Source organism: Zootoca vivipara, chromosome 3, assembly GCF_965207765.1.
Source record: "Zootoca vivipara chromosome 3, rZooViv2.hap1.1, whole genome shotgun sequence".
In the NCBI taxonomy this organism is placed as follows: domain Eukaryota; kingdom Metazoa; phylum Chordata; class Lepidosauria; order Squamata; family Lacertidae; genus Zootoca; species Zootoca vivipara.
The window spans coordinates 27,861,423-27,933,511 of NC_142586.1; the positions used below are offsets into that span (position 1 = coordinate 27,861,423).

A 72,089-nucleotide genomic window follows, 5' to 3' on the forward strand; every position below is an offset into this window, starting at 1 on the left:
GGAATGACTTGCAAAACACCTACCCAGATTTATTTTAGGACACTTCCTGGCTGTGGGATGTTAGGAACGGAAATGTATAGTTGCATCACCATAATCACCCTGGTTGGCTCTGCAGTTTGCTGAGGACAGACTTTCAGATGACAGTTAGCCTTCCCTAACCCAGTGACTCCCATAGTTCTAGTTACAGGTAGGTAGCCGTGTTGGTCTGAGTCGAAGCAAAATAAAAAAAATTCCTTCAGTAGCACCTTAAAGAACAACTAAGTATCTGACGAAGTGTGCATGCACACGAAAGCTCATACCAAAATAAAAACTTACGGTAGTTGGTTTTTAAGGTGCTACTAAAGGAATTTTTTATTTTCCAGTGACTCCCAGTTGCTGCAAACTAGCACCCCCACCAGCCTCAGCCAGCACAGCTGGAGAAGGCCACGGCAATTCAAATATAGAGCTAGAATCTGTATCTGTTATGCCATCTCTGTGTACAGGAATCATAGAATCATAGAGTTGGAAGAGACCACAAGGGCCATCCAGTCCAACCCCCTGCCAAGCAGGAAACACCATCAAAGCATTCTTGACATATGGCTGTCAAGCCTCTGCTTAAAGACCTCCAAAGAAGGAGACTCCACCACACTCCTTGGTAGCAAATTCCACTGCCGAACAGCTCTTACTGTCAGGAAGTTCTTCCTAGACTTCTGTCATTGCATCAAACTTCTGTCATTGCATGAGGGAAACTTGAATCGTGTTGGGCCAAAGCCCGAGACATAATACACAGGTGTTGCTTATTTTTAGTAATAGGCGAGCTTTCCTTGGCTCATGTCAGATTGGCTCAGACATAAGACAATTGGCTTCCTGATCATCATAGGGTTAAGGTTGGGGTGTGGAGCTTGTCTGATTTCTGAGGCAGCCTGAACTAAGAGACCTAACCCATCACCCATCTATCCTGAAACTGTCATCTGCATCCCAAAATAATGGAGAGGGATATATCTGTTGCTTTCATATGCCCATTCTATCCTGTTCAACATTAATCATTTGTTGTTGCTGTTGTTGTTGTTGTTGTTTTTTTAAAAAGCACACCAAAAATTGTGTGTGTGTGTGTGTGGAGAGAGAGAGAGAGAGAGAGAGAGAGAGAGAGAGAGAGAGAGAGAGAGAGAGAGAGATATGTTAGAGTTTCAGACTAGCACCTGAGAGACCAGGGTTTGAATCTTTACTTGGCGTCACATTGAGCCAGTCACTGCCTCTCAGCCTAACTTACCTCACAGGGTTGTTGTGGGGATTAAATGTCAAGGGGGAGAAATATGTATGCCACCTTGAGCTCCCTGGAGAATGAGGTGGGGTGTAAATGCAATAATAAATAAACAAGTAAACCATTGTGCAAAGTCTGGCTACAATATCTTAAGAAGTGCAGAAATAATAGACAGACAACTTTCCAAAATATATGGCAGATTTCAAATAAAACATATGGGGTTGGGTTTACTCTTGCATGCACTGGGGGATCTGGGGGCTCGCCCTCTCTTTGTCACCCTATAAGATAAATGAGCTGTCTATGATTTGCCGCTAGAGATTGGGGGCATTTAGCAGTTCCCGCCCCCCCTCCATCTGCAAAGGAGTCACTTTGACATCAATAAATCTTCTCCAGCTCTAGGTTTAATCTCAACTGGAAAATAATTTGGGGGCTCCTAGTCCTTTCTTCTTCTTTTTGAGGAAAGCAGTATAAATCCATGCTTGTTTCTAGGCCCAAGCATAGTGAGTGTCACCGACATCTCTATTTGTTCTGAAAGATAATCCGGTAAACAACAAAACTTTGGTATGTTTTTTCCAGATCTTTGCCTGTTTTTATTTTTATAATCTCAATGTTTCCACAAATGGGGAATGGGTCGGACATGAGACCAACAGAGCTGTAAACAGTTAATAACACATCCACCATCACCTCAGTGATTTGCCTGCCCACCTTAAAAAGAGGGTGCTTCAAGCTTCTTGGCTAGCATAGTTGCTAAGTAACTAGATCAGCAGTATACTCCCCTTTTTATCTCTCCCTTCTCCCAAAGTATAACTCCAGCCTTTAAAAGCAACCCAAATCACCAACTTTCATTTGAGAACATTTCTAGAGCATGTGCATCCAAATATGACACTTTTATGGAAAACCTCTAGGATAAAGACCAACAGAAGTGAACAAATACCACGGTGAAGTCAGAAATAAAATGTCTAAGCATTCCTGATCTAAGATCATAAGATCATAAGATCATACTCTCCATAACAGAGATGCTAACTTGACTAACATTGCTAAGCCCCGCCTCAGATAATCGATCACATGACACGGTGCACACACACCATTTGAATGGCAATGTCCATCAACTTTGGTGGGAGGCCTTAAATATTTTATTGCAGGGGCGGAGCCCCCACAGTCCCTAGGAGTTGGCTCCTATGCTTCCTAATCTATGTTCGGTGTCTTGGGGAACTGACCCAAATTCTCCTCATGTCTCGTAGCAGCTGTGTATTAAAGCAGATTCTTGCTTCCATAACTTAAGTGAGAAAGAAACAAGGAAATATAATTGAAAAAAAAAATGAAAGTTCAGGTATGGATATAGTAGACTAATAGCCTCGGGGGCACTCTTGCTTAATTCATGTTCTCAGAATGGCCCCATGAAGTGCAAATTGAAACACTTGGGTGCATGCCTTTCATTGATCCTTCAGCATCCAAGGTGTCTTGCTTCTTCTGTTACTGTTTCTCTGTATAGCCTGCTGCTAGACAGTGTTCTGCTCTGTACAGTATAGCCTTATCAAAATGAGGGACTTCACATTTCCACAAGATGGAAGGGGGTTTCTGTTGTTGTCTATTAATCTACTGTATGTGGATCATCCTCTAAGATGTGATGCTGACTATATGAGCACCCAGTTTAAATCCCTTACCATTTCCCACCCCCCACAAGGGAAATGATAGGGGGAAAGGTAAAGTAAGGATAGCTAATGGCAGATCTTACAGAATCTAGGGATAATGAAAGCCATCCTCTGCCCAGAAATTGGAGAAGTAACTCCGTTAAAGGGGTTCTTTGTCCTGGGCCTACGGAGGACAGGGCCTTATGGCACCCCCCAACGGTGGCCACAGGAGGTGTTCCAGTAGATGTACATCACTGGGCTCCTTTCTGGTGGTTAATTTCTCCCAGACTGTAACACACGGGTTAAAGTCGGATATAGCCGGTTAGGTTCCAATGCCTAAGCCAATACCGCTCATCATTCGTAACCAATAAAGTTGTGGCCTTTTCGCCCACTTAAATTTATTCACTGTGTCTCGTGTCTTATTTCACGTGGAGGGAGGGGCATTGCCACACAATCTAGGGATTATGAAAGCATTTGGGTGATATAGAAATATAGCCTTCTTCTGAGCTGGAACATTATTTGGCTCAGGGTTACTTGGCAGTGGTTCGCCAATGTCTCGGGCAGAAGTCTTTCCCAGACCACCTCCCAGGAAACTTTTGCACAGGAGATGTCAGAAAACCCTTTATGGACAAAACATGTGCTCCGCTATTGAGCCATTGCCCTTCCCCTTAATGTGTTTACCAGTGATTAGTCTAGAAAAAGAGGTGCCGGAACTCACCATGAACGCCTCCCTTGTTCTCTTATAATGGCAACGGCGCCCACCTGAGAGGTACCAAAGATGAGTTCTGGTGAGTTCCAACTGTCAAAAGCCCTGGTGCTTACAAAGATGAGGAAGAAGGAGGAAAGATAGCAAACTGGAGGGAGCCTGTTCTATACATTAAGGGCAAAGTTCCCAATGCCTCCTGACTAGGGATGGGGAAAAAAAATTCAACTCAGTTCATATTTAAAGGTGAACCTACACAATTCTCATTTTCTGAAACAATATGCCAACCACAACACATCCATCCTTTAAAATTTGCATTTCTTTAAATTTTGCAATGCAATTCCTTTGCCGAGTATTGTGTCGAGTAATGTGTACTTCTGCCACGTTATGGATACATATTTTTTTTTGCATAAAAATACATGCATCAGCAATAGCAATATAGAGTTCTAGAGAAGTTCCACAGCACAGCTAAAAGTCTTTGAACTAGCAGAAGTGCTTAAGTGGATATCACCCCCAGTTCTCATATCTGCTACTGAACATATAGTTTGGTCCTCAATATGTGATCACAAAGGGCATTGGATGCTACCAAGTCAAAATTCCAAGAACTGGCTCTTAAATACAATGGTCCCCACTTCCACTTAGTAGTGCTTAATAAAACAGAATGATTTCAAAGTCACTAAGCCTTAGAACCGAGGCAGACTGAGTTATAATGAGCAGCACACAAAACAATTAAATCTGCTTAAAGTGAAAGCCACTTGACTTACTTGTCTTTGTGTCACTGTAAATGTTATCAGTAGCCATTGATTCATTTCACCAGTGACTGCAGAGACAATGAAAGGTTATGACTTGTTTGACAAGTACGTTGTACTGGTTTGCATAGAATGCAAATAGGCTCTGCTTGTTGTTGCTGAATCATTAAACTAAGTGACCGTGGAAATTAAATTCAGTTGAATGTGGCCTACAAACCACATTCAGCAAAATAGGAAGCTCTCAGAGATGTCCTTCCTCTTGAAGAAAAATGAGCATAGGATAGGCAAGGAGGTGGGTGGGAAATAAAGGGAGGGGTGGTTTGGTCAGCTGTGGGAGAAGGGGTTGCACCATAGCTGCCAAGTTTTCACTTTTATCGCGAGGAAGCCTATTCAGCATAAGGGAAAATCCCTGTAAAAAAGGGATAACTTGGCAGCTATGGGGTTGCACACAATATGCATGTGTCTTTTATATTGTTACATATATGGATATTGTGCTGTTGAATAGCTATGGACTTGGGTTGTCACCTCCACCCTTATAATGTTGAAATTGTGTTTGTTTATTGCATACTTATGCACGCACATATACATATGCACAGAGTTACAATTCTCAAAGTGGTTTAACAGTCAAACTTTCTTCAGAGGAAACTCTGGGAATTGTAGCTCTGTGGGAGGAGAGGTCTTCTAACAAGTCAAAACCCTTAAGAAACTACAGCTCCCAGAATTCCTTGGGGGGGGGAGCCCTGACTATTTAAAGTGGCACAATAGTGCTTTAAATGCATTGGTGCGGCCTGTATCAATTGACTAGGGTGCCATACCTCTCAACTGTTCCAGTAACCGGGACATCTCGTTTTTTTCACATGAGAACACGGTGGCCATTTTGGACACTGCAATCTCGCATGATTTCTCGCTGCAGTCTCGCCCCGAAGAAATTGTTTTTTGTGGGGCCACAATCTCACGTGGTCCACACAATGTGGGTGGGAATGTGGCCTTGGAAGATTCACACCCCAGTTTTTCACCTCAAAGCTTTGGATGGTATGGGATGCATGTGAAGTTACTTACCAATCCCCTCAAGTCAGTATTTCTGATTAGAATATCTTAACCACCATTCTGCACTCTGCCTCCTCCTCCCCTCTTTTGGCAGGCATGATAAGCAACCTCTTAAAATGTGCCTGTATTGTAGAATGAGAGCATGTCGGATTCTTCTCCGTGTGTACCCCCACTTTTCAACACACCTGTTTTTGTCTGTTGTCTGTCATGCTGCTTTGCTTCGTTTGACACGACGTGAGCGAAAAGCTAAACCAGAGAACTATTTTGTTCTCCTCTGACAACGTGCGGCAAATGCGAGCTCTGTTTTGCGTGACATTTAAGACGACAGGAAGACCTTTGTCCAGTGCTGCTATTACGATTAGGTACTCTGCGGTTCTAATGATAATTAGAGCCATTTCCTTCCTTTAGTTAAAATATGCCCTTTACTGATGATTGTGCTGCTTCTGGCCTTCAGGATGACTCACCGCCTGAGTGCAGATACATACAGAATAATCTGAGAGGTTTGTCTCCTGGAAGGATATTAAAACTGTATTTCATTCTGTGAATCAAGGTTTGAGCCTCCCTTTCTCTGCCCACCTCACCCTTCAGAGTGGAGGTCAAAGATAATTCTCGCCTTGAAAGTTTCGCTGCAACAAATAAAATCCATCAAAACTCTGGAGTGAGGTAGCCAGTCAGACCTCACCTGGAGTACTGTGTCCAGTTCTGGGCACCACAGTTCAAGGAGGATACTGACAAGCTGGGACGTGTCCAGAGGAGGGCAACCAAAATGGTTAAAGGCCTGGAAACGATGCCGTATGAGGAACGGCTTAGGGAGCTGGGTATGTTTTTCCTGGAGAAGAGAAGGTTAAGGGGTGATATGATAGCCATGTTCAAATATATAAAAGGATGTCATATAGAGGAGGGAGAAAGGTTGTTTTCTGCTGCTCCAGAGAAGCGGACACAGAGCAATGGATTCAAACTTCAAGAAAGAAGATTCCACCTAAACATTAGGAAGAACTTCCTGACAGTAGGAGCTGTTTGGCAGTGGAATTTGCTACCAAGGAGTGTGGTGGAGTCTCCTTCTTTGGAGGTCTTTAAACAGAGGCTTGACAGGCATATGTCAAGAATGTTTTGATGGTGTTTCCTGCTTGGCAGGGGGTTGGACTGGATGGCCCTTGTGGTCTCTTCCAACTCTATGATTCTATGATTGACAAATCTATTTGGTTTAAAACGGTGATTAAAAAACACATGTTTTGGATAGCTTAAGGCAGGGGTCAGCAAACTTTTGCAGCTGGGGGCCAGTCCACTGTCCCTCAGACCTTGTGGGGGGGGGGGCGGACTATATTTTGAAAAAAAAAAATGAACAAATTCCTATGCCCCACAAATAACCCAGAGATGCATTTTAAATAAAACGACACATTCTACTCATGTAAAAACACCAGGCAGGCCCCACAAAAAACCCAGAGATGTATTGTAAATAAAAGGACACATTCTACTTATGTAAAAACATGCTGATTCCCAGACTGTCCGCGGGCCGGATTTAGAAGGTGACTGGGTCGCATCCGGCCCCCGGGCCTTAGTTTGGGGACCCCTGGCTTAAGGCTTTCCATTGATTTCAGTGCCGGTGCGATAGGCTGATTTTCAAATCTTCGACACTTTTTCCTATTCATTTTAATTTTTTTCTAAGAAAGATTTTTGACAAGGAAGCAGGAGATACGTGGGTGCAGGGGTGGGGGCAGGTGGCAGATTTGCAGATTTTCGTACAATATTCTGATTTGGTGCTGGCATGACACAGCTAAAAAAAAAGCATAATGGCAGCTGGGGTTTTCCCTAAATAATTTCTTGCCTGAGACAGAATAGCAAATGGTCACATTCTCCCTCAGAATCAAGGTGCATAATAACCAACTTGCTACCCTTACTAGCTACCCAGAATTCCAGCAGATGTGGATCTCCAAGCAAGAATACAAAGGAGAAAAACAATGTGTAGAAAGGACATGCCCATAAAAACCTGTGAATAAACATAAAATAAAATACTGCTGCATTTCCCCAGTGCTTCTAATACTGGATAGCTTTAGCATACTCAGGAATCAAAAAGTTTTGTGGCTCTTTTGTAGGAAATGTATACTTTTTTGTGTGCATTCTGCAATCTCCATTTTTTACTTGAGGCAGCTGCCTCACCAGACTCTGATAGTGACACATTATTATTATAATCATTGTTGTGATGGTTTATTATGCCCTTAAACTTCCTGAGTATATTTATTAAACAGAAGGAACTCTGCCCTCAGGCTTACAATCTAAAAACAAAACAAAGCACAAAAATAAACACTCTTCATTCATATAGTTCATTAAGTATTTAAAAAATACTTCACGTATCTTGGTAAGCCTTCCAGCAGACCTATAAACCAGAATAAGAAAATCAACATATCAGAGCCAGTTGAGGCAGTCTAGTGATTTCATGGCTGTGGCCAATGAGGGACTTTCTAGCTAACATGTCAGGGTCAGGTTTGACCCAGACCCTGAGGAGACCTCTTTGGAGGAAGAAGCTTGGGGTGGCACCCTGCAGAAGACTCTGTTCCAACGGAACTTGCAGTACTCCATCTGCAAGAGAAACCTAAAGAACCCCACCTCATGTGTGCTTTGTCTGGTCCACCCATGAAGCCATTCAACCCCAACCTGAGCTCCTCCTTGATCCCCTGTTCTCCTCTATTACCCCTTGGGCCTCAGGAATGAAGGTGGCAGTGGAACTAACTATGAACCCACACTGGTTGGAGGAGAACCCACAGACTACCATGATACCCCACATATGTGTCCATTAATATTATTGACTGCAGTTCTTGCAACAGCCACTTTTCTACCTCAGCTACACCTCTAATGTGAGGTCCTCAGCGGGCTATCCATGGGTCATTGTGGCCCTCTTCCCGAAAAATGCTAGCCACATGGCCTATAGACTTCACACAATACAGTGGTACCTCGGTTTTCAAATGTAATCCATTCTGGAAGACCATTTGAGTTCTGAAACGTTCAAAAACTGAGGACTCCAGAGCCGACAGTTGTACTCTGGATCTTGCACTCAGTGGAAGCTGAAACAAAATTAAAAAATTCCTTCCAGTAGCACCTTAGAGACCAACTAAGTGTGCATGCACACAAAAGCTCATACCAATGACAAACATAGTTGGTCTCTAAGGTGCTACTGAAAGGAATTATTTTTAATTTTGTTTTGACTACGGCAGACCAACACGGCTACCTACCTGTAACTAGAACTACCAGTGGAAGCTGCATGGCATGTTCGACTTCTGAGGCGTGTTCGAAAACCGAAGCATTTACTTCCGGGTTTACGGCGTTCGAAAAACCAAAATGTTTGACTTCTGAGACGTCTGAAAACCGAGGTACCACTGTACATGATTTCCTCCTTTAAATAATACAGAATAACTTGTTGCTGTTGTTTAGTCGTTTAGTCGTGTCCGACTCTTCATGACCCCATGGACCATAGCACGCCAGGCACTCCTGTCTTCCACTGCCTCCCGCAGTTTGGACAAACTCATGTTCATAGCTTTGAGAACACTATCCAACCATCTCATCCTCTGTCGTCCCCTTCTCCCTGTGCCCTCAATCTTTCCCAGAATCAGGGTCTTTTCCAGGGAGTCTTCTCTTCTTATGAGGTGGCCAGAGTATTGGAGCCTCAGCTTCACGATCTGTCCTTCCAGTGAGCACTCGGGGCTGATTTCCTTCAGAATGGATAGGTTTGATCTTCTTGCAGTCCATGGGACTCTCAAGAGTCTCCTCCAGCACCAGAATTCAAAAGCATCAATTCTCCGGCGATCAGCCTTCTTTATGGTCCAGCTCTCACTTCCATACATCACTACTGGGAAAACCATAGCTTTAACTATACGGACCTTTGTCGGCAAGGTGATGTCTCTGCTTTTTAAGATGCTGCCTAGGTTTGTCATTGCTTTTCTCTCAAGAAGCAGGCGTCTTTTAATTTCGGGACTGCTGTCACCATCTGCAGTGATCAAGGAGCCCAAGAAAGTAAAATCTCTCACTGCCTCCATTTCTTCCCCTTCTATTTGCCAGGAGGTGATGGGACCAGTGGCCATGATCTTGGTTTTTTTGACCCCTTCATGGATCAATGCCTTGTTGTGGCGAAGGGGCTTGAATAACTCAGAGAAGCTATGAGCTATGCCATGCAGGGCCACCCAAGATGGACAGGTCATAGGGGAGAGTTTTGACTAAACGTGATCCACCTGGAGAAGGAACTGGCAAGCCACTCCAGTATCCCTGCCAAGAAAACTCCAGCATTGCACCACCTACATTTCAATAGGTGCACTTAATCCCCCCCTTGCCTCTGCTAAATATTGCTGAAAAGCCATGTTTCGAGACTGCCACTGAACAGATACTAAAAGTGCACTCAGGCCTTCCCCAGGGCAATGCATCACAGCAGTACTCTATAGGGCATTCTGGTGGGAAAGAGGTGGGGATCTCCTTTAATCTAGATAGATTCCCCCTGCCTATTCCTTTAAATATTGCTGCTTTGGATCTCACATCCTACATGCAGCGGCTCAGTCTTGCTTTTAGTCATTTCAGAAGAGGCTGCCGCTTCTGGTGCTGCTAATGTGGGGGAGGTATGTTGGGTCTATGTAAAGCAAGTCAGCCGGTACATGTGTGGGCAGCCTTTTGATTGTACTTCAAGCGGTTTGTCGTTTGCTGAAAGGACGGGATGAGTGGAATAGTAACAGTAGCTTCTGCAGGAGTGGGAGAAAAGCTAAGAGGTTCTTTTCCCCCCTGCTGCTTTTCTCTCTCTCTTTTTCTCCTAAAAAAATTGTTTTGCTTGTAAGCTGTAAACTGGTGCTATGTCTGAAGGAATGGGGAAAACACACACACACAGTGAAGAAGAAGATGAACTGCAACAGTCAAGATTTTCAACCAGCATAAACAGGCTGTTGGATTTAATGGAAGCACATTGGCTTGGATCCTGAGTTTCAACTCCATAAGGGCATATTGGCATATTGCACTATGGCCATATTGCACCAATGGAAGCAGAATTTGGAAGGCAGTAGTTAGGGATTGGGATTGATATTTGCATTTTACTATGAAGCTAGTTTATGCATACTGCATGAAACTACATATAAACCGAAACACAGCTATTCTTGGGAATTCACACATCTCCAAATGTTGTTCTCTATAAAATAAATAAATAAATAAAGTGGACAAAAATACATATATATTCAGGGAAAGTACATATAAGACTGCATCACATTAGAGGAAATTTTTTGCAAAAATGTGCTTCAGAGTAGAACCTTGTTCAGCACAGTGTTGCTGCAACCATACTGGATGCAGTTACAGTACTGATAACAGTGGTATCTCTCTGCTTGCACATCCTTTATATGTTTCCACTGTCTTGAAATACAGCATTGCCCTTCAGTGAGAACTGCAATCAGCTGGTAATTTTTTGGAAAATCTCCATCTTCCATGCTCTTACTGCCTTATGTTACCTTTGGGAGCAAAGAGTGGCTCACAGCATCATGGAACATTGTTCAACATCCCTACAGACAAATCAGGTTCAATACTCAATAATCTGGAAGCAATCATCATATATATATATATATATATATATATATATATATATATATGTGTGTGTGTGTGTGTGTGTGTGTGTGTGTGTGTGTGTGTACTAGCTGACCCAGCCACGCGTTGCTGTGGTTCTTTCCATGTGATCCTCAGATGAAGGGTGGTAATGAAATTTAATAAATAAGAATAACGATGACACGTGTCTATGCAGAAGTAAAAAGCTGCTGAGTTCAGTGGGGAGTACTACTCCCAGGCAAGTGGGAATAGGATTTTATATTTAATGCATTTGGGGAAATCTGTCAGGCTGAGTCTGCAATGCTTCTCAGTCCCCAGCATGGGAACATGATCTGGGAGATGTTATTGGAAGATAAATATCTGATTCTGCACAGTAATAGGTTCTTTCTCCGCTTTATCCATTCCCTTCAAAGTGCAGGAAATTATCAAATGCCATCATTTCCCAATCAAACAGAAAATATGGTTTCACAGGATGTAATAATTGATGTCCTGAGAAAATTCAAAGGGAAAAAAGTAAACGGCTGGCAGGGGCTGTTGGAATCCATTAATTCAAGACAATCTGCCTTGTTCCGCTTCTAGCCTAGGTTCTGCAGGGATGTTTAAACCTTAATTATGTAGTTCTGTGAAGCTTACTCTGCCTTTTAAAAGCCAAGCACACGAGAGAGCATGCTCTCCTTCACGTTCAAAATATATAAGCCTTCACAAAACTGGGGGGGGGGCACAACGACGACACAATCTCCCTGCAATTCTTGTCACAGTTCATGAATGCATGCCAAGTGGCTATTTCCCAATTTGAATGTTTTTCAGGTCACTTGCCTGATTTTGCGCTGTAATTAATATCCATATGTAAAACAAACAGTCTCTCCGTCAATTTCGACTTCCATATCATCCACTATCCTTGTTAGCCTGGAGCAATATTCAGGGAGGGCTCTCAAGACATGCTGCTCGTTTTACACTGAGTCGTTGTTGTTGTTGTTTAGTCGTTTAGTCGTGTCCGACTCTTCGTGACCCCATGGACCATAGCACGCCAGGCACTCCTGTCTTCCACTGCCTCCCGCAGTTTGGTCAAACTCATGTTCGTAGCTTCGAGAACACTGTCCAACCATCTCCGCCTCTGTCGTCCCCTTCTCCTAGTGCCCTCCATCTTTCCCAACATCAAGGTCTTTTCCAAGGATTCTTCTCTTCTCATGAGGTGGCCAAAGTATTGGAGCCTCAGCTTCAGGATCTGTCCTTGCAGTGAGCACTCAGGGCTGATTTCCTTAAGAATGGATAGGTTTGATCTTCTTGCAGTCCATGGGACTCTCAAGAGTCTCCTCCAGCACCATAATTCAAAAGCATCAATTCTTCGGCGATCAGCCTTCTTTATGGTCCAGCTCTGAGTGTGGACCTTCTTTATGGTCCACACTGAGTCACATCCCTCTAAAATAGCTTGTTGCTCACTAAAGAGCTTTTAGTAAGAAATGAAGTTACCCTGGGCATCACCAAATGCAGCACAGCTTACTAGTGAAAACATTTGCACACAGATAAGGAAAGCTTTTGGAGAATTTGTGTTGTTTGATTACCACTGTCAAATAAATCCTGTATAAAAAGTTTCATCTTTCTTGAAGGGAAAGAATGTGGAACCTGTGACCCTGCAGAGGTTGTTGGACTACAATTCTCATACAGGTGAAACTTGGAAAATTAGAATATCATCAAAAAGTGCATTTATTTCAGTAATGCAACTTATTATTTTTTCTTTTTCTTTTAATTTTTAAAAAATGCCTTCTTTTGGAAATTCCACAGTAATAAAACAAATAGTTACAATAATACAAAAATAAACAAAAATGAACATCACTATTACATTTCATTAATTACATTCCATTTATAATTGACCCACCTAATGACAAATAATTACAATTTCAACAAATAAAGACTTGACATATCTTGCTTTGCATGTCATGCATCTATCTCATATATTGGTTTCGCCTTTTAAGTTGTGTTACTGAAATAAATGCACTTTTCGATGATATTCTAATTTTCCGAGTATCACCTGTAAAAAATTTTTCTCAGCTTGGAAGGTCCACCTTGAACCTATGGTATCTCTCCAAGCCCAATTCTGCATTGTGGGATTGTTGTGATGGTTGTATAGTATGGATAGCATGTTGGACTTTGATGCTAGGTACCTGGGCACAAACACCTTCTCCACTTAGGTGGTTCACCTTGCATCAGTTGTAGTTTTCTCAGCCTAATCCTACATCCTGGGGATTGTTGTGAGGATAAAACGTTATAACTCCATCGATGCCTCCTGAATTATTTTTTGGGTAGGATAGTTTACAAGGGTATTGATACCACCACCACCAATAATAACGGAACATTCACTACCACATCCAGTGGATAACCCAACATGCTGGAGCAGAAAGTGGTGTTGTTGCACAAAATTGCAGAACAGACACCTACTTGATTTTGTTGCGGACCCTCTGGTGTAGGTTTTAGAGCTGTACCAGGGGTTGAAGGAGGAAGCAGGAAAACTGAAAGTCCTTTTTGCAGCTGGGTGGACTTCACGTCACTTAGGATGCTATACACTTTCATCTGACATAATAAAAATAATTTTACAAAAGGAATTTGGTATTTGGAAACTGGAAATTGGGGACGCCATTCAAGGAGGGAACAGTGCACCACCACTATTCACGAGGGGAAGAACCTGCATCTCTGCTTATTATGAGATACACAAAAGAAACCACATCAAAAACTCCTAAAATATTCTGCTCTTTTTTGGTGGCAAGGAGGGGATTTAATCTGTAATATATCCAGAAACTAGATATGGGTAAGCTTTCCAAAGCTCTTCTCAGGGGAAATGATCTGAGTTTCCCCAGAAAATTGCCCCCACCTATGGCACCTGGGTGGAGAAGGAATGCTTGATCTCTGCAATTTTCGATATTGATTATGGCATGCTACCTGATTGCCTTAGAGGGTTGAGAGTTGGGGGCACCATATTATGGTGGTCTCACTCCTATTTCAAGGACTGAAACCAGAGAGAAGCACCGGGAGGCTCTTCTTCAGCCCCTTGACAGCTGAAGTGTTACCCTACAAAGGAGGGTGTTCTGCAGACTTATATCTGGTTCTCCATGCTTTTTATACATCTATATCAGGCATTGGCAACGTTTTCTGGCTGTGGGCTGGACACGGGCCGGACATGCGCAGAAGTGATTTCCGGCACTGTGCTGCCCATGTCCGGGGCGCTGGAAATGGCTTCTGTGGCTGCGCAGAAGTGATTTCCAGTGTCTGCGCAGGCGTCATTTCCAGCCCCACTTGGCAAGTCCCCGCACTGCGCTGCGCCAGTTTAGCACAGCACATGGGGGACTTGCTGAGCAGGCGGCTGAGTGACTGGGCAGCTCGTGAGCCAGATAAACGGCCTCCGTGGGCCGTATCCGGCCCATGGGCCAGAGGTTACCAGTGTAAGATCTATAGGAAGCCATTAGGAACTGTCATCCAGGGAGTTGGAAGTATGATGTCACCAGTATGTGTATGACACCCAGCTCTTTTTCTCCATTTGAATTAGAAGAGGCTGTGGAGATGTTGGGTCAGAATCTGGAGGCAGTGATGGTCCAATAAACTGAGATAGAATCTTGATAAAATGGGGGAACTCATGGCAGGTGTCTCTGGGTCCAGGAAATGAGCTAATGGCTTGCTCTGGATCTAGTTGCAGTCTCTCTCCTGAAATAATAGCTTGGGGCACTCCTAAAGCAGTGACACATGCTCTTGTAACCTCACACTCCACATGGGACTCTTGTTAAACACAGGTCTGGATGCTGCAGCTGGTCAAGAATGCAACTACCAGGCTATTAATTGGTGCCACTAAATGCAATAATGTGCCACTGATCCTTAGGGAACTATACTGCCTGCCTGTTTGGTACCTGGTCCAATTTAAGTGGTTGATCTTGATATGCAAGTCCTATATAGCTTGGGGCCCAAGTGTCATGGTCCAGTCAGTGGGCGGTTGAAGCCCTGGCTGAGGACGTCAGGACCAGAGGCAAGATGGTGGTGTAGAAGCAGGAACAGGTGCAGGGCTGAGGGTCCAGCAGCAGGCAGTCACAGGGTCAAGGAGCAAGGCGTCGGCAAGGCAAGGGTCCAAGGAGCAAGGCACCGGCAAGGCAAGGGTCCAAGGAGCAAGAGGCCAGATGCAACCAGGCAGGGATAGACTTGCTGTAGCAAAGAGCTGAAGGGAAATGCTGAGCTTTTATCCCTCCCATCTCCTGCCACCAGGTGCAGTGAGGTATCAAGTGGCCTCACCTGAGTGGTCACTCCTTGTTTCTCCAGCACAAGATGAGGCCTCACCTGAGTGGCCACTCCTTGCTTCTCCAGCACAAGCTGAGGCAGGCCCCAGTCCTGCAAATTACTACAGGCCCCAGAGCCTGACTCCTGCCCATACTCCTGACACCAAGTATTTGAAGGGCAGCCTCTCCCATACCTGCTGACCCGTGCCTGACCTCTAGGGACCCGTGCCTGACCTCCCTGTTTGCAGTTCCATCAATGGCTGAAATTCAGTTTATGACAGCATAGATAAGGCCTTTTTCTTCTTTCATCTTGGCACCCTAATATACAACTCCCTCCCATTGGAGATACATTCCCATTGGGGTTGTCCTCTGCATTAACAGCTTCCAGACAACTATTTAAGGTTTACTTTTTGTTCATGCTTCGCACACCTTCTTTCCTCCCATAATCCCCTTAGATAATCCTGCAGCAAATGGGTTGAGTCAGGAGACAGTTAAGCAACAGCAGTGACTTTTTCGCCACTGACCCTGAACTTCTGCTGTGATTCAAATAACTGCATGAATAGGGAAAGTTGTGAATAGAACTTGGTGGCAAGGAATTAAATAACTCCGGTGCAACTTTTAAGAGAATCTGCCATTTATTTATGACCATTTATTGTTAACCCTTTTAATATGGCTGAGGTGGGAGCAGGGAAACAACATGGCCCCCGTTTTAAATCCTACAGTCCTACAGACTCCTTCATAACTGACACAGTGTGCTGATAAATGAATAAACTGGTTTTTTAAATAAAACAACAACTCAGGGTCGGAGAAGACTAGATTTCATAGTGAAGGAACAGAACCCTATTCTTAAAATCCTTGTGCTTTTCACTGCTTTCTCTATACATATTTAAATACTTCCAGGAGCTCCATACAGGCTTCAGTTGCTTCCTGTTTGAATAAAACGAGATTCATTTCCCCCCCTTAAAAAAAACCCCCATAGAATTCATGCAAGGGGAAGAAAAGGTCATGCCAAAATAGAGAAAGCAATTTCCTCATTCTTCATATCAGAGCCTACCTTTGGGATTTGCAATTTACATTTCCCAGACAGGTCTCCCTTTTCTTCCTTTTTTTAAAACAGATATTGCATATATCTGGCAAGGCAATTCAGTGAAGCTTGTCTGATCCTAAAGTAAAATATTGAAGGTTGTTAAAATAGTTGAATATGAAAGGAGCGACTGTAGTGAAGTGAGCAGAGTGCTCAACTTCTGCCAGAGAGAGTTTGGTTCAAACTCCCAATTCTACCATGAAGCCAGATGGGAGGAAGCAAACATTAAACTCTTAATGAATAAAACTAAAAGCAGAAGAAGAGTCTTGCTGGATCTGTCCAGTGGCCCATCTAGTCCAGAATCCTGTGCTCACAGTGGCCAACGAGATGCTTGTGGGAAGCCTCCAAACAGGACCTGAGCACAACAGCACTCTCACTATTTGTGACTCTCAGCAACTGGCATTCAGAGGCACACTTCCTCTGGCAGTGGAGGTAGAACATAGAGATTGTGGCTAGTAGCCATTCACACAACAGGGACCCAGGTGGCGCTGTGGTTAAACCACTGAGCCTAGGGCTTGCTGATCAGAAGGTCGGCAGTTCGAATCCCTGTGACGGGGTGAGCTCCTGTTGCTTGGTCCCAGCTCCTGCCAACCTAGCAGTTCGAAAGCACGTCAAAATGCAAGTAAATAAATAGGAACCACTACAGTGGGAAGGTAAACGGTGTTTCCATGTGCTGCTCTGGTTTGCCAGAAGTGGCTTTGTCATGCTGGCCACATGACCTGGAAGCTATACGCCGGCTCCCTCGGCCAATAATGCGAGATGAGCGCGCAACCCCAGAGTCGGTCACAACTGGACCTAATGGTCAGGGGTCCCTTTACCTTTAGCCATTGACACAAAAGCTAACTTCCTCCAGTTTATTTACTTATAGGCCTGCTTTCTGGAATATGGAATAAAGTGGTGGGCCAGTCTCCACTTGGCCATGAAGCTCATGGTACCATCTTGGGCCAGGCACGGTCTCTGAGCTTAAGCTACCTTTAATCTATGTTATAAAATTACATATTTTAATCATTGTAAGCCACTTTGAGACCAAGGTGGAATCTACACATGCATATATATATATATATATATATATATATATATATATATATATGCTGTGAAAATGCTTTTTTTTTTGAAAAATACATTTAATTTGCCATAGCTCACTGTCGCCATCTAGTGTCACATTGTATATTGCATTTTACAACACACTTATTTGCAGCTGTGTAGCTGAGTCCCAAGATGAGAAAAGCAGGATATAAGCAAATAAGTAAATAAAAAGCTCGGCCAATGAGTATGCCAGGGCGAATTGGGAGGCAGGAACTCAGGATTGCAGAATAACTGAGAATACAGGAGCACACCAGAGCTCTGGAAAATAATGTTGCTCAAGCAAGAAACAGCTGGAACAGAAACCCTTTTATAGTTCTTCTCATTCCAAAAGATCCAAGGGCTAAGCATTGGGTGGGCAGAATCAGTTCAGTGGCTGAAGATACTTCATAACTCTGTGTATGCTCTGAAGCTAATTTAATCTTCTGTTCACTATGCTGTTATTTGCAAACAAGTTTACTTTAACTCAGTAAAGCTTTTATTCTTTTACTGAAGAAGACTCTGCGTTATTAATTTACGCTGCACATCATAATTTGCCTGGAAATTGCATATGGGCACATGACCTCTGAACTATAAAGGAACTGTAACTCAGTGGCTTTGCACGCAGAAGGCTCTAGGTTCAATTCTCAGCATCTCGGGGTAGGGTTGGGAATGTCCTTTGTCTGAAACCATGGAGAATTGCTGCCCATCAGTGAGGAAAGTACAGTGGTACCTTGGCTCCTGAACAGCTTAGCTCCCGAACAAATCAGCTCCCGAACGTTGCAAACCCAGAAGTGACTGTTCTGGTTTGCAAACATTTTTCGGAAGCCGAACGTCCAACGTGGCTTCCGCGGCTTCCGATTGAGTGCAGGAAGCTCTGGCAGCCAATTGGAAGCTGCACCTTGGTTTTCAAACCATTTTGGGAGTGGAACGGACTCCTGGAATGAATTAAGTTTGAGGACCAAGGTACCACTGTACTCAACAGGATGGACCAATGATCTGTTATGGTATAAGCCAGTGGTCCTCAACCTTGGACCTCCAGATGTTTTTGGCCTACAACTCCCATGATCCCTAGTTAGCAGGACCAGTGGTCAGGGATGATGGGAATTGTAGTCTCAAAACATCTGGAGGCCCAAGGTTGAGGACCACTGGTATAAGCTTCCTCTGTTCCTATAGCACAGCATCCTTTGAGCAATGGGCCCCTACTATATATGCAGATATCCTTTAGACAGCCAGGGGGGGAAATGGTGTCTGGGCAGCAGGGTCAGTCATCCATGGAAAGCAGCAGGTAAGAAAGTAAGAATTACTGGCAACATCCTTCAGCATCTCCAATACAAAACCTACTATGTGTACAAGATCGATGTCTAGTATTAGACCACAGTTGGTAGTTATTTATCTGGGAAGAAGAGCCCTACTGTTGCTCAGTATCGAGAGCAGCACAGAGCACCCCACTGCCTGCAGCTTCTACCTTCCCCACCGAACAAATTGTTCAGAGATCAAAAACCAAGCTGTTGCGGAGTTAAGAACTTGCAGCAGGTGGCAACATATGTGTCCACCCAGTTCTAGCCAAAACAAACCAATTTGTAGGAAAGGGTACAGGATCTTACTGTGACTCAGTGCTGAGGGGGCGAGGAAGGAACAGAAGGGGCTGTGGCTCAAGCACCATGCCTGCGGAGAAGGAAGAAAATTCTCCAAATGGTACTATTCGAATACACAAATGCCTACGATGACACATTTCCCACCAGTCAGGAAACAAACGAGGTGATGGATCTAAGGCAGGGATGGTGAGCTTGGGCACTCCAGATGTTGCTAAGGCATCTTGGTCCCAACGGCCTTGGCCAGCATAGCAAATAGCCAGGGATGATGGGAGTTATAGTCCAGGAACATTCGGAGGGCCCAACCCTGATTGAAAGCATGCAGGCAGACAGCTGTGCTGGGTTTCCATTTGATAAATGCAGGGGTTGAGGGTGTGTGCATTGTTATTGTTCATAGATGCATCATCTCTTTTACCAGAAAACCTCTTAAGCATGGGATGGGTTCAGGGGCACCTGGTTTTGGGTCAAAGAGACAGGCTGCAGGTGCTGCTGCTCTGTTGACTCCTCTGTTGCCCAGCAGCAACCAGTCCAAGCTGGCTAGGATGATCTCTAGTGTGGTGTTGGAAAACCTCAGGACAATAGTTCTAGGTGACTTCAGCATCCATGTGGAGGCTAGCCAGCACGGAATTCCATGGCTTTCATGAGAACTATGGGATTGCCCCATATAATTGATCATTGGACATCCTCAATGTAGTCTTTACCTTGAGTGATTTGGGATGAACTGAGGGTAGGGTGTGTGTGTGCAATGCACTCCCTTGTCAGGGTTCAGACCCGTTCAGACAGCCTGACCTCGGAGACCGATGGAATATGATGTCAAAACAAAATAAAAAAAATCCTTCCAGTAGCACCTTAGAGACCAACTAGGTTAGTCATAGGTATGAGCTTTCGTGTGCAGGCACACTTCTTCAGACACGAAAGCTCATACCTATGACTAACTTAGTTGGTCTCTAAGGTGCTACTGGAAGGATTTTATTTTATTTTGTTTTGACTATGTCAGACCAACACAGCTACCTACCTGTAACTAGGAATATGATGTGTTCCTGAAGCCTCTGGGTGGTTTTTCATCGGAGAAACCTGGTGATTCTGTTGAAGCCCTGGTTTCGCAATGGAATGGATAGATGAAGTGGGATGATAACATGAACACTCCTGAGCATCCTCTGCAGCATTGTGGAGCCTGAGTAGCTGCTTGGTATTTTTTTTTGGGGGGGGGGCATTGGACTATGAAGCAAGCCAGACAAAAACTAGAGCGTATGTGGTCTCATGCTGAAATCGACTGAACCCCGGTTAGCACACATAATCATACCTACCATGTGGCAGTGTTACCTGTGAAGAAGGCTCATTTTGCAGCTTGCATTGCATCTTCTAGTAGTCAACCAGCAGGGTTATTTTGAACAGTCTGGGGGCTGCTAACTTCCACTGTGGGGGAGTTGTCCTCTTAAAAAAATTGATGACCCACAGTGATCAAATTGGCTACACAATTTGAGGATAAAGTTGCTCATCATTGGAGTGACTTTAACTCTGTAGTTGTTTCAGTTGCAGAGTTGGTGATGTTCTGTGCAATCAGCTTTATCTTATGTCGTCATCTGATGCGGGCAAGGTGCTTGCGGCTATATGCTCAGCCACGTGCCCTCTCGACCCTTGCCCCTCTTGGCTTATTAAATCTAGCAGAGAGGGGCTGATGGTTTGGATCCAGGGCATTGTTAATGCTTCATTACATCAGGGGCAATGATTCTACCACTCATAAAGAAACTTGCCCAGGACCCCTTAGTCAGGAATAACTATGAACACATTACAAATACCTTTTTCTGGTTCCCATCTGAAACCTTGGAGAAACTTTGTCCATCAGTGTTGGCAGTGCTAGGCTGGATGGCCCAAAGCCCTGGTGTATGGCAGCCTCCTTTGTTCCTGCCCTATATAACAGTGTGGTGAAATATATCTCCCTCCCCACCCAAAGACTGTAAGAGCTTTGGAAACAATCTGCCTTTGTTATGAAAAATTTAAAACAATCTTACATGTATAAATCTCAGAAATGTTTAGACAGAGTTGTCATTTATGGAAGGACAGAATAAGGTCCCTCTCCCCAATCAAGCTTCAGACCAGATGTGATTATTCCTCAGGAGCACCTCTGCTTCTTAACACTTGAGTGACTTTTGTTATAAACAATTAAATTGGTCTCTGCACGATGACTACATAAAAAGAGCGGGTAAGCTTTTGTCATTTCCTTAGAAATTTGCTATAGTTCTTATGAAGTGTCAAAAAAGACAGGGAATATTTAACTCAAATGCTGTTAGTGTGGGTTGGCAAGGAAAAATAGAATAGGTATATACAAGAAGAATTCCTGGATGCAATGTCCAAGTTTGGGGCAAGTACTCTTTGATGAGAGACAGACCAGAATGGACTTAGGTCTTTCAAATTTCAGTGCCCCCTGCCTCTTGCCTTCCATTCTGCATGTGCACTAGATCATAGTTGTGACACCCTGTGGTGCCCCCCCCCCGGCTTAGTGCCCAGTCTTCATGGGGGAACTGCTTGCGCTGCACTAAGTCCGCCTCTGCACGATGTTGCAAAGACATCTGTAAGGTAGCATAGAGCAATACTTATGAAAAATGGCTGGTGAATAGCCAAATGACTCATCCTCTCTATAGGTACACAAAGACACAGCATGCCATGGATACTGATGTGATCTGATAAGTTTCATTGTTGAATTAATTGTGGAGGTAGCTAAATATGGAAACAAACATGTTTTTGAAAGAGAAAGATAAGGAAATGCATGGGTTTAAGCAACTGTGCTTTACTATGAGGTTTCACATGAAGCCAATATTATGAAGAGTGCTGCATTCAACCAGAACATACTAGGTGCCAATTGTACCTGGATTTGTAGAATGTACTTGACAGAGCTCTCATAATTGGACAGCTTTTTAGGAAGCCCATATGTCTACAAGAAAGAGCTTGTTGATATGATTGCTCCCACTGCTTAATCCTTTTCGAGGCAGAAAAACACACTGTAGTTCTTTATTTGTATAGAGATACAATTATTTTATCAAATAATGTTCCATACATCTACGGCTGCTTCTCCTCCTGAACCCCTTTGCTGGTATAGATGAGATTATTTGCATATGTTGGAAATCTGAGGGGCAAAGGAAAGTCACAGACTGTGTGTGGGCAATCTACCGCTTGGGGATACTGCTCCTAAATCCACCTGCTTGGCTGAGCCATTAGTTTTATGACATCAACAGCAATTGCCACCAATCTCCTCTCTCATCTTAGACCTTGTTGCTTGTATACTAATAAGGGAAGGAGCAAAGACTGCCATGCTTTCTTGATCTGGAAGCAAAGTGTCAAGCAAAATATTGACATGCATAAAGCAGTAAATGAAATCATTATTGGCTCAGTCATGGAGATGTCAACATTTGTGCAGGGACAGACTACAGGGTACTACTATATAGATAGAAGGCTTCTGTTCTTAATTCAGGTCTGCACGCAAACACGGCTCTCAGAGTCAGGTGTAGCCACCTAACAGACCCCATTAAAACCTTCAAGGGAGTTGGGCAAGGGTGCCTTTTGGCCCCTCTAATATTCCATTTTTATTTAAATTAACTTAGTACAGTATCTGCACTCAGTGACTTAGAATTCCGCCCCCGAAGTTTGCAAATTGGCATATTTCGGTTCTGTTATATGCTGATGATGCGGTAATCCTATCTCGAACCCCTATTGGACTCAAAAGAGCATTAAGAAAGCTCGTAGCATATTGTGAAATTGAATATCTCAAAATTAATTATCAAAAAAACTAAGATACTCGCTTTCAGGAAAAAACCAAAGCTTAGAAGCTGGGAACTTCAAGGCCATAAATTAGAACAAGTCACAAATTATAAGTACCTAGGAATGGTGGTACAGGCTTCAGGAGCCAACGAACTTCACATAAACACTCCATCGGGAGCTCTGCGAAAAAAACTGCAAACTGTATTCTTAAATTCTTCAGAGCCCAAGTTCCCGCGGCCCTAAAATTATACAAAGCCAAAATGTTGGCACAGCTCCTCTATGGATCATTTCTGGGCCCACCTTCCTCTGCTTTCTCCCCCTTTGAGAGAGTTCAATCCAAACTTCTTGGAGCTCTCCTACAAGTCCCCAGATGCATTTCAAATGCATGGGTCAGACTAGAAACAGGGATGATGAGAGTGGAGGCTTATATCTGCCTAACATCAATCTACAAATGGCTGTCATTGAATCTGCTCCCCCGAGGAATAGCCCCACTGATCCTCTGCGACCAGTTCCAGTCAGGCTGGCAGATAGCAGTCCTAAGGTGCTGCTGGAAGGATTTTATTATTATTTTGTTTTAAATGTTTGTGTTCCTTTTGGGGTTGTACCTCCAAGTGTGTTTTATATGCTGGTCTCCGACCGTAATAAATTATCTATCTATCTATCTATCTATCTATCTATCTATCTATCTATCTAATTGGCTCAGTCATGAAGATGCCAACATTTGTGCCATGATCCTAAACTGATTTATCCATCACTTGAGGGTTGTGTAATTTTGGAGTATGAGTTGATTTGGTAAAGGTAAAGGTAAAGGTAAAGGACCCCTGGATGCTTAAGTCCAGTCAAAGGTGCCGATAGGGTTTCAGTGCTCATCTCGCTTTCAGGCCGAGGGAGCTGGCATTTCTGGGCCATGTGACCAGCATGACTAAACCGCTTCTGGCGCAATGGAACGCTGTGATGGAAACCAGAGTGCACAGAAACAGTTTATGCAGTGGTACCTATTTATCTACTTGCTCTGGCATGCTTTCGAATTGCTAGGTTGGCAGGAGTTGGGACAGAGCAACGGGAGCTCACCCTGTCATGGGGAAGCAAACTGCTGACCTTCTGATTGGCAATTGGCAAGCCCAAGAGACTCAGTGGTTTAGACCACAGCACCACCTGTGTCCCTTAGTTGATTTTCACATATACAAGTAGAGTAGAGGTGGAGACTCACTGTCAGAACAAACACTGCAAGAGAAAGCCATATCATAGTCACTGGTTGACTTCAAACCCTTAGAGAGGCAGCCCTCTATTACTTACACTCCTTCCCTGCTCCATCCTCCAGAAACTTTGGCTGCTGTCTGCTCCCTTTGTTCCTGTTCATCCAGAGACACACAAATATACACCTGGAGCATGCCATCCTTAGGTTGTGTGTTTGTGAAAGAGAGAGAGACAGTGTGCTCCTTCCTTGTTTGGTTTTCTACAATTCAAAGCATCCCAGAGTAGCTCTGCATGTCAAACAGCAACCATCACCAATAAGGTTGCCTTGAGACATATCACCTGATCTTGGGATCTAAGGTTTTGTCCAGGTATTGCCTGAAGTAAAACCACACAGTGATCGTCCTACAGGTATTTGTAGAAATCTAACAGCAAAACCTTTAATAATCTGTAATTTCTTTGGACTCATTTGACCGAGGGCATAAGCAAAAGATAAACTTTAAGTCACTAGCTGTGTTGTTTTAGAAACTGGCAACAGGATGAGAAATTGTAGCTGGTTGCTCTATGTTTACACTAGTGAAATATTATTAACCTACCCCATTGTTTGTCCTCAAGGAATTCACCCTTCTTGCCTGACAATCTTTACTGTAGTAACACAGAGAATGCGCAGTGAGCCATGTTCTTAAGAGAAAGGAACTGAACATTCTGGATCAGAAAAAGATGGCTGTTGGCCATTGTTTCTGGCTTTGCAGACCTGCCTTTGTGAAATGATGAAACCAGAGGCAAGTAAATTTCTAATTGCTGAAGTTTTCTGAAGCCTGCCTGAAGTTCAGATCTGGTCTTGCATTTTTGGATTGTCCAAACTGCATTTTCCCAAGTCACTCTGATCTCATTGGAGCAAATATGTGTGTGATGGATGAACGCATGAATAATTTTTAAAGAAATGTTTTCCCAAAATTGGAATATGAGAAATGCCCATGGACTTTCTGGAAGCAATTTTTTTTTAATTAAAGATTTTCTTGATTTACAAAAGTATGTGCAATGTCTCTCGTTACAGATCAGTTTCATTTGTTGAGACATTGGGGGAAAAGGGGGAAAGAGGTAGATGGGGGAAAGATGGGTGGGGGTGGGGTCAGGTGACGATGTTTCTATTTTATTTAATGTATGTGGGGTTTTTTTTTGTCAGCGTCGCTTGTACTGGTTCTCTGCTGTTCCCTTATGTTCCTTTGGTGGTGAGGGATGTTGGAGTTGGCCTAGGATATGATTGCTCATTTGTGATTGGCTGTGGTGGTCTTTGTTTCGTGTGTGAGTGGGGGTGGGTGGGTGTTTTGGATCAGGTTAGCCATATTGATTTGTATGCTGTTGGTGGATTTTTGTCATTGTCTTGTTGGGCTGTGTATGTGATAAAGGGGAGCCATACCGGGGTGAAGCCGTCTTCTTCTATTTGTCCCCGTGTCAGTTTCAGCTTATTGGTTCATTTTTCTAGTAGGGCTGTTTCCCATACTATTTGGCACCATTGGTCCATGCTTACTCCTGACAGATCTCTCCAGTGTCTGGTTATGATGTTTCTGGTTGCTGTGAGTAAGTGTGTTATGAGTTCTTTGTGGTGTAGGTGAGCATTATTGTCTTGGAAGATGTTTAGTAAGGCCAGTTCTGGGGTTATTTCTAGTGTTTGCTTAGTTATTTTACATATTTCTCGTATGGTTGTCATCCAGAATAATTGGATTTTGGTGCACTCCCACCACATGTGGAAATATGTGGCTGTTGTGGTGCACCCTCTCCAGCATTTTGGTGAGGTTCCTGGGCGTATTAGCGCTAGTTTTTTTCTGGAAGCATTTGTTAGGACACTGTGGGAAACAATATATGAGACAAGATGGGCATTTGATCTGATTCTTTGTGCCACAATTCTGACTCAAACCTCCATCCCTTCTGTCTCTCCTTGGTTAATAATATATGGGTAATGTCCAGTGATAAGTATGGTGATTGTTATTCCTTTTTTACATATAGGGAAAACCAAGGAAAACTATAATTTTTTAATAAAAATATTTATATACCACTTTCTTATAAAATATCAGGACTATGCACAGCAATATAAAAACATTTTTAACCCATTAAAAGTAGTATAGAACAATCAAAGGACTCACTACTCAAGAATGGCTAAGAGCATATTAAAGATCACTTACCACAGAAGAGTTATCCCTTGTGAGTTACAATACACATAGGGCATTCTTAAGCATGCTTACATGGGAGTAAATCCAACTCTGAACTCATTGGGACTTAATTCTGAGTAGACAGGAATATGAGTACGTATTGTGTTGAGCATTTCAGAGTAACATATCCAGAATAAAATAATAATAATAATAATAATAATAATAATAATAAATTTTTATTTATACCCCGCCCTCCCCAGTCAAAAACCGGGCTCAGGGCGGCTGACACCAACAGAACCACAATAAAACATAAAAACAATTAATTAAAATACAGATTAAAATACAGTATTAAAATTTAAAGTGCAGCCTCATTTCAAGTAGGCCATAAGTGGCTGACACCAACAGAACCACAATAAAACATAAAAACAATTAGTTAAAATACAGATTAAAATACAGTATTAAAATTTAAAGTGCAGCCTCATTTCAAGTAGGCCATAAATCCAAGCCATGAGGGAGAAAAACACAGGGGTCAGGCTGAGTCTAACCCAAAGGCCCGGCGGAACAGCTCTGTCTTGCAGGCCCTGCGGAAAGATGACAAATCCCGCAGGGCCCTGGTCTCCTGGGAAAGAGCGTTCCACCAGGTTGGGGCCAGTACTGAAAAGGCCCTGGCTCTAGTAGAGGCCAATCTAGCCATCTTATGACTCGGGATCTCCAGAATATTATTGTTTGTGGACCTTAAGGTCCTCCGCGGGGCATACCAGGAGAGGCGGTCCCGTAGGTACGAGGGTCCCAAGTCGCATAGGGCTTTAAAGGTCAAAACCAGCACCTTAAACCTGATCCTGTACTCCACCGGGAGCCAGTGCAGCTGGTAAAGCACTGGATGAATGTGATCCCACGGCCGGGACCCTGTAAGGAGCCTCGCCGCGGCATTCTGCACCCGCTGGAGTTTCTGGGTCAGCTTTAAGGGCAACCCTGCGTAGAGCGAGTTACAATAGTCAAGCCTGGAGGTGATCGTCGCATGGATCACTGTGGCCAGATCGGGGCGAGAGAGGTAAGGGACCAACTGCTTGATGCGGCGGAGATGGAAAAATGCCACCTTTGCTGTGGATGCAACCTGCGCCTCCATGGAAAGGGAGGCGTCAAAGGTTACACCCAAACTCTTGACAGAAGGCGCTGGTACCAATTGAGCCCCTGCAAAAGATGGGAGTTGGCCCCCCAACCCCATGTCGCCCCGACCTAGCCAGAGGACCTCTGTCTTCGAAGGATTTAACTTCAGTCGGCTCCCACGTAGCCATCCAGCCACAGCTTCCAAGCACCTGGTGAGTGTGTCCGGGGCTGAGGCAGGGCAGCCGTCCATCAACAGATAGATCTGGGTGTCATCAGCATATTGATGACAACCCAGCCCAAAACTCCGGACAATCTGGGCAAGGGGGCGCATAAAGATATTAAAAAGCATTGGGGAAAGGATTGCGGAAATAAAATTACTAGGGATTTGTATGTTGCGATGCCACTGGATCCAGCTGTTTGTGTCTGTGGTTTCCTACCATGAGAACTGGATCATTCACATAAAGCAGCTTCAGGCATGACTTGTGCTGGCAGACACTTTGATTAACACTTCCTGTTTAAGGGTTGGGAATGGAGAGAAGGCAAAGAGCCTTTTGTTCCACAGGACCTTCCATAGTTCTGGGGTTGCCACGGTGCTGCTTACAACAGTGCAGTATTTCTCAGAACACCCAAGGTCCCAGTATTGTCCCTGCTAGGAAAAAAATGCTCTGCTAGGGTTCTAGGAGCTTTAAACTCCACGGCTGCTCTGTTTTGCTTCATTATCCAAAGTTTGGTGTTTGGACTGAGGGGTGGGGAAGGGGGAAGTGGCAGATTTGGGTACTTGACTGGAGCCCTGTCAAGCCTTTTTCTTTTCTTTTCTTCTTTTTATTGAATATGCAATACAAAATAAAAACAAAGAATAAAAACATAACTTCCTAAACAAAAAATACAAATAGGACGCACGCGCGCGCACACACACACACACACACACACACACACACAAAAAAACAGCAATAAAAAGGAAAAAAACAAAAAAACAAAAAAAATTATACCTATACACATATTGACCTCACCTCCTTCCTCTATTTTGAGTCCTCAAAATTTCTAATCTTTCTGAATTGTTGTGTAATGTAAATTACCTCTATCTTTACACCTTTCGGACAACTTTTCAATTTCTTTAACCCTGTCAAGCCTTTTTCAAGTGCTTGAATCACCTTGATCCTTCTACGATTGAGCTCCATCTCCACGCAAAGGCTATCACAAGAATCATAGCCTTTAATATCATTGTTGCCACCCCAGCACTTTGGGGCGTCCTTGGGACATGTGCCTCTATTTCTAATTCCTTTGCAAATGCTGGTTAAAGCTTTTCTATTTTCCCTCCATTAACTAATTTATTAAATAACTATTTACTGTGTGCGCGTTTGTCTCCCTCCCTGCCCCCAGCCCTAACATACTTAGGGGACGTTTTAATTTTTGCAAACCACTTCTGCACGTTTTAATTGAAAATCAGTATAAGAATATTTTTAAATAAATGAATAGATATAAGTGCCCTGCTCAGACAGGATAACACTGACTCAGAACCACATACAGTGAAGCTGGGAAATTTGTCGTTTAATTTATGCCAAGGGTATTATTCTACTGACTATAATCCATGCAACGTCACAGGTATGGAAAAATAAGAATTAAAAAGGCATCTGCTACAGTTCGATTTTCCTTCTGATGAACCATCTATAGCTTGTCTTGATGTCCAAGTTCTTCCCCACTATCTTCTGTAACAGGCAGTTGTCTGCAGAGCATCACTGGTAGTGCATTTGTTTGGCTGGAAAGTGCTTTCATTTTCTTCCCGCTGTATCTATTTTTAGTAGGCTGAGAAGAAAAGGTACTTAACGTTTTGTTCCTTGTATGTGAAGAGAAATGACACTTCTTTGTTGTGCAGAGGCAAATTTCCATTCACTAACCTGAATGGGCAGAAAAGCATGAACCAGGTTAAACAATAGAATTGTCAAACCTTAGGCCGCAGGTAGTCTTCTGAGAAAGTCACCCCTAACCTTCTGAAAATAAAGTTGAAATAAAATAAAAACACTCCTTTTGAAATATCCCAGGAAACCCTTGCCAAGTGCAATCCATCGTTTTGGAAGGGCTTAGTTTCAAACATGATTTCCTTCGCTCATGCACATTGAGTCAGGAAGCTACAGTCTAAATCAATGCCAAATGTGTTTGCTTTTAAGACTTCAGGCAGCTTGTACGTAAACGATGGATCCAGTGATTCATAATTTCCATCCCGATTGTTTGCATTTCAATTTACACCCAGGCAGGTGAGCTGTCATGTTCAAGATCATCAAGCTATAAAACTGATGCTATCCATTAAGTCAGCTATTTGGAAAGGAAAAAAAAAATGCATGCATGTAAACAAGCTCAGGAAAGGGAAGCATATCTCAGAAAAGGAAATAATTTTCCCTTCCCCCTTGACATGCAGTAAACAAAAGCAAGATGGAGGGTTGCAACCAGTCTTGGAGTGGATTGCTCAAGGATTATGTTCACAACTTGGGAGTGTTCTTCAACTCGAATCTAACTGGGCAGTCCTTGGTGGCAGCTGTGGCTTCCTCATGCTACACTTCCAATAGGGGGCAGCAGTATCCCCTGAATACCATTTGTTGGGGAGCAAAAACAAGAGAAGGATGTCCCTTTTGTGCCCTGATGGTAGATTCCCAGAAGAAAGGGGTTGATCACTGAGGAACACAGGGAGTAGACAAGATAAGCTTTGGTTTGATCCAAAACTTGGTGGAATGCTCTTTCACAGGAGACCAGGGCCCTGCGGGATTTGTCATCTTTTCTCAGGGCCTGCAAGACAGAGCTGTTCTGCCTGGCCTTTGGGTTGGACTTAGTCTGACCCCTGTGTTTTCCTCCCTCGTGGCTTGGATTTATGGACTACTTAAAATGAGGCTGCTTTTTAAATTTTAATACTGTATTTTAATCTGTATTTTAATTAATTGCTTTTTATGTTTTATTGTAATTTTATTGGTGTGAGCCGCCCTGAGCCCAGTTTTGACTGGGGAGGGCGGGGTATAAATAAAATTTATTATTATTATTATTATTATTATTATTATTATTATTATTATTATACCACCCGTCTTATGAGCAGGGCCTAGCCAAGAAGCAATTTTGGCAAGGTGGGTTTTTGGTAGTGTTGCTTTGATTTTTTCAGGATTTTATTTTTCCGTTTGCTTTGACATTTTAAGCAAAGCACAGAGCGGCTCTCACAGCAGCGCAGAAAGTATTATAAACACAATTAAAACAAAAGAGCATGCAATAAGGTACCGACGTTTTTTAAAACAACAGTGTACCAACAATGCAGAAACTGAAAGGTTGTTGTTGTTGTTTAGTCGTTTAGTCGTGTCCGACTCTTCGTGACCCCATGGACCATAGCACGCCAGGCACTCCTGTCTTGCACTGCCTCCTGCAGTTTGGTCAAACTCATGTTGGTAGCTTCAAGAACACTGTCCAACCATCTCGTCCTCTGTTGTCCCCTTCTCCTAGTGCCCTCAATCTTTCCCAACATCAGGGTCTTTTCCAGGGAGTCTTCGCTTGTCATGAGGTGGCCAAAGTATTGGAGCCTCAGCTTCAGGATCTGTGCTTCCAGTGAGCACTCAGGGCTGATTTCCTTCAGAATGGATAGGTTTGATCTTCTTGCAGTCCATGGGACTCTCAAGAGTCTCCTCCAGCACCATAATTCAAAAGCATCAATTCTTCGGCAATCTGCCTTCTTTATGGTCCAGCTCTCACTTCCATACATCACTACTGGGAAAACCATAGCTTTAACTATACGGACCTTTGTAGGCAAGGTAGAAAAGGTAGAAAACATTAAAAATTAACTGTTTAGAATTACTACAGATCTAAACAAAACCTTTTCATTTAAGCAGCTTGTGCGTGAAGCTGCCTCTCCTTGAGAAGCGAGTTATACCATCTGGGTTGGCACAGCTTAGTAGCTAAGATAGTGGTGGTAAACCCGTGGTCCACGGGGCCAGATCCAGTCTGCTAAGAGAGGGGAAGTGTCCTGTCAGCCCCCACAGCTTTATCTCATGATCTCAGTGCTGTGGTGCTCAGCGCTGAGGTGGGGAAATCAAATTCCTCTGCCTGCTCAATAGGGATTACTCAGTTAGAAGGCTTTTTCCTCCCATGTCAGTGCCGTGGCAGCTGGATTGGAAGCACTACGTGTTACTCTTCCGAGAGCATGTGTGCATGAGTGTGCATGTGTGAGAGTGCGGCTGTGTATGTGTGTGGTTCTGACATTGACTCGCCACACGGATTAGTTTTAAAAGTTACTAGAAAGTAGGTAAGCTATATCCCATCTGCTCCCAGGTAAACAACTGTAGGTGGCATATATCTGAAGTTTGAGCTACCAACCATAGCTGCCGACATCCGGTGCTGCCTCAATGCACCTGAATCATAGCTGCCAAGTTTTCCCTTTTCTCGCGAGGAAGCCTATTCAGCATAAGGTAAAATCCCTTTAAAAAAGGGATAACTTGGCAGCTATGCTACCAACTAATCATATTGCACCAGAAACGTATTTATTCAGCTGTTAGCACAAAAACAAGCAGCTGGAAACCAGCTCCCATGCTAACAGCAGCAGAACTACTGGGGACTCATTTATTTACTATTAAAATGTATGCAGTTGTCGGGGCATCTGGTCTAATTTTATTTTGTCAAGACTGGGTATCTGGGAGGGATGGCTGTTTGAATAATCTGCAGGCTGCTTAAGATGCATGAGGTTTGTATCATTAGCATTGGAGTTTCTCGCAGAAATCATTTCCGGCCCCAATTTGAGTTGAGATATATTTAACGTAGCATATCGCTGTTTTGGATACATGCATCATACGTAGTTGTGTGCAAACTGCACTGAGCTACCAAAAGAAAAAAAAGAAAGAAAAAAGATGAGTTGCTCAAGAGGAGGAAGTTCCCCCCCCCATTTCATTTGCTTCCAGAGGAAAAAAATGAGACTTGCAAAATGTACAGTCAGATAATTGCGTCCAAGCCAGAAATCTAAACCTTTAATTGCATTCAGTTGAGAAATCCTGTTTCGTGTTTACATCACGGAAAGGAATATATAACAGCAGCCTAACACTCTTAAAATAAACTCATTCTGTTCCTGGTAGGGAATAACACCCTGGCAACTCAAATGGGTTTAAGCTCATTTTGTTGCTGTATGTTGACGTATATCCTTGTCCACTTCTGGATTCCATTTCGATGAATATATGGATTCACAAATTTCAGGGGTACTGTACATCTTTAGAAACATTTGAGAATTAGATCCAGACTTAGCAATGCTTTGACTAGACCCACTAAACCCAACCCTGAGTACAGAACCATTTCAGTTTCAATAAATGGAAACAGGGGAATTAAAATAAGTAATCCACAAGATGTTTCATTCTTGGTCCTAACATCAGAGGAAGCTGGTCAGGAGAAGGTTCAGGAGCAGAGCATTTTTACCCTTTATTATCTGAACACCCTTAAAGTTTAAAATATTCAGAGTGGCATCCAGGGCTGGAAAAAGCAACATAGCAATCAACGACAATTCAGCAATAATTAACCTCAGCTATGAAGCTCACTGGGAGACCTTGGGGCAGTCACTCGCTCTCAGTCTAACCTAGGTAAAGGTAAAGGTACCGCTGACAGTTAAGTCCAGTCGTGTCCGACTCTGGGGTTGCGACGCTCATCTCACTCTATAGGCCAAGGGAGCCGGCGTTTGTCCACAGACAGCTTCTGGGTCATGTGGCCAGCATGACTAAGCTGCTTCAGATGAACCAGAGCAGCGCACGGAAATGCCATTTACCTCCCCACCGGAGTGGTACCTATTTATCTATTTGCACTTTGATGTGCTTTTGAACTGCTAGGTGGGCAGGAGGTGGGACTGAGCAACGGGAGCTCACCCCGTCACAGGGATTCGAACCACCGACCTTCTGATCGGCAAGCCCTAGGCTCTGTGGTTTAGACCACAGCGCCACCCGCCTAACCTACCACACTGGATTGTTGTGAAAATAATATGGGAAGGGGGACAACTATGTACGCCACCTTGAGTTCCTTGGGATATAAATGTAATCAACAAATGAATACATAAATTATATGTGAGAGACAGGGAGGTTGTGTAAAAAGGAAAACAAAAGGGTTGTGGAGCCATTTTTTTCAACAAAGGAAAGGAAACATTTTCCATTCAAAGTACCATGCAAGTCCTTGGATTCCAAAACCAGTGCTTCACAATGGCAATGTGGAAGTTTGTTTGCCTCTCTTTTGTTCTGACATTGCAAACTTTAGGTCTGTCTGCCACTTGAATCTATTGTATCAGGGCTCTATGTTGTTGAAGGTTTTACCTGTGGCTTTTCATGCTTTTTATTTAGATTGCTTTGTGACTGCTTGTTTAGATTGCTTTTTTTATTGTTTATTTGATGCGAACTGCCTGGGACGTTTCTTTGGAAATGGAAAGATGGAACGGACAGTCTTTAGTAAACAGATAAATAAACTACAGCACATTCTACTCATATCTGGCAGGGTGTGCATTCATAGCAGTTTAAGACCCTAATTCAACACTTTGAAAATCAGCCCAATTTGGTCTGAACTGAACTGATTTGAAGGCTGTCTGATTCAGATCATGGTCCAAGGCCAAATTTCAATTTGGAATACTGAAGCTTCATTTTGTTCTGGTTCACTATTACGGGGGAGGGGAAGAAAGGAAGTTCCTCCCCCAGGACCATTTCCCCATTTTTGACTTGTAGTAATACTGGCGGTGGGTGGGAGAGGGTGTTACCATCTTGTTTAGTACTACGGGCATCAAAATGTCTTGGGCCAGTCATGCAATGCTGGCAGGTGTGTCCGGCTTGGGGACTTGCCTAGAAGATTGGGCCACAAACTGGAGGAGAGGGAACAGAGGGACAAAGCAAATGGAGAGATCAAAGGATCGGTGTCCACATTTCCCTTGGTATCAACCGTAGATGCAGACTAGAGTTGGCCTTCAAGGAGGGGTCAAAGACAAGGAAGAAATCTCTTATTCCAGGTTGGGTTGCACAGAGCATGGAGGAAGAAAATCAGCAAAACACTCAAACTTATTAGGAAAAAGTCATTAGGAACTTGGTGCTAACCAGAGTTTGGTGCTTAGGGCTTTTTCAGATAGTGACAACAAAATCATTGGTTGATGTTTGATGTTAACTAAACTGTTATCTTAGGTGATAATTAAGACAAGCATTAAAAAGCATGTCAATTAGCTGGAAAACATTCATTTCATGTCTAATTAGGCTAACATCAAAAGTGAAAGTCTCACTCGGTAATTTCCAAGGGCTCTTTCCTCTGTCTTGGTTATATATATATATATAGAGAGAGAGAGAGAGAGAGCGCACCACTGAGCTATGAGCTTTCTTTTGGGGAAAGTTTATTAACTGGATGTGAAGTCCAACTCTGAGAGGATGGCGAAACCAGACACATTTGCTCAGAGGACACTGTGGATGGGTTCACTAATCATGCCTATGAAAAGTGCTCATTTAAGATGAGTGGGGTTTTTCAAACCCAAGGCTATAAATGCGAAGCCCCAATTATCTGACCATCCATTAGCCTAGTTGTCTAAATTAGGTCTTCTGTGCTTCAACAAAATACGCTGGCAAAGGAAAACATGGAGAGACAGCTGCCATGGATAAAATAACCAGGAGAAGGGAGAGGTGAGAGCAAATGGAGATATGGGAGGGCCATTGGTTTGGAACCTGAGACTTGTGAGCTGAAGAAAGGTTGTTGAGGGTTCCCCCCGCCTTCTTTTCCCATTATGGCCCCTCTAAACCCCACTCCTGAGGGTCAGAAGATCCTGCAGAACAAAGTGGGATGGTCAAGTGGCCAAAATCAGCTGGCAGAACCTTATGTGAGCAGAGCTCCGTTAATGCAAGCAACCATACACATCCCACCTAATTCTGGAGGGACCACTTACCATCTCAGGAGTGGCACAAATAACACAGGTAACAAGAATTTGTCACTTTCCCAAGACTATCACCAGTAGAGAGAGTCTAGAGTCAATGCAAAACGAGTTTAGTGAGTTTTAAAGTTAATTTACCATTTAAAAGTTACCTTCCCTTTAAGAGAGCCGGCGTGTTGGACTAGGAACTGCATTCAAATTCCCACTTGGCCGTGAAGCTCACTGGGTGACGTTGGGCCAGTCACTGCCTCTCAGCCTAACTTACCTTGTGGGGATTAAAAGAGGAGGAGGAGAACCATCTATTCAACCTTCAACAACCTGGAGAAAAAGGTGGGATATAAACACAATGAATGCAATAAATAAATAAATAAATAAATACAACAAATATTGTTTTTTAAAAAAATTGAAGGAGGTTCAGATAAGCCCACTATATGCTTTGAATGATGGGAAAGGGGGCCACTGCACTGCAGGAGCTAGCCTTGCTGGTCCCCGCCCTACCAATTACCTTTTCAGTGATGGAGAAAAGGGAGCTTACTCATGTAGTGATGTATATACATAGATCTCCACACAAGAGAAGTGTTGACAACACATGGTTTGGACAAATCCAAGATCCCAAACTGAGTCAGGCCGACCTGAAGCAATCCATTCGGGACTCTTTATGGCACTTGTAGCTTACCAAATGAGGTTCTGGGTGTGGTCCAGAAACAGCATGCAAAGGGAGGTCCATGGCAACCTCACACTGGGCTAGTGCTCTGCCACTATCCAGAGGCCCTCAGAATCCAGATCCACTCTGGATTTTTAATAGAACAGACTCCCCTTTCCCCCAGAAGTCTACCAAAAGAAGCTGGAGTAGACCTGCTAAGTTTCATTGGCTCCTAAAGAGTCATGATTCAGAAAAGATTGCCTCTGATTTCTGTATGCATTATTAATAAATACGTTTTCGACAAAAAAAAAGAGAACATCGGATTAACTGTGATAGTGAGCATCTGTAGTTATGTGGGCATCATGCTGCCCATGGTTCTTCCTTAAGTAAACTTGATAATTTCTGGTGCATTTCTGTTATGCAGTTAAACAGGATTTACATTTTCTATCTTTTTCAAGAGAATTGGTTAAACACACACACACACACACCCCTCTTGAAAAAGATGCAAAATGTAGATCCTTTTTAATTGCATAACAGAAATTAAGCAGAATCTGTTCAGCTATCTACTTTTACACACACACACACACACACACACACACAAAAATCCAGAATTCCAAAGCTATTTTTGTTCGAACTCAGAGTTTTACTATCTTTCCACCCATCTGGATAGAGAACAAGGAGGGAAATGCACTCACGGCTACTCTGTGTAAATGGATTTCAGTAATCATAAATCCTCTTTACTCGCTCATCATGCAGATGGTGTACAACAGCAGATGCAGAATAATGGAAGTTGCTTCAACGTTCTCTAGAACATGCCCCAATTTAACAATTTAGGTGTAAAAATCTTCCCGAGAAGCCTTTTTTCTTTCTTTTAACTTCATTAGGGTTGGTTTCAGTTTGGCAATGCTGCATTCCTGAGCACATTGACATGGAAATGAGCCCAGGGAGACTTTACTTGTGAGTAAATGTGGCTCAGGCTGAAAATGTAACTTTCACATTTAATTGATACAGGTCCTCTGAGGAAGGAACTAGCTGTGTCAATGAGTGTATGGCTGCTACCAGAACCATCAGCCCCATGTTACTTTCCCCCTTCCTTACCCAAGGGTGATGCTACATTATGCATTTTCAGAACTACATGTAACACCACAAGGTTACCATTTTTTATTTATTTTCTTATTAGCAGCTACAGGGCCATCTTACCCATAGGCGCTAGGGGTGTGGGGCACCCGGGTGCCGGGTTCTCAGGGACGCCAGGCCAAGAGTCTGGGGCCCAAGAGTTGAGTCTGGGGAAGAGCCCGCCCACTGGTTGGAGCGCCACGGTGGGCTCTTCTGCTGCGGGCTGCTCTGCACAATGAGTTTGGGGGTGACTGAGCCAGCAAGACGTGGATGTGGCCTCCTGCATGCCTGGGATTGGGCAACCTGGGGGGGGGGCGGGACTGGGTTAGATCTTTGCACTTCGGCGCCGCATGTGCATAAGACAGCCCTGAGCAGCCAACCTACCTTCATTCTCCCATCTATTATTCCAGCTCGAGAAATAGTAGCTTCTGACAATTTGATCGTAAGAAAATAAGGAAGAGTAGACTGAATCAGGCCAATGGTCCAGCATCCTTTTCTTAAAGTGGCCGAACAGATGGCTATGGGGAGCTCACAAGCAGGACCTGAGCAGAACAGCACTCTTCCCTCCTGTGGTTTGCAGCGACTGATATTTGGAAGAATTACTGCCTCCAAACCGTACCAGGCATGGCTCACTCTTACTCTTTTTTCATTAGGTGGTATGAGGACTTTCAGGCTGTATTTCAAAGGAACTGGCGACGGGCAGTGGCCGCCAGGAGCACATAACACCGGTCCTGAGCGATCTACATTGGCTCCCAGTACGTTTCTGAGCACAATTCAAAGTGTTGGTGAAGACCTTTAAAGTCCTATATCTGAAGGAGCATCTCCACCCCCATCGTTCACTGAGATCCAGCGCCAAGGGCTTTCTGGCGGTTCCCTCATTGCGAGAAGTGAGGTTACATGGAACGAGACAGAGGGCCTTCTCGGCAGTGGCACCCGCCCTCCTATCAGATGTCAAGGAAAAAAGCAACTATCCTATTTTTAAAAGACATCTGAAGGCAGCCCTGTTTAGGAAAGTTTTTAATATTTAATGCTGTATTGTTTTTAACACTCGATTGGGAGCCGCCCAGAGTGGCTGGGGAAACTCAGCCAGATGGGCGGGGTATAAATAATAAATTATTATTATAAATTATTATCTTAGGCAATTGTATGGAGAAAAAGATGGAAGCCTCCATGAAACTATGAGGGCAGCTCTCTCTCTCTCTCCCCCAAATGTCTATGGATGCCTTATAGCAGGATTGGAGAACGTACGTTCCTCCAGATGTTGTTGGACGCCCCTAATGATCAGCTGGCATGGCCAATGGCCAGTGATGATGGGAGCTTTAGTCTAGCCACGGTTTCCTCATACCTGCCTTGCAGGGAGACTGTACAGAAGATTTCTGTAGGACATGCCACTAAGGGGGAAGCCATCTGTTTCTCTGCACAATTACTGAGGAAGGTGTGCCATGTCATAATGTAATGCTACTTTCCGAGGCTTTCTCCTCAAAGTTGTTCACTGAGCAGCATGGCAAGAACTGGGCTTTCTGTGTGCTCCAAACAACTAGAAATGGTTGTTGTTTACAAAAAAAGAGCCATAGAAATTATTGGATAAGTGCTTTAAAATTTCCTTTTCCATTGGAAAAGTAGGCTTGTCCTTTTGTATTTTGCCTAAATACAAGAACAGGCGTTTGATGGCATGGATTTGCCTGTCTACTCAAGTGCAAAGGACACAAACACGACTAAGACAATTTTGTTCACACCTCCTCTCACAGAAGTAATGGCAACAGGCGAAAAACATGATTCGATCCCCGCCCCCCCCCCAAGATTAGTGCACTTTTGGAAAACTGTACTAAGATAATGTATGGCGCAGCATTCTGAAGCCATGATAAATGTGATGCTGATTGAATCACATACTGAACTGGAGGAAAAACAACATCCTTATTTGGTTTCAGTAGTCTCTTCATAAGGTGTTGGGACAATGGGGGCGATCAATTTCTCTGGCTGTAGATTTTTGTTTTTCTTTAAATAGAAGAAGCCACATCTTGCAGTATTACCTCAAACACGCACACACATGCTGAAAAGGTATCTTCAATTGATGGCAGTATTGACAGAGCAGAATGTCAGAGTGTTCTGAATACGGGGAAAGTACCTGCTGTGTATGATTTACAGACTCCTACTGAGAGGAAATAAAGAATACAGCCATCCCTCCCTTCAGCCAATTTATAGCCTTCTGCAAAAGCAGTGCATGTGAAACAGCTATGAGTGATGGCAGAATGAGAAAACTCAATGTAAGCTTCCAGCAAGGAGATACCCAACAATAGCCCAAAGAGAAAACACACATCCAGAGGGGGCCAAAGGAGACGTATCTCTGTCCCATACAATGTAGGGACAATTCAGTCCACCCATATTGTGTTCTTTTGTGAGACTCAACTGTTTCAAAAGCTGATCAGATACCAAGGCAGGAGTAAAATAAATAGGAGTGGATACAGACACAGCTGGAAAATGGATACAGAAAGAAGGAGCAGGAACTACAGTTCCCGTTTGACCTTTTAGAAAATGTGGGTGCAATCCCAACCTCCCAACCTGTGTCTAAGATGCATGGAAAATGTATCTTAGGAGATAAGAAAAGCAATGGATTTGAATATACCGTACAAAATCCAGGTTTGAAGTAGAATGGTTGAGTTCTAAAATTAAAATATTGTCAAAAATGTATAAATTACTTTTAGAATGGCATGTGAAAAATGAGGAAGTTAAATCAGTTATGATACATTGGGCAAAGTATATTGGTTATAATATACAATTAGAGGATTGGGGAAAACTTTGGGAAGAGGGAATAAATTTTTCAGCTTACAGTTCGCTTAAAGAAAATGTAATGAAAATGATGTATAGATGGTATATAACACCAGTGAAGTTAGCAAAAATGTACAGACTGATAATCAATGTTGGAAATATAAAGAAAAAGAGAGTACCTTCTATCATATGTGGTGGGTTTGTAAGAAACTGAAGGCTTTCTGGGAAATGATACATAATGAACTTAAAGAAATGTTGAAATATACATTTGTAAAGAAACAAGAAGCCTTCCTATTGGGTATTGTAGGCAGAGAAATACATAAGCAAGATAAAACATTGTTTTTGTATGCAACAACTGCAACAAGGATATTATCTGCCCAAAAATGGAAACAGGAAGAGATCCCAACAAAAGAAGAGTGGCAGATTAAAATAATGGACTATGCTGAGTTGGTGAAACTAACTGGGAAAATTCGAAACCAGCAGGACCAGACCTTTTTGAAAGACTGGAATAAATTTACATTGTATTTGAGAAACAATTGTAAACAATTGACATCATTAGTAGGGCTACAAGAAGTTTTGTACGGTTAGAGATATCAATTATTATCAATATGATGTTTAAATGGTGCATTTAAGATTTGTATTTATGGATAATAATAACAACAACAAAATGCAATATCAGAGTATAATTAGGAAAACCATTAGTTGAGGAGGAGGGAAGTCTCAGGCCAAGATGGCCAAGTGGTTTTTATATATTATATGTAAGATGGATGTTTTGTCAATTTTTTAAATATAAAATTTAATATATATATATATATATATATATATATATATATATATATATAGGAAAAGGCACCTTAGGAAGGCATCCCTCTTGGGTGGAAAGTGGGCTATTTGTCTCATGGGCTGTGTCCTTCACACCCAGAAGAAAAACCCCTTGTTGTTTATTAACAGGGAAGGTCCTTCTTCCTGCTAATTCCTCTGCCTCCAAGAAGGGCCAGGTAGTAGGGAACAGGCACATTGTTGCAGAAAACCTCTGGGCCTTTCAGCTGTCCCTGATCTAGTCTTAAAAGATTGAATGTAAGCTTACACATTCAGTGAAGACAAGGTGGCTCTCAACGTACAGAAGGTAAAACGATATTCTCATGCAGGCAAGGATAGGGATTGAGATAGTGCCCACCCCTTGGCTTGCACACACTCAGCCATAGCGGAGAATTAGTTGTATATGTGTATTCTCTAGGGCCCTTATTCACAACCAGGAACACCAACTGTTGTTCATACATAGACTCCATTCTCACCTCCAGCTGAACATTTGGATGCTGGGAGATGGGATTCGGGACACATGGAAATTGAGGGCAGGGACTATGGGCATTATAGTACTCTTCCTATCATGCATTCAATGGATGTATGGATACAAGTCAAGTCAGTCAACCTCTCAATGTGATCAACTGTCCAAGTGCAGGATCCATTTCTGTTCCAAACCTGAATACAGTTCAGCTGAATACAGTACTGTGAGTCAACATGACCATCAAAGTCACAACCTTCTTGGGAGATGGTATTTCTTTTTTAAAGTTATGGATGTTTTGACAAATATTCTTAACTTACTTTCCTCTACTCTCAGGCATTTGATCGTTCATTTTATATCCTGCTATTTGATGGTTCTTGTTATTTTGCTCTTTTTAAGGGTGATCATGCTAATGTATACCTAGGGAATGAGAGAACTACCGTGTTTCCCCCTTTTTAAGCCGTAGTCATAATATAAGCCAGGGCAGGATTTTTAAACTTTGTAAAATTTAAGACATACCCCGAAAATAAGCCATAGGTCTACCTGCAGGGTCGGCACCCAGCAGCGCCGCGCAGAGTGCTGGATCGAGGAGCCAGTCTGCAGGGTCAGCGTCCAGCAGCGCCGTGCTGGATTGAGGAGGTGGTGTTCCGTGTGGCGCTGCTGGGCGCCGACCCTGCAGGCCACTTCCTCGATCCGGTGCTCAGCGCAGCGCTGATCGGCGCCGACCCGGCAGGCCGCCGGATCCACTCTGCTGTAAAAAGCACAATAGCAATGGCGGCGGCAGCAGCAGCAATTAAAGGAAAGCTGAAGAACCTGAGTGAAAACGAGGAAGAACTGGATGAAAAGAGAACAAAAGCGGCGGCCGCCCACGCCATTTCCCCGCTTTGATTTTTTTCAAGGCGATTGAACGAAGCAATGTGGGAGCCTGATTGGCCTCGGATCGAGGCAGACCGCAGGGAAACCGCAGGGGGGGGAGCCGGGAAGCGGCACTCAGCGTCCGGCTGCAACTCTGCACCTACAGAAGCGAAGTTTCTGCAAGGCATCCAACATGGAAGGGCGAGTAGGGAGGCTGGAGGAGATGGGGGCGAGGATCGTGGCCCTGGTGCAGAGTGCACGTCGCCGGCACGCTGGGTCCTTTCTCTTTGGTGAGTGCCGGCCGGTGGCTCCCGGGCCCAAGGTTCTGCCTAGCGCTGGGGCTCCTGAGAAGCCTTGCGAGGGAGGAAAGGAGGTGAAGCCGAAGCCACTTCCACCGCCTCCTCCTCCTCCCCCGCCTCCTCCTCCTCCCCCTTTGCCATCGCTGCCTCTTCTCCTCGCTGCAGTGTCTCCCGCTCCCGGGTCCCGCACACTGAAGCGCGGGCGGATGGAGGTTCACTCTGCACAGGATTGGGCTGCCCTATTGCCTTTAACCCTCTTGCGGGGCTGGAGGGAGGAAGCAATGCACAAAAGGAGGCGCAGGCATTTGATCCGACTGTGCGCTTTGGTTTGGGGATCTGCCGTTTGGGTCAGTTAACTTTCGTCCCCTCGCTCGCGCACAGTGCCATCCTGCGCATTCAGTGGCGCGCTTTACCCCCAGGGGAAATGTGTGCGGCGGCGGCAGCAGCAGCAGGATCGCAGCCAAAGCTGGTCCCTGGCTGTCAGAGCCCTGCTGAACTCAACGGGGCTTTCTTCTGAGTTAGGAGCCATAGGATCGCGCTGCAAGTGGCTGGGACTTAGAAGGAAACGACGCAGCAGTAGCGGCACGTCTTTATTTTTTGGGGCCATCTGATCCGGGCGTTTTTTAAAAAAATAAATCGAATAAATGTAGATTGCTGTACCATACTTAATAAAAAAATAAGACATCCCCTGAAAATAAGCCATAGTGTGTTTTTTTAAGGAAAAATAAATATAAGACGGTGTCTTAAAAAGGGGGAAACACGGTAATTGTTGGGAAGGGGTGCATATTTACTTAATTTTTACTATGGTCTAGTGCATGGAATTGTTATATTTTACTTCCTTGTATTGCCCCTTAAGGAGACTTATATGAAAATGATTAAATAAAGAAATAATGGTGGTGGTATTGGTGATACTACTGTATCATCATCCACCAGTGGAAGTTTAACATGTGGAAATTTAGCAATAGGCCATTGAAGATATATTCAGATATATTCAATAATATCAAGGCAGGGACAAATGGTGGTATTGCTGTGATAATAAACCAATATCTTTTTAGTTAGGAAATGAGAAACATGTCTGAAAATTCTGTAGGATATGAGTCATGCTTGGCACCCAACCCACCTAGCCCTCTGATATTACTATGACATCTTAGAGCCATCTGATGGAATTATGTGTCATTTTCAGGACTAAAATTAGGCAATGTTCAAGATGCCCTAATGGAGTCCCAGTGAGTTTCACCACTGATGGAGAATTCAGAGCTATGAAATCTGTCAAGATATGCCCAAATGGATTGTAATAATAGTTCTACAGCACTTTTCATCCATATTGCATAACTTCAAATGCTTTAGAGAGACAAATGAAGGCTTCCTGCATGAGACATTTGGTGTTGGAGATATCAAAACACCCACCCACCCACCATCTCAATGGCAGTAGGCAGACTCAGGAAGTCGGGTACTATGTCCACTTGCACTTAAGTGGACAAGAACATGAAGTTGTGCCAAAAACTAATGTGGTGCTTAATCATAGATGCTTTCATGCTAAAGTTGGAGGCAAGTTCATAGATCAGGAGATAATGGGATATATGACACTGATTAGGATAAAAGAAAAATCGATAAGGGGAGACGTGCACTCACACTTGGCTTCAGCAAATCAACTCCATCAATGACAGGTTATATTTTGTGCTGTTCTGGCATTGCCGTTCCAGCCATTCCAAAGTTAGCCTTCATATTGGTTTAATACCAAAGGTTGCCTTTATAGAATTAGAAGGGGTATTTTCTTCCTTACAAAACCACAAGCACATGTTTGACAAAGGGCGTATACTCAACAGGGAGCCTCACCAAGGCCCTGTTAATATGGTGTACGTTGAGTTATTTTGAATACTTATATGCTGCAGTAAAAGAAGGCAATGGTTAAAAAACATTCTTAACAACTTTAATTCTTAAGGACACTACAGATTCATCAGTGCACTTCTCATTGGAACTTGCATGCCTGATTGGACCATTCATTCGAGAACTCTCAATGGAAGAGGCTTTTGGAGGTGGTGGAGGAATAATGATGGGGAAATGTTCCTTTCCCAAGCCTTCTTATTGCTGTTTTTGTCTAATGAGACCTGCACAGGCTACAGCATCTGAGTCCACCACATCAAGGTGTATTACAGAGTACCAGGTCTGGGTCACTTAGCATTCAAAGGAGGTAGGAGTTTCTCCTCACCTGGGCAGAAGGTATCAGTATATGTTAGGATGCAAGATATCATACATTTACATCATGGATGAAGAGCATGTGGCGCTCCAGATGTTGCTGGATCACAATTCTCAACAGCCTCATCCAGCATGGCCAATGGTCATGGCCAATGGTCAGCAACACCTGGAAAGCCACAGGTTCCCCACCCCTGGTTTACATAGTACAAAAACAGTGAAAACATACTAGAGCAACTTCCTTCAAAAGGTTCTGCTACAGTTTAATCTGTTCACTCCTTCTTTTGCATGCCTGTCAGCCACATTTACATTTTATTTCTCTTTTAAAATGGAAAGCTTAAAAATTCGGAGGAGCACACATACCTTCCCCCCCGACATACAAACTTCAGAAAATGAGCATTTGTTTATGTATGGGTTGCCACAGGGGACAATAGCTGCTTTGCAGAGAGCACTGGGTAAGTCGTTGTTGAGGATGAATGTCTTGTCTTCAAAGCAATCAGATGAGGGTCTCTTTAGGCATACAGTTGACCCAATTCTAACCTAATTTTTGCTTTGATTTCAGCTCTTCAGGCAACTGCCATTGTTGGAACATGATGGACATGTTACCTAATTGTGACCCAGGTATAAGAACTACAAGTTCTGAGCATATGAAAAAACTTCAGCTCAGAATACTTATTGTGAGCCAAGTTCAGATCCAGATTTTGGGGGGCCCTGGGTGGACTGCCCTGCCAAAGATGCAGGGTTCCCCACCATTGGTGCACCAAAATGGTGGTGCAGCCACGACCAACCTCTCCCTTCAGAAGCATCAGTGCTATAATCTAGTGCTGTAATATTTTTTATTTTTTGCCATGCTCATCACATAAGTGTCTGTGGAGGGGATATATTGATTGAAAATGTCTAGCCAATCAGATTGGTAGCTGGGTCCCTACTGAGGATATTCGGCGAGCCAACATGACAGTGATGTGGGATTGAAGAATGGAATGATCATTCTGTGACATTATGGCCGTGGACAAAGCTGTAATGTAACTTTTGAACGGAAAAGAAAAGAAAAGAAAAAGATATCTCAAATGCTGTCCTGTGCTATCTCACACAACCCTGTGGGAGATAAAACATGGCTGTTACTGGGCACTGGTCCACTCAGCCATTTGGAACCCAGAACATCACACTGCTGCTGGGTAAGCCCAGTGTAAGGTATATTGCTTTAGGGTGAATAGCTCAAATTTTTTTTTGGTATATATCCACATCTTTTTCCTTTTTTAAAAAGTGCATATGAGTGATTTGTAGTGGACACACACACAAAGTAAGGGATGAATCTAGTTCCACATCTCTGCACCTGAAGATCCAGTTGTGACATGTAAGAAGCAAATTGACACAGCATCACAGTCTCTAGGACTTTTTGCAAAATTACCGTAAGCCTTGGCCTCTCTGGGTTTTTGAACTCTTTAAGCTACTTCTTGGGCTCTTTCAAATGCTTGGGAACACTTACAAAATGCCAAAATTGCTGTCTTCTTTGAATGCAATCCTTCCCCTTAAAAACGATCAGTTCTACTGTTTTAAAAATAGAAATGCACTTGATCCTGAACAAATAAGGAACAAAAAAAGTAGCCATGAAAATATAACACAGAACTGAGAGAAAGTGTGATGTGGTGAGAGACGAGTAATTGGAAGACTAGATGGGTTTCAGAAGGATGGGGGAGATGGAGAGAGAGTGAGAGAGAGAATAATGAGGGCAAACCCAGAAATGTCAGCTTTTTCTTATAAACAATTACCTTAGTACTTTCCTTTATACATAATGCACTCTGCAGCTCTGGACTGTACAACTCTTTTGTTTTGCTTTAGTGGAAGTTCCCATTCCAGCAGCATACATACAGACACAAATAGAGTTATTTCCCCTTTCAATGTACAATTAAACAATTATGCCTATCAATTATGCTATATTTGCATGCAGAAGAACCCCTAAGTTCAATCTCTTGCCCTCTCCGCTAGGGGTGGAAAATTTTGACTGTAGAACTGCTGCCCGTCCGTGGCAGTGCCGACAATACGGACCTGGGCGGACCAACAGACTGGTTCACTTCCTATGTTCCAGTCTCGGAGAAAGAGAAGGCCAATGTTTCTTCCATATCCAGGTTATTCATGGTGGATATTTTATTTACAAATCAGATGTGTTCATGTTAGGTTCTATTTAGGAGTTGTCTTGCCTCACTTGCTAGACCTTATTTTTCTCCTCCTAATATTGGATGTATAAAAGAGACCATTTTCTGACGAGTCTTAAGGAGCTGCCGTATAAACATGCTGTCACATTGATTTTATGTAGCAGTGTTGCTGCTACTAAGTGCCTGACAGCTCTGACAACTCGATCGATAAGTGATTCTTTTCATGCAGACCTGCAGGTTCCTTTTGTGCCCCCCCCCCCGCCCCTCTGGAAGATGACAATCAGACTCATTAAAGACAACACAAAACATTACCAATGACATGTTTCATGTCAGATAGATACAGATGGGCCCTATTATGATTTTATCGGGAGTAACTGATTTAATCAGCTTTTCCAGGACTTAGCCTATTGTTAATAATGCAATTTAAACCCCGTTCTCCCCTGAATTTGCAGCAGCCTATCTCAAATTTAAATAGTTAGAAGTGATGCAGATAAGCTCTCAGCGCCAATCATATTAGCAACTGAAAGAAAATGGCTGAATCGGCCCTGCCTGTTTGACATTCATTGTGAGGGATTATCCCATTCAGTTCCAGAATCCCCTCCTTGAATGGCCAACGAGAAACAGGAAATGGCTTTCCAGAGCTGTTATGACAGATTTAGGCCCCTTAATTTGGTCCGCTTATTTCAGCACACACAACCAAATTCGAGCATGCAGCATTTTCAAAGCCGATTGAAACTGAATACAAATTTTACGGAACTTCATTCGTGTGTGGAATTTCCTTCTTTTCATGTCCCGGCGCTTCTGTTTTGGGATGATTCGGTAATGAAATCCGTGAGAGGGATTAATTTCTTAAGGCCAACCTGGTGGCTTTTTCTTTGTCAACCTGGTGTTCACCCATCTAGTCCAAACATCTGGAGGGTGCGAGGCTGAGGAAGGCCTGTTAAATGAGTTGCCTTTTATTTTTCAAATCTTGGTTTCGGTGAAATGGCAAAGGAGGGCTTGCCTTGGGTGAAGATTCATAGGACTGCCCTTCCCCTCCCCATTCAAAATCAACACAGAACACCACAGAATATTCAAAGCATTGGCATCCAATAAGTTAATTAAATTACAATGTGCTTCAAAGCAGGGAAGGGGAGTAAGCAAAGTATATCATACGAAAGCATGGGTGAAGTAGATCATTCCAGATAAGTCTACAAAACTCACCAACTGGGTGTCCTGCACACAAAATGGATGGAGGTGCGGACTGGTTTGTTTATGTGTCTGTGCATAATTTGTTGGACAGGCAGTGCATTCAAGTCAAAGATTCTTCATGTCAATCTATATACACCTTATATTTTCTGAGGGGGGAAAGATTGTGTGATTCAGATAACTATACATATCTGCTCCCTTACTAGGTAAGGTAAAAAGGTAAAGGACCCCCTGGACAGTTAAGTCCAGTAAAAGGCAACCCTGGGGTATAGCGCTCATCTCGCTTCAGGCCAAGGGACCTGACCTTTGTCCACAGACAGCTTTAAGGATCATGTGGCCAGCATGACTAAACTGCGTTTGGTGCAACAGGACACTGTGACAGAAACCAGAGTGCACAGAAATGCTGTTTACCTTCCCGCCATAGTGTTACCCATTTATCTACTCATGCTGGTGTGCTTTTGAACTGCTAGGTTGGCAGGATCTTGGACAGAGCGATGGGAGCTCACCCCATCATGCGGATTCGAACCACCGACCTCCTCATTGGCAAGCCCAAGAGGCTCTGGTTTAGACCACAGCGCCACCTGCATCCCTTACATTCCTGCTCCCTTGCTACATATACACCACCACCCCAGCCACTGAGCATGCCAGCTTGGCCTTAAGCACATTAGCCAAGCTCTGATCAACAGCAGGTAGCAACACAACCACCAGGATAACTCACTAATGCGATGTAGAAAATGTCCCTTCCACATTCCAACTATGGTTGAATCCCGAGAATGCCACCAATGCAATCTGTGGAGCATCTCTCAAACAGATTTTCGAAGACCACATTCTACACGTCTGCATGGCAGCTCCAGAGGAAAAGGAGAGAAACATCATAATTCAGGGAGGCCCTCCAAATTTATGCAGATCACAAGTAAGGCATCAAAGTAAAAATGCACTCTTGCTCGTACTCCAGAGAGACTAAGAACAGAAGAAGAGCCTTTGGATCAGGTCCATTGTTCATCTAGTCCAGCATCTTGTTTGCACAGTGGCCACCCAGATAGCAAATGATAGAATTTTAAAGTTGGAAGGGACCACAAGGGTCATCTAGTCCAACCCCCTGCAATGCTCAACCTTTTGTCCAACGTGGGGCTCAAAACCATGACCCTGAGATCAAGTCTCATGCTCTACCAACTGAGCTAGTATCAGATGCCTGTGGGAAACCCTCAAACTGACCCCCAGCACAAGAGCCTTCTTGCCTTGTGCTTTCCAGAAACTGATGTTCAGAAGCAAACTCCCTCCTGTCATGGAGACACAGAAAGCCTTTTTCTCCATGAATTGGTCTAATCCTCTTATAAACCTACTAAAGTTAGTCTAACCATATGCTGTGTGAAGAAGTACTTCCTTTTGTCTGCCTTGAATATTTGAACGTTCAGCTTCATTATGCAAGAATAATATGTGGGCATCATTGGATTTGTTGCCCTGACTTTGGATATTGGAAGCTTCAGTAGTGGAGGCCTCGGGGAGAGGACAGCCTCAGAAGTGCTGGTGGGTCCATGTATGGCTCTGCAGATTGAACTTTGGTTCCCAGCCAATATACAGTGGTACCTTGGGATATAAACGCATCGGGTTACAAACTCCGCTAACCCGGAAGTAGTACCTTGGGTTGAGAACTTTGCCCCAGGATGAGAACAGAAATCATGCGCCGGTGGCGCGGTCGCAACGGGAGGTTCCATTAGTGAAAGCGCGCCTCAGGTTAAGAAAGGTTTTGGGTTAAGAACGGACCTTCAGAATGAATTAAGTTTGTAACCCGAGGTTTCACTGTATTCCAAATGAGGCCTCAAGAAGGCCTTGTACCATGTTTCCTTATTGAGATGTTGGACCGCAGCTCCCACCATCCCTGACCCATTGGCTAGGCTGTCTGGAGCTGATGGGAGTTCAACGATGATGGGAAGGTTATAGGTTCCCTAACTCTGCCTTACAGGAATCACTGTAGCCAGAATACCCCCCCACCTCTTTTGCAGCTGCATCACATGGGGGCCTCCCTTCCAATGGGGCAGCTGAAAAGTAGGGTATGAAATTTTAAAGTAAAAGCAAATAAATATTAAGAGGGGGATAAAAGGGAAGAACACAGTGTTTACTCTTACAGGTCTCCCTCAAGGTGTATCATTATATCCAGGGTTGGCCCAAGACATTTTGGTATCTGAGGTGAACCATAAAATGGTACCTCCCCTCCCCACCAGGAAAGAAATGGGGAGTACAGGTCTACACCTGGAACAAGGGATGGTGGGATAAAAATCTGCATCAGGATCTGCTGCCCCCATGGATCCTGCCACCTGAAACGGCCACCTCACATTGCCTTATGGGTGGGCTGGCTCTGACTGTATCCACAAAGAGACAGCCATCTTTAAACTCTAATGTATTATATGGAGCAACCGGAATGGCATTGCTTCATTAAATGTGTCATTTCAGCTGGCAGTACTGTGATTAGTTTAAGAAGGTGAAGTTCTTTCCCCCTGCCCCAGCCACCAATTTGAAATACTTTTCTCTCCCTAACAGTATCAGTAATGCACTTGCACAATTTTGATTACCGTGTTATTTTCCATGGCACAATGAAAATTGTAATAATGGTTTCCATTTCCTCTAGAAATTCCGCAAAGTCGATGCCTTAACACCATTAATAATGTTGGAAGATTCATGCTTATTAAAGCCAAACAAAACCACCTGGTTTTGATAGCTTCCTAATCCTCCTTAAAATAAGAGCTACTGTAGACTTTCTCTTTTTCTTTTCCACAGCAAAGCTCTGCAATTATGGATTCACTCAGGCTTTGTTTTTCTTTCTTTTCTTTCTTTTTTTCTTTTGCCAGCATGCTCTGTGCATCTTCTGTGTGCAAACTCCTACAGCTGTCAGCTTTAGGCTGACTGTGAAAAACATGCCTCTCTCAGTGTTTCAGATACTACCCCCCCTCCCCGGTTTGATAGTTCATGTGACAAGTTATCCAGACGGTGCCAAATTACAGAGCTCAAATCGCAGATGGGTATGATTTGTACCAGATAGGCCAGGATAATCTGCTCTAGACAGAGGACTTCTATAAGTGGAAACACAGTTGCGAAACACCTGCCCAAACTGCTCAGCTCAGCTTCAGCTTGCTTGGAATTTTATTTTATTTTATTTGGTCACAGTGTTGTCAATTGGAACCTCCATTGCCGAATGCAGGCTCCCTGCAGTTGTCGGCACGTAGCAGGCTTATCAAACCGGATTCTATACAGCTCTCTGGCAGGGATCTCTCTGCAGCATGGTCAAGAATGGATAGACCTCATGGGGCAGAGATGCAGAGATAGCTTCCTGGCACTGCCATTTCCTAAATGTAAAAAATGGTACAATGTAATAATATACAAAAAGAGCCAGCGGCTGATCTACAGTCCAGTATCCAGTTCTCACAGCAGCCAACCAGATGTCTATGGAAAGCCCACAAACATGACGTGAGCACAACAGCGCTCTCCCCTCCAGTGGTTTCCAGCAACTGGTATTCATAAGAATGCTGCCTCCCATGATGAAGAGGGAACATAGCCATCAGGGTTAGTAGCCACTGGTAGTCTTATCCTCCATGAATTTGTCCAATCCACTTTTAAAGCCAACCAAGTTGGTGGACAGTCAAAGCACCATCTTGTCCAGGCATCCCCAAACTTCGGCCCTCCAGATGTTTTGGACTACAATTCCCATCTTCCCCGACCACTGGTCTTGTTAGCTAGGGATCATGGGAGTTTGTAGGCCAAAACATCTGGAGGACCGCAGTTTGGGGATGCCTGATCTTGTCCCTTCACTTCAAGCAGCAACATTTCTTGAGCCAGCTCTAGCTGAAAGTTTTAAATGTATTGTATTTTTAATTATTATTATTATTTAAAGAAAAGGGTTCTTATTTACATCATCTGGAACTTTTGTAGAAAGAGGATCTATGTAGAAATAAAAGGTGTGTGTTAAATTTACTCCTGATGAGTTCTGCATAACACTGGTTCCTAATATCCTTGCCTGATCATGGATGTTTTCAGGGAAACCACTGATAGTGGTCCCCCGTGTCTTGGACACAGGACTGTTTTCAGCTAGGAGCTGTGCATACAGCATTGTGGGTCCAGCTCTGTGGAACTCCCAGCTGTGATCAGATGCAAGTCTGGCCAATGGCCAGGGGTGATGAGAGTCTGGAGAGCCAAAGGAGGTCAAAATGACCTCTTCCAGCTGTTTCATGTAGATCCTCACACCTGATCTACATGAAACTGCTGGAGGAGGTCATTTCATGATTTGCATTGTGGAAGCACCAGTGTGGTAATGACTCCAAACTCTGTCTCATATCCTCACCTGGTCCAAGAGAGTCAGTAGAAAGGTTGGACCTTTGTTTGGCAGCTGTGAAAGACTCGGTGAGGTGTGGCAGATGGCTTTAGGAATTTATTCCGCTTGGCGGATCTCATGAAGTCTTATAAGCCTAATGTAGAACGGTTATTAATTTAGAAATCTAATTATGCTTGCCTGCATAAGGAAACTCCTAATAACTACTGGTGAACGGATGTTGGCAATGGCAGAAGTAATCAAGCATTCTCAGATTCCAGATGTAATTGTAAGCTGGGTTGAAATTGCATTTGGCACCAATATAGTTTCAAAGTATCTTTAGCTTGTCTGAATTACTGTTCCAAAAGTGGGGCTAAGCACAGCTTGTCATGCCCTGCAATTGTGCTGAAAGCAGATAAAATAAAAATAGTCACTAGTTGCTGACATAGATTGTCAGCAACAGTATCCCCACCCGCTGAACCGAGGAGCCTAGGATTGATCACCCTCACACCTTTCAAAAGAAATAATGATGGTTATAGAATAACCTCTGCCATCACATCTTCAAGTTATTCTGTCTGTGCTGGACTGGCAGAATAATCGGTGGTGCGTAGGAGGAAAAAAAATATACTGGCGTTCTGAGGGTCTTCAAGGGGCTTAAAAGCCATGAAATTGATTGGTTCCATTTGTAGTGTGTTATCTGGGACCACTCAAAGAGCAGAGGGGTTCTGGTTTTATGATGGGAAGTCAAACTTGCCAACTTGATCTAAATAATACAAACTATTATTATTATTAGTCGGTTTCAGAGAAAAGGCAATAACACATAAGGATTATGTATGTGTATTATATTTTATGATGATTCTACAACATTCAGGCTCCAAAAGTAGCAAACGCATTTTAATATAAATAGACCCTAGCACTGTCATGTCAGTTTTTGACTGTACAGATACCAAACATTTGAGCAACTGATAGGTGGAGTTTGCATAATTAAAGTTTTGTATTGTTTACTTTTTACTTCTATATCCTACCTCTCCTCTGAGAAATTCATGTCCCAGTCCCTTCTTCATGTTATCCTCACAGCGGAGGAACTGTGATTGGCCCAAGGGCACCCAGCGAACTTCATGGCTGAGTGGGGATTTGAACCCAAGTCTCCCAGAAGCTCAAATTACCTAAGTTATTTAGGAGGCCTGGGTGAACACAAAGATCTTCACCAGACATCTGTTGGGAGCTTGTTTGCGAGAAAAAAACTGAAAACAGTTTCAATCATTTTATGAAAACGGGGAGGTTTGTTTGTTGGTTGTTTTTTAAAAAAACAAAATCTGAATATTCATGAGAAAATGATTTCCTATAACATTTACCAAGCCAAAAGATGAAAAAATTAGAACAGAAAGAATTATTTCCCTAAGACCCAGCTCTGTAAAACATCACACAGAATTTTTACTGGAATTAGTTGCACTGAAGTCACCATCACTCACCAAATGTAAAATGCACTTGTAATTTATGTTTAGGTGGAGCCAAACATTAACTAGGGCTGCTTTGAGAATTCTCAACAATATTTCTTTAATTTGAATTGTATTGATGCCATGTGAGCTGGCTGTCTAGACTAAGGGGTGGTTGTTTTTTTATTAAAAAAATTAAAAATAAAAACCCAGCAACAACAAAATTGTGCTGTGCCCACTATATCTCTGCAGAACATAAACTTGCTGTAGCTGGGGGGGGGGCATCTTAAAGTATTGCTTTTCAGAAAGAGAGACAGATTTTGTATTATATAAGTTGAGAACATTTCAGATAGAATTTGACAGTTTCAATTTAATGGGAAGATTCCTTCCATCAGGAAAGAATGGAGTGAAGGCCTTGGTACACTGATGGGCAAAAAGTGACTGAAAATAAGAGAGGTTGAAGGTATTGAAACGGTGAGTGCTGAAAGCAAGCTACAGTTGCTTTTCCTGGAAAAGTAGTGAAATGACAGGAAAAGCATCATTTCCTAAGGCTTCCATTCTATGTAGAGTTTGGCCTATCTAACTTGATTCCACTGAAATCAATGTTTTGGTGCTCCTAATGACATAATATTGTGCTTTAGATTTCTCCCTTTCATACCACACAACCCTGCCAAAGAAAATGGTTGACAGCACTAAATCCTATATATTTATGGCATGCAACATCCAAAGCTGTCATCAAAGTGTGTGGTGATACGCCTGGAGAAGACAGAAAATGCTGAGAGGGCATTGAAGAAGAAAACATTCCAGAACTTTGCTAACTTGCTATGTGCTCAAATAGCCACAACTCAGCCTTTCACCCATTGTTTGATCGGCATCCCATCTAAGCTAGAGGATGAGAAACCACCTCTTTTCATAGGCTCCCTCAAGTTCCCATTTAAGTCTGAATACTGTACTGTATGTAAGCTTGGCATGTAGCAAGTTAGCAATTGGCTCTTTCCCTGGTCATCAGCAGTCAGAACGAATGCTGTCAATTTGCAGCATCGACCCTACCATTGGGCAAAGGGAGATGGCTGCCTCAGGCAGTCGATTGTGGGAGCCTTGAAAGAACGGCAATCTGTCTGTTAATTTTTATTGTATTTTAACAGCCACACGAAGGTGCTTGTGGGTTTTTTCTGCCTTGTGTGTCTTGATTTGGGGAGAGACACCATTTTTTTTCTAGGCAGCCAAATGTTTCGGGCTACCTTTCTCTGGCTCTATAAAAGAAACCCTGAGTAGTTCTCAGCCCTATCCAAGCAGGCAAATAATCTGCGAGGACTTCACTAGGGAGGGAGTGTGGACACTTGCATACCAGCCCTCACTCCCCGGTTCCCTACACATGCAGGCTCCATCCCTGTGTGCTTGCATTCAGCTAGTGTGCTTGCATTCAGCTGAACAAGTCTACAAGTCTTGCATAGCTGCCAAGTTTTCCCTTTTCTCGCGAGGAAGCCTATTCAGCATAAGGGAAAATCCCTTTAAAAAGGGATAACTTGGCAGCTATGAAGTCTTGTGATCCCAAAACCAGGATAAGGAGAATTCCTGGATGTGAGGAAGCTTGTGTGTTCAGCTGAATGCTCTTGCAAGCTCTCTTTAGACCAGGCATCCCCAAACTGCAGCCCTGCAGATGTTTTGGCCTACAACCCCCATGATCCCTAGCTAACAGGACCAGTGGTCGGGGAAGATGGGAATTGTAATCCAAAACATCTGGAGGGCCGAAGTTTGGGGATGCCTGCTTTAGACCTTTCTGCTGACTGTGGAAAGGTGAGTGCAGAGGTGGTGGTTAGAGTGGGAATCCTGTTTAAGCCCTCACATTTACTTATTCATTTGAATGCTTGAATTTCAGAATTTCATCTACCTATTCAGTTCTCATGGCAGGAGTGCACCTGTTTAATATACTGCATGATTGTCTTGGTTTATCATAAGTTTTAAGCTCTACCATGGCTCCCTGCCGCCCCCCCCCCCCCGCAAAAATTATAATCATGGGAACTGCATTTTATTTGCTCAGAGCGCTGCAGTTACTCCTAACAAACTAGTTGTCTGAAAGGTAGAAATTCAACAAGTGCAGCTTTCACAATTGTTGAACTTCCATGCTGCTAGAAGGGTCACCTACTGAATTTCTGTCTGTTGTGTTGCTGCTAAAGATGCCATATTTGCAAACTATTCAGCTTGCAAAAATGTCCTATTTAGTCTGCATCCTTTTTTCCAACATGCCAAGTGGCGTGGCAGGCAAGAATAACATCTGAGCAACATTTTCTAGTTTACAATGTCAGCAAGGGAGAAAGCTGCTAAACCATTATGCCTAGGAAACACTGACACAGACAAAGCTAGAGGCGGAAATGATGGTAACTCTATCAGGTTAGTATATAGAGGTCAAAATGTTTTTGCCTAGGAACTGAAAGCTTAGCCCAACAGTAAAACAAAACTTATTAGGAATAAGATGACCATGTCCATCACACCCTGCCTCAATTTATTGCAGAGGGTGAGGTTTGTTTCCAACCCCCCCCCCCCAAAATCACACCATTCCTTTCAAAGCCCATTCAGTGCATCTGGCATACATTTGCAGACATTTTAGTAATTCTGCTTTAAGGATTATTCAAGCAGAGGAAGAATGTTCCCTCAGGAGATAGTCGTAAAAGCCTTGCGAGGTTCTGTTTTCCTTTTGAACTGTGGACAAGAGCTGTACACCAGCACCAAGTGGAGTTATCCCCCATGTTTAATTTCCTGCCATCCTAGGGGGTACAATATTAGTTCATCTTGCTGCTGCTTGCTTTACATTCCCTCTAGGACAACAAATTTGGAAGGAAAGCAGAAAAGGGACTACAGGGATAAAAGATTTTCCTCAGAAGGCGGTGACTCCTCTGCAGTGCCAATAACTGAAGCATCAAGGAGTTTGGGTTTTAGTGCTGTAGGGAGTCCCCTTATAGCAGTGATGGGCAACCTTTTGAGCTTGGTGTGTCAAAATTCGCCTAAAAACCGAGCATAACTTGGGTGGTGTGTCACTTCGAGGAAAAAACCATAATTTCGTAATATTTATAGTTTAAATAACAAAAATGTATAATTGTAATATATTACTGTAGTTAATAAACCAAAAACTAATTACTTAACCTAACCTAACCAAAAAACCCTTATTTATCACGAAGTACCCAGAGTTGTTAATATTTTTGGGGGGAGCTGCTGATCAAAGTTTTGGAGGTTTTTTGGGGTGTGTGTGTGCAAAAGTTGCTTTGCTTTTTGGGGGGGATGCCCCAAAGCTGCTGCGCTTTTTTTGGGGGGGGGGGAGAGAACAGAAATAAATGACGAATAATACCTTTACTGGAACTAACACGCAGCACCGACATAGACTGCCAAAGCGCAAAAAACCCCCAGCACAGAATGGGTTAAAAACAAACGCTGTTACACCCAATCAGAGTCTGCCAAAGTGCCAGAAAAAAACAGCACAGAACGGGTTAAAAAACCATTCTCTGGCTACCAGCAACAATAACAACAAAAAAGGATCCAGGTTTTAACAGCGGAGACAAGCTCTAGCAGAGACAAGCTGTAGGAGGAGCAGGAGAACAAATGGGGGGGGGAAACAACAACAACAACAACAACAACAACAACAACAACAACAACAACAACAACAGTGCAAATGGGCCGATGGGGCGCGTATCAGCAGTGAGGGCTCTGCGTGTCACGTCTGACACGCGTGTCATAGGTTCGCCATCACTGCCTTATAGTCTCTGTGTTGCAAATCTGGTTACCCACTGGTCAGAGAAAGGTTAACCTTTAGTAGCAACCTGGTCATTCAGAAGCCATGAGAAAGCGAAGCTAATTTCATAACATGGAGCTCAGTAATATCATGTCTGCTGACAAGCTGTTGTTGAGAGCACAGAAGTAAACTTGGGCCGCTGAGAAGAAACCCCTTTTAGGATAATAGAATCACAGAATTGCAGAGTTAGAAGAGATCCCAAGGCTCATCTGCAACGCAGGAATCTCAGCTAAAGCATCCATGGCAGATGGCCATCCAACCTCTGCTTAAAAACCTCCAGGGAAGGAGAGTCCACAACCTCTTGAGGGAGACCGCTCCACTGTGGAACAGCTCTTACTGTCATAAAGTTTTGGCTGGTGTTTAGTCAGAATCTCCTTTTTTGTAACTTGAAGCCATTGGTTCGAGACCTGCCCACCAGAGCAGGAGGAAGCAAACTTGTTCCCTTTTCCATAAGACAGCCCTTGAGATATTAGAAGATGGCTATCATATCTCCTCTCAGTCTTCCCTTTTCCAGGCTAAACATATCTAGCTCCTTCAACTGTTCCTCATAAGCCTTGGTTTCCATACCCTTGATCATCTTGGTTGCCCTCCTCAACACACGTTTCAGCTTGTCAACATCCTTCTTAAATTGTAGTGCCCACAATTTTCAAGTGGTGCTGTGTAAATTATTAGCTCTGGGCAAGAGATGGGCAAAGATTTACTCACTCATTTTTTGCCTGCTATTTTGCTGTTAAAGCCCCAAGTGTAGAGAAGGGCGTATCTGTCCATTTCAGTTTCTCTAAATTTCTCATTTTCCAATCTGAAGTTGAGTTCTCCACATTTCCATATCAGTGTCTGCATATTTTTTTACAAAAAAATTGTCATCGTGAAAACTTACCAGCATTTTAGTGAGAAATGCTCCCAATGTGCACATTTTTGCATGCAGTTTTGCCCAATTCACACATTTTTTTTGCAAAGCAATCTCCCCTGATATAATGCATTTCTGTATGCTGTTTTCACTCATATATGCATTCAAATGTTTTTTTGGGGTACACATTACATGGCTGGAGAAAGACACTGGAGGATTTGGAAAAGTGCCAATGTCAAGGGATAGCTGTGTTTTGATTTGCATGTTGTTCAGAAATCACGAATTAAGTAAGATTGCTTTTAAATATGAAGTTCTCCCTTATCCCTACTCAGGAGTCAGGCTAGTTAGAAAGTGACAATACTAAATGCATATCAGCTTTTGTGCCCTAGAATATTTTGAAGGCGAGGGCAAGGGAGAAAGTTAGGAGGAGCAAAAGATGTAATTTGAAGTAAGAAATGAAAGGGAATCAGGGAAACAATGGAAGGGTGAACTGCTGGTGGAGATTGGGGGTCAGACCTAGGTGGCGCTGTGGGTTAAACCACAGAGCCTAGGGCTTGCTGATCAGAAGGTCGGCGGTTCGAATCCCTGCTACGGGGTGAGCTCCCGTTGCTCGGTCCCAGCTCCTGCCAACCTAGCAGTTCGAAAGCACGTCAAAGTGCAAGTAGATAAATAGGTGCCGCTGCAAGCGGGAAGGTAAACGGCATTTCCGTGTGCTGCTCTGGTTCGCCAGAAGCGGCTTTGTCATGCTGGCCACATGACCTGGAAGCTGTACACTGGCTCCCTCAGCCAATAATGCGAGATGAGCGCCGCAACCCCAGAGTCGGTCACGACTGGTCAGGGGTCCCTTTACCTTACCTTTAATATTAATGCAAGTGAAATAAAACATAAATTTTGAATCTCTTTTCAAAAAGTCATGGGGTCGGGGAGAGAAATGTTGCTTGAAAGACTAAATCCTTTGGGTGTTATCAACATGTTTTCCTTTTCTTTCTTTTTTAAACTGCTATTTTGCCCAGGCCATAAAATTCCACAAAACTCCTTTAAAGGATGTGATCCTATGATTGCACTTTCAGCCATGGAGCCCCACCGAAATGACTCGTAACATTTGTTTAGGAACCCAGCCAGTTTGTGTGGGGTACTGGGATATTGGCTTCTTAGCTCTCTTGACCACCTGTTCTTTGGAAACGCTTCTAAGGCTGAGCCTGTTGGGAGATGATATTTTGGTGCCGTTCTTCATGTGGGAGAGCTAAAAAAATAAAAATCTTGAGGAAGGTTAGATACTTCGCTTTGCCAAACGCAGTGTTGAACTCCTTGGCTCCCCCCTCCCACCCGATCAGCTCCCTGCAGGGCCCCTCTGCCTTCAAACAGTGGCACAACACCAAGATATCCAAGTGATAAATATTTCCCCACCATTGCATTGCCTTGACCTCCTGAGGCATCCCATTTGTCTCTCCAGACCTGTTTCTTAAGGGAGGTGTTACACAAACAGGTTCCATATGAAGCAACAGCAGCTGCCTTATAGAAGGTCAAATAGCTTGTCCACATAGCTTAATACTGTCCGTTCTTCCTTACTGTGGCTTTCAGGCAGATAGGGCTTTTCCTTACCACCTACAACCTCAGGAATGGGGAATCTCTGGTCCTCCAGGTGCTGTGGGACTCCCACCATCCCTGATCATTGGCCGTGCTGGAGTTGTAGTTCAGCAATATCTGTAGGTTCCCCACCCCTACGCTGCCTGATACTTGGGACCTTCTGCATGCAAAATGTGTGCTCTGCCACTGAGTGATGGGCTCTCCCATCAATTACAAAGGGTGGAATTTCACAATGCATTCACTCAACCCAATAGTTGAGGGGTGCCCTGCCCACCTGGGAATTCGTTTGGGTATTTCAAGATGCCCCAAATTTGCCAAAACCACTATGCCTTTGCCTCCACATCTGGGGAAAGGTGGGGTTAGTAGGTAGCGCTGGGAGTAATGTCTGCTAGGCTTCATCTTTCTTAGCTGATCTCAAGCTTTTCATGAGAATTGCTTGAGGAAGCCCATAGTTGTCATCTTTAATGCCTTCCCCCTACCATGATATTATGAGCAAGGAGTGGGTGAGACCAACATCAGGGAATTTTGGTGCCATGGCCCAAATTCTGGGAAAATTTAGTCTAAGCTCATACTGCCATGTTGTTTTCTGATCTGAAGGAATTAATTTCCTAACAATCTGTCCCCTTCCTCCCAGGGGCTTAGCAAGGGAGGTGCGATGGGGGCAGTCCGCCCCGGGTTCCACTCTGGGGTGTGTGTGTGACACTCGGCGGCCTCCCACGAGCAAGCAGCCAACCGCCACCCAGGGAAAAGCCTCGCTCAGTGGCTGGCAGCTCGCTCACTTGCTCTGCCGGCGCACTTTGCTGCTTCCTGCTGTGGCGGAGGTGAGGGGGCAGGCCAGAAAGGGGCATCATCAGCGTCCGCTGACACCCCTCCCTGGCCTGCCCCTCTCCTCCACCCCAGCAGGAAGAATGGACGACATTAAGCAGGGGAGCCAGAACAAGCGATTACCAGCTGCCCCAGCAAAAAAAAATTTGCTTTCGAAATCTCTTGATAGAGATTCTGCACAGAAAGAGGCAAAGCTGCAGCCGCCCCTCTCCATGTGCCACTCACAGCAGAAGCCCTTTTAAAAAGGTACCCAGAATGCACTGCCAATATTTGCATATGTATAGAAAAAGCTGGTATCAATAACTTTCTACAGAAATACCACTGGATATTGAGCAGGAGAGGCTGGGGGGGGGGGGAGGGATCAAAGCGAATCTGAAGCCGCTGTAGCAGCAGGCCCTCCCCAAATATTATTGTGGTAGAATTTTGCTCGCTGTGACTTGTAGAAGTGTCTCGGGCAGCTGGATAGGGTGTGAGCCTAAAGGCTTTTTAAAAAGAGCTTCTGCCCTCCGTAGCCCAGCCCTTGCCTCCGCCCGCTGGAGCAGGAGCGAGGCTTATTACCGTGTGCCTCCCAAGACTCATATGGCGGTGGGGTGGTTTGCCGCGTGCATGTGTGTTGTGTATGACGCATGCATTGTGCGTGGCGATGCCCTGCCCCCAGCTGCATGCCCCTGTGCCGCCTCGGGTGCTGGAACGGCTTAATCCGCCCCTACTTCCCCCAAATTCTTAATTTGGGCATCATCACTAGGAACCAGGATGTGTTAAAGATATAAGTTTAAAATGCATAAAATGATATGTTTGAATGCATTATTTTGAGAAATGCTTTGCAGATTGCATTAGTTAGGAAGCTTGCCTCTATGTAAATGTGGCAAAGAAAAGGGCGGATGTTTCCATTTCAGGTTAAATGATGACGCATCCCGGAAGCCCAAGCAGAGATCTCTCACAGCAGGAGATGAAACCGGAGAACTCAATCTCTTAGTCAGTTGGTGAAGCCAGCAGGAGCAGTAGTGGGAAAGTTCTACTGTGATGAACAAGCAAGTTACTTAGGATCTCTCTCTCTCTCTCTCTCTCTCTCTCTCTCTCTGGCACCAAAGAGAAGAAAGTCATCGGTCTGAATTAAGGGCAGGAGAAATGAAATTCTCTGCATCTGAGGACATGACTTTCACATAGTTCAAAGTATAATGCAACATGATTAAATCACTGCAAAGTTTTATTTTATATTCTCAGGAGTGTACTAATAACTCATGTTAGGGGTGGGATGAAAATAGCCATTTGGTGTTATTTGAATCATCTTAGACTCTAAGCTAGAATCTATTTCTGTGATCTTATTTGTCATGTTTTCCTGAAGATGTTGAAATGTAAGTAATTTATTTAAACATATAACATTATATTCCAAGCATATTTACTCTGAAGTAGGAATGGATGAGCCTGTCAGTTTTGGTTTCTTCAGCTTCCCATCTTCCCAGTTTTTTCTCCACATTTTCACACCAATTTGCCATTTTTTATTTTTAAAAATCCTCATGAAAATTCATCAGCATTTCGGTATGAATGTACACATTTTTGCAAGCAATTCCCCCATTTACAGTGCATTTTTGCATATTTTCACTGACAAATGCATTTTGATGCAAACTTTCCTCTAATATATGCATTTCTGCACACATTGGGTTGTGGGAGAACTGCACGGAAAAATTCGGAGAAATGCAAATTTGGAAAGGCAGCTGTGTTTCAGTTTGTCCTGTGGATGAGGTAGTTTCTCATTAAAAGGCAAATTGAATTAAATTTCTTCCCCCCAGCCCTAACAAAATTCTGACAAACTTCAGAGAAACTAACTCCTTGGTAACCATGCTCAGGACTGTAGCCTTAACTAGCAATTCTGAAAGGTCTGGTTTTATTTCTGATTCACAGTCTTCGGTTATATAATCATTTTTGTCTTTGTGATAATATTATCCATTAGTTCTAGATGTGTGAGACTTGTGGCTATGGTGATGTCTCTGCAATGTCAAATTCACAGGTACTGAAAGTATTGTCATGCTATCCTTGTAAGGCCAGCTGCATAAGTGGTAAGTGGAAAGAATCTCTTTCCCCTGTAAAGGTAAAGGTAAAGGGACCCCTGACAGTTAAGTCCAGTCGCGAGTGACTCTGGGGTTGCGGCACTCTTCTCGCTTTACTAGCTGAGGGAGCTGGCATTTGTCTGCAGACAGTTCTTCCGGGTCATGTGGCCAGCATGACCAAGCCACTTCTGGCGAAACCAGAGCAGCACATGGAAAGGCCGTTTACCTTGCTGCCGGAGCGGTACCTATTTATCTACTTGCACTTTGACGTGCTTTTAAACTGCTAGGTGGGCAGGAGCTGGGACCGGGCAACAGGAGTTCACCCCATAGTGGGGATTTGAACTGCTGACCTTCTGATCAGCAAGCCCTAGGCTCAGTGGTTTAGACCACAGTGCAACTTGCACTTTCCCCTGTAAGTGGTGGTGTTAGATAGCAACTTTCTATTTAATGTTTGTGGTGTGTTTGTATATAGTTGAAGAAGGGGCATCTGTTTATATTCTAGCCTATACATTACAGGCAACAAATTGCTGTTACTACTTTCCAAAAAGCAGCCAACTTGAAGAAAAATGAATGAAAACTGTGGGGGGTAATGGTACCTTCCTCTGCCAGTGCTCAGATGTGCAAGGACTTTGCATGAACTAGATTTTAAGCAATGACCAGGAAGTAACTTGTCATTTGTTACTGTGAAGTAACTTGAAGTAACTTGTCATTTATTAACTATCCCACTCCCCTTTTCCCAGTCAGCAACGAAAGACATGAATTAAAATTACATTTTTTTTCAAGGAGCACCAAACTAATGATAAGTTTTACATATGATTGATAATTGATCAATCACCTTCAACGGGAGGTGACCCAAAATTAAGGAGTAATGTACCTCTTGGGGTGACTTGTGGGGTTCTGCTGGAGTTGTGCTGATCCTTCGTAGTTCATGATGCAGTACTTTCAGGTGTGCAAAGGGTTCCCAGATATTGTCCTGGTAACCTTTATAAAAGAGATGGAAAACCCATGGCCCTCCTGATGTTGTTGGACCTCCACTCCCATCAGCCTCAGCCAGCATGGCCAATGGCCAAGGATGAGAGGAGCTACAGTCCAGAAACCTCTGGAAGACCATAGGCTCCTGAGCCCTAATTTTACAACAGCCTCACAAAATCAGTCCCCTGTTATTAGACCCATGCTATAAATGGGCAAGGAACTGAATCTATAATGGTACCTGCTGATGTTACGGCTAAGGTAAGACTTGGGAACTTTCCAGCTCCCTACCATACTGCAGCTTTCCAAAATATACTAATTATTATCCTCCAGTAGCTATCCCATGTGTTTTTAACTGCAACACAGTGAAGGGAATAGGGATCTTCTAACAACTCTCAGCACGCTTAACAAACCACAGTTCCTGTAGTTCCCATGATTCCTTAGGGTATTCTATGACTGTTTAAAGTGGTATGGTATTGTTTTAAATGCATAGTGCAGATGGGGTCCTAACACTGTTTTGTTTTGTGGCATAATCATGATTGAATCTGGAATCGTGGTCTCTTTCTCACGCCCAACATTCACATTTACCCAGTCAAGTTGAAGGTAGCTAAAGAAGTCACTATTGAGCTTTCAAGGCCATTTTGATTTCCTCTTTACATATCACTTTCTACTGACAGTTCCCCTCCTACTCTGCGAGCTCCATAATATTGACCTGGCACCACTTGTCTGTCATTGCTCAGAGAAGTGCTGCTTTCGGAATTATCATTCCACACAGCAGGGAGCTTCTAGAATAACCTTTGCTGAGTGCTATTTGCACACACATTTCTATGTGATTGAAACCTGGGGAGCGGGGAAGGCTGTGGGAGGAGATTAGCAACTTCAGACACAAGGAGAATTGTCCAGAAAGGTAATTTTATAGCAGTGTATAAAATGAGTATTCTAAGATGGCCCAGAAGATGGTTTGAATACACAACACAGCTCTACTCTGAAACAAATCTGGCCTTGTAAGCAAATGTAAAATACTCCAAGGAAGAAGAGCAGGTTATAAGTATAATTTTATTTATTTGGTTAATTAGTTATTACATTTAGATCCCACCCTTCCACCCAAAGGAGTCCAACATAAACAAAGTGACAACTGGCAGAATGAGAGACCCAGAGATTAGAGTGAAAGGTTAGGACCCGGGAGGTCACGGTTCAAGGAACCACACAGCCATGAAGATCACTGGATGAATTTGGGCCAGTCATTGTCCCTCAGCCTAACCTACCTCACAAGGTTGTTTTGATGATAAATTGGAAAGAGGGAGAACCATGTATGCCACTTTGAGCTCCTTGGGGGAAAGGAGGGATATCATCATCATCACCATTTAATATTGAATTTGGAGATGGGAAATGTAGGTTCAAATCGTTTCTCAGCTATGAAACTCAGGGTTACTCTTTGGAAAACCTCAGGGTTGTACTGAAGTTTGCCATAGCAAACCATAATCAGAATTGTTGCCCAGAATGTTGTTCTGGGCTTGATCCAAGCCTTGGCTGCAGTCATGAACTGGGAATACACCTCATTTAATTAAATAGGATTTACTTCTGAGTAGACGTGGTTAGGATTTGACTGTTAGTCATGCTTTGACTTAGACTCACTGAAATTGGTGGGACTTACACTAAAGGTAAAGGTAAAGGTAAAGGAACCCCTGACCATTAGGTCCAGCCGCGGATGATTCTGGGGTTGTGGTGCTCATCTCGCTTTACTGGCCAAGGGAGCTGGTGTAGGGCTTCTGGGTCATGTGGCCAGCATGACTAAGCCGCTTCTGGTGAACCAGAGCAGCACACGGAAATGCCGTTTACCTTCCCGCTGGAGCGGTACCTATTTATCTACTTGCACTTTGACATGCTTACGAACTGCTAGGTTGGCAGGAGCAGGGACCGAACAACGGGAGCTCACCCTGTCGCGGGGATTCGAACTGCCGACATTCTGATCGGCAAGCGCTAGGCCTAGGCTCTGTGGTTTAACCCACAGCGCCATCCACGTCCCGGGGACTTACACTAGTTATGACTAATATCAGTACCATTGATATGATAAGGTTTTGTTCTATGCATGACTAAGTCTTGGATCCAACCCTCTCTATTTAGATATACTGTATGTGTATCTGTTGTTGCCACTATTAATTCAATTATGTTTTCCTTTCAAGACCTTCTCTTTGTTTTGCTTCCAGCTCTTTCCTTAACCACCTGTCACTCTTGCCTGAGATTTGCAAAGAAAGGCAGCCTTTCCAGGAATGCTCGAATGCTCTGTGATTCACAGAATTGTGCGTGTAATGGAAACTCAGGTTTCATAATGCTCCCATTGGAGATAGCTTATCGTGTGGTTCAAAGGCAGGTAAGCCTTTCACTGTTTGTTTTAACATGTGATAAATGGGCTTATCTCTTCCCACAACCTGAAACGCTTATCAGCCAAACAGGGTTCGATCTATAGTGCTGCGTCCCTTCAAAACTCAGAATGACACAGGTCACTTAGTCTGTGTTAGAGATTGCAGAAGCCAAAGATACAGGTGTTGACTACGTCATGGCTTTCTTCAATAGGTTTCTTGTTCTAAAGGTAAAAGGTAAAGTTAAAGGACCCCTGGATAGCGACTATGGGGTGTGGCACTCATTTCGTCTTTCAGGCCAAGGGAGACAACGTTTGTCCACAGAAAGCTTTCTGGGTCATGTGGCCAGCATGAGTAAACTGCTTCTGACTCAATGGGACACTGTGATGAGTGCCAGAGTGCATGGAAATGCCATTTATCTTCCCTCCACAGTGGTACCTGTTTATCTACCTGCACTGGTATGCTTTCGAACTGCTAGGTTGGCGGAAGCTGTGAGCAACGGGAGCTCCGATCGGCAAGCCCAAGAGGCTCAGTGGTTTAGACCACAACACTACCTGTGTCTTGTTCTACGTGAAGGGGGAGAGGCCTCATGTGGGATCTCTACTCTTCACTGAACTGCAGGAGAGGGCAGAATGTAGAGACTTAAAGGCCCTCTGCCAGAGTTCCCACCCACAGAACATTTGTCATCTTCTGAGAGGCTGGGCGCCATCAGCCACAGGTGTATGATTTGAGTTGTGCACACATGGTTCTTTGCATCACTATCATGATAATCATCAGGAAGGATACTGCCCTTCATCTGAAGATCACAGTATAAAAACACAACACATAATAACATAACATGACAATAACATCCACACCTGACACACCATGCCTCCAGCCCACATGTGGATCCCAGCAAATCATTGCCTCCCACAATGCAGTAGGCAGTAGGAAGGAAGAACCTCACAAAGTTGTATCAAAAACATCAAGTAGTACTCATCCATAGTAACAACTGTCTATCTTGAGCAAAATATCTCTGTTGCTCAAGAAACCCCCATATTAATCAAACATTTGTGACAGCAGAACTATCACCTCAATTAAATGTGGCTGAGTTAAATTCATAGGCTAATTGACAGAAATTAAAAACAATTTGGAGAGAGCAGAATTTCTAAAAAAGAGGGGCTGTACGTGCTTTCTTAGAGGTAATAATAATATTAATAATTTTATTACCTGCACCCTGTCCATCTGACTGGGTTGCCCCAGCCACTCTGGATGGCTTCCAGCATTTACAAAAACATTACAAAAAACATTAAACATTTAAAACGTCCCTATACAGGGCTGCTTTCAGAAATAATAATAATAAAGTAGCATAAGGTTTGCCATGGTCCAAGGTTTGACCAAGCAAGAGGGAGGCAGGAATAAGAGCTAAGTTAGCCATATTTAATGTGTGCTCTGCCTCCCACAATGTTCAGGAGGTCAATCCCTCTTTTGTGAGAGTACAAAGTTTCCTGCCCACATCAGCTGTTAACGTAATAGCTTCATTGCGAGAGATTATCTAGCTATAGGCACTTAGCAGACATATGAAAGGAGGAGAATAATTACAGTGGTGGCATGAGTAAATTGCTCATCCTTCACAAGATGTTCCACTGGAAATAATGGCCAGTGGTTGCAGTGACCCAGACGGGAATGGATTAATTGTGTAATGGGACCACATAAGAGCTTAATTAAGTTATAGCACATCAAGGAAACAAATTGGGACAACATAACAGCTTAATTGAGTTATAGCACATCAAGGAAACAAATTTCCAGAATTTCCCTTTTTGGTATAACTATGGTAGTTAGTTGAGAGCAGCCTTTACCAAAGGTGTCATGGGCTTTGAAGAAACTCAATCTCAGGACGCAAGGGAGAACTGTGCCAAGAGGAAGGCACGCTTGGCAAATCCACACCGTGATCAACTCCCGCCTGGAAACCAATGTCCCCACTGTGGAAGAACATGTGGATCCAGAATTGGCCTCCACAGTCACTTACGGACCCATTGTTAAAACCGTGTTTATGGAAGACAATCTTACTCAGCTATAAGTGATCGCCAAAGAAGAAGAAGAAGAAGGAGATATATTTTAGTTTGCACACAAACCATACATTTAATGCACCGCTTCCAAAAGAATCCTGTTTGTTAAGGGTGTTGGGAATTGTAGCTCTATAAGGAGTAAACTACAGTTCCTGGGATACTGATCTCACTTATTCCTGTCTTACCATACTTCAGTTAAAGCTTCCATGGGACTTTCTCAGACCAGGAAGCAAAAGCAGCCAAGAAGGCTGTAGAGTGCCAGGCAAATGCACACCCAAAGCTAATACGGTGCACGATTAAAAAATGATGGACACACCAGGCTTACAACTTCTATGCCTCAGCAGAAGTTTATTTCGAATTCCAGCAAAATTTGCAATTTTGCATTGCCAATATCTTCAAATCATTTTGGAATCCTCTGCTTATTGAATTAGACATAAATTATGGACATTATAGCCCCATACCTTCAAACCAAAATGGAGTACTACAACTCCATTGTCTTCTCTGGCCAGTAGGAGCTCTCTGGGATCTGTGGCAAAGGCATTTCACATCATCTGCTGCTTGAGATCCTTTTGTTGGAGATGTCAGGGGTTGAAGCTGGGACCTCCAGCATGCAAAGAAAGTTCTCTATTGTTGAGCTAAAGAGAGTTTTAGATCTGTAACTTCAGGTATTTCTTGACAAACAACAACAATCAAACACTGTGAGAAAATTCTGAGGAAAGCTTTGAGCCCAAGTCAGTCAGCCCTACATTGGCTCCCAGTACATTTCTGAGCACAATTCAAAGTGTTGGTGTTGACCTTTAAAGCCCTAAATGGCCTCGGCCCAGTATACCTGAAAGAGCGCCTCCACCCTCATCGTTCAGCCCGGACACTGAGGTCCAGCACCAAGGGCCTTCTGGCGGTTCCCTCACCACGAGAAGTGAGGTTAAAGGGAACCACACAGAGGGCCTTCTTGATAGTGGCACCCTCCCTGTGAAATGCCCTCCCATCAGATGTCAAGGAAATAAATAACCATCTGATTTTTAGAAGACATCTGAAGGCAGCCCTGTTTAAGGAAGTTTTTAATGTTTGAAGTTTTATTCTGTTTTTAGTCCTCTGTTGGGAGCCACCCAGAGTGGCTGGGGAAACCCAGCCGGATGGGTGGGGTAAATAAATGAATGAATGAATGAATGAATGAATAAATAAATAATAATTGCCTACCTATATCCACTAAGAAAGTTACCACCTGGGTGAATGAAACAACACAATAATGTGTCTCACTTGATGCCCTAGAGGCAGAAAACCTTTAACTATCTGTTATGCATCTAGTAAGCAACGGGTTTTATTGCATGATGCTTCTTTAACAGGTATACGCTACAGACCTGAATTGCGTACCAGTTACAGCCAGCACATCTCTCAAAATTACACACTACCCATATTTTAAAACACCTTATATTGGGAAACATGAACTGGAGAGTAGTTCTCTTCTCACAGCATTTTCCCATGATGTGCACCGTGGGAACTGATTCTCAACAACATGATTTTATTCTTGGTCTGCAATATGTGCCCATGCAGATTGCAACATGTGACATGGGTCCTTGCCAGATGAAACGTATTGCTTTAGAGCTGCTTATATATCACTTGATAATTCAACACCTGATGGCCGAATATTGCCTCTCAATTGACTGCACTGAAAGCATTGCTCCTGGGGCAATATGATGAGAGTTTTGTTTATGGAGTTTGTCTTGGGATTGCTCGTTCACATGTGCAAGTCATTACTTGATGCTACAGGTCTCAACTGCGTGTGCGTGTAAGAAAACAGACTTACTCCTGGGACTAGATCCTACATTTAGGAAGTTCCATCTGCATTAGCTTTGAACTGGGTATGATGAAAGTTGTCATTTTGCTTCTATAAAATATTCTACATTTATAAACCCCAGGTTCTGCAACAGCACCTAACCATTGCTTTGTTGTTGCTTTCTAAAAAGTTCAGTTAATTTCTAGGTTATTTTTATTTTTATTCGATTTTGCAATCAGAGTTATACAACTGCAAGGACCCCAATTGGAAGCAGCTGTACACAATGTCAATCAAAGCACCTTCCAGCTCGGGAATCTTACACTTCTGTGAACTGCCAATTTGTGTTCACAATTTCTTTCCCCTCACTTTGGTGTCTTGCTAAACTCCTGTCCAAGGGCAAATTCTTCATCCTTTTTTTTAAAAAAAAAAAATAAATGAACCAGACTGGCAAGGTTGCTATGTACACAGAAGGATAAAGATATACTCTGGTTACTCAATACATGTTTTGCAAAAGTCGACTGTTTCAAACAAAGTTGCAACATGTCACACAGTTTTGCAACACTGGGTGAAAACTGAGCACATTTACAGACATCTCTACCTTAGGTGGTGGCTGCTTTGAACCTTTTTCATGGAATTGCGTCAATGAGAAGCACACACACCATGTTGCTCTTTTAATAGATCAGCTGTCACTCAGAACAGTTCAGTTTCAATCATAGGCAGGGCAAAACATTGCAAATGGTAGCCTGGAGTCTTGTAATGTCTGCAATCCGAAGGATATTTAGCTGGTAACTGGAGGTAGGGCTGAAAATGGCAATTTCTTTGCCAGTTGTAGTTAAGAAACACTGAACACATCACCATATATTTTCTGCCCCTGCACAATACAGTGTCACTGTCACAGGGATGGCAAACCTGTGTCTCTACCACTGTTGTTGGACTCCAACTCCCATCAGCCTGTCTGTTAGCTTCGCTGACTGAAGCTGATGGGAGCTGGTGTCCAATAGTATCTGGAGGGCCATAGGTCCCACACTTCTGAGTCAGGATGGAGGAAAGCAGGGACTTTTCCCTACATGTGGCCTTGGCGCATTGTTCACTCCTGTTGGATACAATTTTTTTCATGAAATTCAGTTGTACACCAGGGCTCAAGCTGGAAATAAATAACTTTTCTAAAAACCAAACCAAACCAGAGTTTAAATCTTTAGCCATCAGCTATCACAGGTAATATGGCTCAAGCATTATAAAAGTGCAGTGTTGTAGGGGAAGTGAGCATTCTAATTTGCATCTGTATTTACAAGTGTGAAGTGTTCCTGTTCAATATTCCGTTCCATTTTCCCTCTGCATCTCCCAGTTTCCCCACTACAAAGTCAGCATTCCATGGCTACTGAGCATGCTCCATCATCACTGAGCTGTTTTTTTTGGGGGGGGGGGTTACCTCACCTCCTTAGGGTTTTCCTCAAAGATCATTTGTACTTCTGGGCACTTTGGGATTTCCCCATGCCTTCCACTACCTCTGTCTCGTGTGTGGATGGTGCCATACATACGGACCCCCCACTCAGAGAATGAGCTCACTATTAGTTTACAGGGGTGTGTGTGGACCTAATACGGGGACATTTATACATACATGGATGTGCATAACTCACACTCAATACTGGAAGACCTGCAGTTTGTCTAGTATCAGGTGGCATGACAATACTGTCTGAGATATGTTATCTGTGATGGCTCATTCATTGCCACTGCACTTATCAAAGGATGCCAGTGCCTATGTAAAGCAGGTCACAGAATCACACAGAGGTGTGACAGAGCAGAAATAATAGTGGAGAATCAATTTGGAGTCTGACAGAGGTGCCATCAAGATGATTGAGGGGGCCTGATGCAACATCCTGATGCCACGTGCATGATGTTGCAAAGAGCCAGGGGGCAGAGCCAAATGTCCTCTGAACATTGAGGGGGCCTGGCCCCCTAAAAATTTTTTAAGGAGTGAGGTGCCTTGGCCCCTAGGATCTGTTGCCTATGGACTCTGAGGTGCGGGTGGAATCACATTTCCTCAGTGTTTTCTCACTTGCGATCCAAAAGTGTTTCCATCTAGAATTTCCCTAGTAGCTTAATAGCTTATAGTACAAAGTGTACTATGGATACAGGTGAGAACAATTTATTTCCCCCAGTCAAATCCCTAGGATTTTTAGAAAGAACGACCGTGAACTTTAGGCCACCTTTACAAAAACGAAGGATTTACTTCAGGATGCCACAGGATTAGCGAGCCATAGTAAGGAGGAGTTTTGTGACCCATATCTAGGTATCACAAGCATGCCTCTTACTGGAATTGAACAAGCAACTCTGAAACGAAGTAGAAAAAACTCAGAGAAACATTAACTATGTCTTCACATGGCAATAAGGACAGAAGCAAACAATAGCCAGGGCCAATTATACCATCTCAGCAGAGAACATCAGTCGCCCCAGGCAGCCTCATGTGAAGGGGGTGCTTTATTGTGCAAGGGGCTCTGACTGCAATAACTGTGTCATCTGCTTTCTTGTTTGGTGCTCTCTCTCTCTCTCTCTCTCTCTCTCTCTCTCTCTCTCTCTGTGTGTGTGTGTGTGTCTCTGTTTCTC

General features: G+C 43.6%; 1 long non-coding RNA gene and 1 other non-coding gene across 2 annotated transcripts; one reads left to right on the plus strand and one right to left on the minus strand.

Annotated features, from left to right (window-relative positions):
• Positions 1–8,617: 8,617 nt before the first annotated feature.
• LOC148686198 (uncharacterized) lies at positions 8,618–39,722 on the plus strand. Its single transcript, XR_015949372.1, has 2 exons — positions 8,618–8,735; positions 37,425–39,722. It is a non-coding gene; the product is annotated as an uncharacterized LOC148686198 (long non-coding RNA).
• Positions 39,723–60,385: 20,663 nt separating this feature from the next.
• LOC118083294 (U11 spliceosomal RNA) lies at positions 60,386–60,527 on the minus strand. The gene has a single exon (XR_004692370.2). It is a non-coding gene; the product is annotated as a U11 spliceosomal RNA (small nuclear RNA).
• Between the last annotated feature and the right edge of the window lie 11,562 nt (positions 60,528–72,089).